We start from the raw sequence: 72089 nt of genomic DNA on the forward strand, positions 1-72089 counted from the left end.
AAACCACAGAAACACAAAGGAAAAATCCTCATTTATTTCAGCATGAGTTGAAGTAGTGTCTGAAAATCTTGCAAATTTTATTAACTAAAACACCACTTCAGATCCAATACAAATGCAGCAGGAATACTTAGTTGGGTTTTCAATCCTGTGTCATTGGGCTGTCATGTAAATTTTAATTCAGGAATCTCTACTGTTGTCAAAACTCAAAGCTGAAGAACTCTTTGGATGCATGTTGACCATCCATCCAAAAAAAAAAATCAGGACTGAGGCATAATTAAGCACATTTAATACAAAAAGTAACAGTAAACATGAATGTCCTTTTTCACTTATTTTCTAAGCAAAACTGTCTGTTACCGTAAATTTTCACTGCAAAGTGTAGTATTATAAAGTATAAAAGCATTAAAAAATTTTAAAATTTATAATTCATTAGAAAGTTCAACTTAAAAGCACTCAAAGTAAGAAAAAATTAAGACATTTTTTCTTGCTGTCACCTGTATCTCCTGCTTGGAAATATCTGACTTCACTTTGTTGCTGTTCTTTCTCTGACCTACACAGAAATATCTTTGTAGTCTAATTAAATGTCACACCCTAATTAGAGTAGCAATTCAGTGAATTTCTTGCCATTGCTATCTCCATTATCTCAGAGAGCCTTCTCTCTGCATATACACAATTCAGAGAGGGAAGGTATGAGAAATGGGTTGTGAACTGTGAACGATGTACAGCTAAGGCTTCAGATCCAGCAGAGGAATGACTGCAGAAAATGTTTAAAAGACTTATAAGGGCTACAGCAAATGTCGTAACACAAGAATTAGCTGGTCCTTGATGAAATAGGACTAAATTAGGAAACAGTATTTTTTTCCCCATACTCCATAATTGTTTGCAGAAGCAGTGGCACAAGATTTTTACTGGAAAACCTTTTAGTTCAAAACCAGTAATTGCATAAAAAGTAAAAAAAAAAAAAAAAAAAAAAAAAAAAAAAAAAAAGGTTCAAAAGGTGATTACATAAATTAACGGAATAAGAAAAACCTTTATTAAATACAATGTTTTGCATAAAACAGCTGACTCAAATCTCTACATTGCTGATTACAGAAAGCTGATACTATTTTAGAGGAAAGATCATGCCATACTTGCCTTTTTTCTCTATTATTTTTCTAATCATCCCTTCTGACCACTGCTAGAAACAGCACATGGAGTTAGGGAGACCTTATACCTCAGTCAGTATCATCACTCTTCTCAACAAATCACATATGCCTTTACTTGCCATGTGACTTCACAAGCAGGACTCTACTTCTCTTCTGGCTGTTCTGAAGTTCCAAACCATGAATTCAGTAATCACCTTCCTTCTGGGTTCACACAGACCTCAGATTAAACTAATGTTAATTACTAGTATGAAAGCATCATCAGCTTTGTCTTGGCTTTTTCCTCCTTCTGTGTCACAGTCACCTCTAAGACAAGGCAAAATACAGGGCGGTCTATACCCAAAGAAAACACTTGTGGTTCACCTGCGGTTTAAATTTAATGTTTCTTATAGTTTCTAGTAATGGAGTGGTTTTTTTTTTTTTTTATTTACACTGAAAAACTTGTTAACATCAAAAGGGAACACACCATATATATGGAGCAAATAATTTATTGCTCTAAATAAAGTCTTAATAATCTAATCAACATACAACAACAAATAGTAATTATTAGTTCATTTACCATAACACATACACTCAGAACCCACCTTCACTGCTAAACAAAGACTCAAGAGTAAATCAGTTAAAAGCTTTGTAGAAAAATAGTTACTGGTACCTACCTAGTTTTCTATAGGTTTTCTCTGACTCATCCCACCAGGTTCTCCTGGGTCCTAAGGCTGATGCTGCCAACCTTCTGCAGGAGGGTGTGGGGACATCACAAATACATCAGTATGTTTTCAGTGGGAGATGGGGCAATGAGGACCTCCTGCTCAGTCCTGAGATTTGCTTGGGTTTATCCAAATACGCTTTCTTAACACAGCCCGTTTTCTCTTCACTGATTTCCAGGTAAAGTCTGCAAAAAAATGGTGGCATGCAATTTCCTTTTTTGATAAAAAACTTTACACTAAGCAGATCACTTAATCTGCCTTTCCATTCCTTGACTGCAGAATGGCATTAAAACACTATTTTGCAAATATTTACAAATGTATGTATTATGCATTGTTCTTAATATGGCAGGGTTTCCCTTACAAGTTGCTTTCTGATGTACTAGTATCATGCAGCCACTAAGCAATTATCTGAGATGTATGCAGGATGCACAAACACATCTCACATATAGAATTTCTATCTAGTCTAAAAGAAAATACAGATTCAGATATCTGTGTGTTTATTTCCTACTTTCCAAGACATAGTTTATAAACACATTTCTCCACAGAAATAAAAGCCATCAAAATAAGTTAATTTATCAAAGACTAAAACTGCAGAAACATAAAACCTGAGATAAGCAGAGTACAAGCCCTCATTTTGTAGTTCGTATTCAAAATTCTGACCCTTGTTCTACTCATATTCTAAATTATGCAGAAAGAGTACAAATCTGATCTTTCCAGCATGCTCTGTGTACCTGCGGGCAAGAGTGGTCTTCTGCTTCTTTCTACCTGAAACAAAATTATGTAACAAACTCTGAAAGATTTCACAATTCTCTTTGAAAATGTGGACTAAAAAAAGCAAAAGGGGTGCCAGACAAATCTCTGCACAAGGCGCTAACTGATGCACATATGAGGTGGGAAGCTGCAGATTCCTGGTTGGAAAATTATATATTGGCAAAATGATTCGTATCCCTTTGTGCATAGCTACAGAAGCATTACTGAAGCTTCTCCACAGTGTACTTGCAGCCCTTTAAGCCTTGCTGGATTTATAACAGTGATCAGAGAACTTTCAGAACCTAACTTCAGATAAAAATCTCAACATTAAGCTGCTCATCAAAAATATCTCAACTTTTACTACTCTCTTTAGTGTGACTCCTATCTTTCTTGTTTTCCCATTTGCTGTGATCACTGTTTCAATGCCCTTCTTCCCTCTCTCTGCCAAAGACAGCAGGAGTACAGCTGACGGTTCTCTGGTCTCCTCTCCTTTCTCATCCCCCCTTCCTCCCCCCCTCCAATTTACACAATTAGATGCATAAACCACTTCAGTTTCTGCTTTATTTTCCACCCTCACAGGTCTCTAAGTTTGATTTTTCGAGTATTCTGACATCTAAGCAAGACAAATCCTTGAACATGTCAGATTATCTTGCTTAGTTTATAAAACATTGAATAGCTCAAGGGATTGCTAATGGCTAGAGAGCCTTTTGTTTGCAGGCTGTAGTTTCAATACCAAATCATGCCCACGGTGGCCTTGAGTCAGTGTTATCTGATGCCTGTTTCATGAGGATACATAATACAAGTTCTTGAGCTCAACATCAGTTTTTACAATAGAAGATGATCACAGATAGTACTTCTGTTGTCAGTCTTGAAGGAAAAAAAGACTGAATGCTGAAAAGGAAAGTAAGGGAATGCTTTACAGGTTCAGAGGTCCCTGAAGCAGTAAGCACCCGTGTTACTAGGCTTGCATGATGCAGTGCAGTCTAGTGCCATGCAAAGTTGCCAGCTTGGTCCTCAAAGCGGTACACACCTACAAATACATCAGGCTGGATTTATTAACTCAGGCATAGCATCTCCCTAACAAAGGTGTACTACTTCAAGACCTAATCTGAATCCTAAACTTGTATATTTTTCTAGAAAGTGTATGCATGCTTGCAGGCGTGAGTCCCTGCAGGAAGGGCTGCCTTTATTTCAGGGGAAGTGTGCTGGGAAGAGAGCTGTCTTTGGATATGTTTTGCTAACCCCAGACAGCAGCCTGAAGCTCTGGTGCCATCATCATCAGGACTTAATTAACTGTCCTGGGTTGAGTGAGTGGTGGAGTTTTTTTGGTGGCAGGGAAGGGGGCTATTGGGGCGGCCCCCTGTGAGAAGCTTCTCGAAGCTCCCCCAGCTCCACGTCAGCTCCACTTCTGTTTGGGAAATTGAGCCAATCGGCTGCGCCTCTGCGATAACGTATTTAAGAAGGGACGTGGTGAGGGGCAGTGGGACTTGTGAGGAGGAGTCACTGCAGCTGCGTGAACACCAAGGTCAGTGGAGGAACGGAGGAAGAAAGGAGGGGGGAGGTGTGCCGGAGCAGAGACCCCCCTGTACCCTGTGGGGAGACGGCAGGTCGGCCCCCCCCCGCCACCCATGAAGATCTACGGTGGAGCAGACATTGATTTGTGGCCTGCTGTTCCTGCTCAGTTGATCAAGGTTCTGTGCCCGAAGAAGGCCGGGGTCTCATGGGAAAAGGTAGCCCTGCTGCTGTAATTCAGTGCTGGGAGGATTGCAGCATGCCGGGGTGTCCCACGCCGGAGCAGCTCGGGAAGGGCTGCAGCCGTGGGAGGGAATCCAGTCGGAGGAAGTTAGTGACCCATGACGGAGCAGTGTGGGGAACGCTGCGGACCATGGGAGGAATTCAAGTCGGAGAAAGTTTGTGGAGGACTGTCTCCTGTGAGAGGGGGACCACGATGGAGCAGGAGGGAACAAATTTTGGACACTCCCCTCACCGAACATGAAGGAAGTGGCAGCACTGACTGCACCCCCCATTCCCTGCCCCTGCGTCACTGGGGGAGGAGGTAGAGATATCGGGAGCAGAGCTGAGCCCGGGAAGAAGGGAGGGGTGGGGGGAAGGTGTTCTCAAGATGTGGCAATGCTTCTCACTGTCCTACTCTGTTATGTGTTGTTAGTGTCTGTAATAAATGTATGTTCTTTTTTTCTTCCCCTAACGAGTCTGCCTTTTGCTCGTGATCATAAAAGGGGGATTTTCCCCCATCCCAGTCCTATCTTGAACCCCAAGCCTGGCTCTCTGTCCCTTCTCATTGCCGGAGGGGAAGGGAGAGAGAGGTGCTGCATTGTGGTTGGCTGCCAATCAGGCCTAAACCACGACATTCACCCAACACGAACAGTAGTATCACCTTTTATTGAATAACTAAAACATGTTTTCTTATCCTTAAGACACATGAAAGAAAAAAACATATAATCTCATAACAATTACCTATAGCTGGGTTATTCAGGTATCTATTTGCTTGTGTAAAATCAAGGGTCCACCAAATTTGCTATCACAGCTCCCACAGTGAGCAGTGTCATATATTAGGAAAGAGTACAAGCCACACAAACATAGAGTGAAACTTCCCTTGCTAAATGCTTCCAGCTTCCAATAGTTCATCACTCCTGAACTTCTACACCTGAAGGCTGCATTTGAACACTGGACTTAAGTTGGACACCCCCGAACCCCACCCACATGTACCTGTGATATCCCTCTTTTTAAAATTTAATTATATAAAAAGGCACAAATGGCTACGTCAGTATTAAAATGTATACAAAGAACAGTAACCAGGAAATAAACAAAAAACCCCAACATCCAGCATAGCTCCCCAACTTTGGAACAGAACCAAATCACTGACTGGCTATATCCCATAGGCTCATCCCATCAAAATCCCTCCCATTCTGAGTATCTGACCAACAAAAGGGGAACTGGATTACTGTACTAAAGATATGATGGTCCTGTCACTAGTCCGGAGACAATTAAACATGGGGGGTAGGGGGAAGGTACAGATGTTAGAATTTATTTTTTTTTTACCCCCTCAGTTAAAGTTAATTGGAAGAAGGAACTTTTCTTTTTTAAATAAATTTTAGACCTCTCCTGAGGAGAGAGTATGAATAGCTCACAGCTGCCTTAAACCTTCCTGAGATATGCATAAACTACATTTTTATTAGAGCTGGATTATACTAGCAGCTATCCAGGAGGTTCAAATGCCTAACCACTGGAGACAATCAGAAGCACACAAAGATCTCTGCATAATGAACATAAATATCCTTTCAAACAGAAAATCATAATCTACTCTGCTGTAATCAAGTCTATATTGTTGCATAAAGAATTTTAAGCAGAATAGCAATAGATGGGACAAGAAAAAAGAGAGGAACAAAAGAAACTCGAATGTTTCTTCATGATCACTCTGTTTTAATCATTTTTTCAATAAAATAGTTATATATGATAATTTATTATTAGATAGTTCCTTTCATCTCATAAGTACATTTCTAACACTAACAAGGTAGTCTTTCATCCTCATATTTTAAATCAAAACTTCTTTCAGGAGTTTCAAAGTGAGTGCTTGTTAGACAATGCTTGTCCATTTTTCAGTAAATTCAAACCCTGAATATTGTAAAGCACAGAAAACATATTATGTTATATTAATCCAGAACAGATGCCACCTTTTGTTTCTTGGCAGCAAAATCCTTTTAGAGGTTTTATCTTTACTGGATCTCATTAGTGGGAATTAAATAAAATTGAATAAAAGAAATGAAAACAGGTACATTTTCTCACAGGAAGAGTCTTGTTGCAGAAGCAGCGCATTGATTGTTGCAAGTGAATGTACTATAAAACAGTCAGACGAGCATTTGGAAATATTTATTGCAAAGACCTCCCTATGATCACCCAAGGTATTTTCACAAAAATCAGTTGTTTACTGAATGAGTATCTCATGATTACATTTTATGCCTATGAACAACACATCTCCAGTAAGTGCTATTCAAGGGTCACAATTAAATTACTTTTTTTTCCCCACATTGCTGATAGCACCTCCAAAATAAGATATTTCTACCTATCCTAAAAAAGGCTCTGTGACACAGTAGAGTTAATTATATCTGAATGCAGAACTGAGTATTTAGGTAATGTATAGAAGCAACAATAGTCTATTCACACATGTACTTAATACTCTAGGTGTGAAAAATGTCAAAAATTTATTTAAAAGATAAAAGTTATTCCAATGTAGGAATCTGAAACCTATAAATAATCTTGATTAAAGGCTTATTTCTACAGAAAACTATAAAATAAAGCCATTTTATGAATACTATATAAAAAAAAAAAAAAAACACACACAATACACGAACAGGAAAAATGTAAGCACGTATTGAACTTCAGGTCAAGCTAGCAAGGCATGTAATTCTAAGTTACATACTGAATGAGTAAGCTGCATTACAAATTCCTGAGCAATCTTTATCCATCCATCCCCTAAGTGTGGCAATATTTCTACTATCTTATTACTAACATCCAAAACCCAATTAAAAAAACAAAACAAAACAAAAAAAAAAAAAAAAAACAAAAACCTATGTGTAATACTATACAGTTTATGGATTTTGAGAACATGCTGGGAATGATGCTTAAAGGAAACTTAAAAAAAAAAAAAATGGAGAGAGAGGGAGAGAAATTTTGGCATGAAATAAAGATGTCCTAATAGTGGGACCCACTGTGCTCCGGATTAGTTTCCCAAGATAAATGCTGAAAGCCTCATCACTTGATTAGTTAAAACAAAGCAATGAGAAATACACATTCTAAATATACCAAGGCAATCTTGCAGTGGATGAGATTGAACTTAATGGCATAATACATATTTTTCCAATTCTAATTTCTATGACTATGAAAATACTGCATTTAAAATGGAAATGTGTTATTAATGGCACATACAAAGCTTAATAATTTACTATCAAGTTTTTATATTGTCTAAACAACTCAGTATATCATTTAATTAGTACATGTAAATCCCAGAAGAGACTAACCAACAGGGGGAGGGGAAAAAAAAATTAAGAAAATCACCACTTAGCTCTTCAAGAACATAATAGCTATTTACAGTCATAAGACACAAGCACAGAGTAATAAAGAACAGCAGGTTCTACAGCTTGTAATGCAAAAGCAGAACTCAGCTTTGAGAAGGGGAGGAGGAGGAAAGTTTAAAAAAAAAAAGAATATTTAGATGTTAGATGACAAACTCAGACGACATTAATTGATTCAGGTCTGCCAACTTTGAAACAGGGGCTTTGACTATATAAAGGTAATAGCATATTGCATATGCAGTCAGTGGAATCTAATTTGTAGTCATCTAATCGATCTAGTGCTGATGTCTGTATCACTGAGGGAGATCACCTACAGACAACTCAATATCTTACAGAGCTCTTTGAATAAAATAAAATAAAATTTAAAAAACTGAAAGTAAAGGAATTAAATGGAGCAGTGGATTTGTGAAAAAAAGTAAGGAAGATAACTCTCTTTTCTTGAATCAACACAAAAAAAGAAAAAAAGCAAAGGAGAATTTAGCGCAGTCGGAAGCTAAAAGGGATCCTTTTAAACTGCCTACTACTACTACCTAAATACAAGATAATGCAAACACCATTTAGCTGCACTAACACCTTGAATATTAAAAAGAAAGAAAGAAAGAAAGAAAAATAGGCAAACAAAAGCACTTAGTAACAGGAATGAAAAGCAATTAAACTCTTTCACAGAAGCATCCTGAAGACAAGCTAATAAGACAAAGGCTGGATATAACTACACCAGCAGCTGGTATCTGGTATCATGCTACTGACATTAATATGAAAGAGAAAAACATTTCTTAAATAACATACTAGTGTATTTACAATATGTACCTGTGACAACGCTCAGTACGTTTTCAGCACTTTTCACCTCTGTATTCACATATATGAAACCGTACCATCTTTCAAACTATGCTCCACATTAGACTCCTTGACAGAAGGGAGGTGGGCACGGTCTGCTTCATGTTTGCCTCTTAACCAGGCCATTTTGACAGCCTGGGGGGAGTAGACGAATCTTAATATTTGTTAGAGTTTACTAACCACAGGCCTGGGTTTCATCTTTCCAAGCACAACCACATCATTTAAAAGAAAAAAACAAAAAAAACAGAAAACAGATCTGTCAGATCTATACAGTGAATCCTCCTCAGCTGCTAACTCAGAAGAACAATATGCTATCAAAGTTGCATAAAGAGACCGGGGTCTGCACACCACAGCACTTTTCATATTTCTTGCATTCTTTAACAAAAAAAAAAAAATAAAAAAAAAAATAAAAATCTTTCTTTAACTACAAAATTTTATGTTTAAAGACATGCAATTTTTTAAAATGCAAAACTCTAAATAAATCCATTGTAGAGAGATGGGAAATTGATGACAACATATGACATGCTTTATTGTTTTCTGTAGGGCTGATCCAATAACATCAGCTTTTCAAGCTTGCAGCCATCAGGAGCACAGGGACCTAAAAAGAGAAAAACAAACAAAACCAGCCAGCCAACCGACAAACGAGTGAGCAGCTCAAATCTTAAGTGACAAAACCCAAAAGACTGGGTTGGTGGCACTCCCTCTCTCTGAGGTCTTCATACAGCAGCCTTGCAGAAAGCACTGAATCCTTAATGCTGACAAATCATTTGCATTTAAAACAAAAACTTCCTTAGAATTCAGCAGCATTTCTGTATAAAGTATTCCAGGGGGACAATTACATACAGATATCCACTCTATTTTGACACTTCTTTCTATAAAGAAAATACAAAAACATAAAAAGAACCCAAACAGTTCCATAGTCCTAAAACTTAGTAAGGAGCACTACTGATCACAAACATTTGTATACTTTCACTCTAAAACCACAGCACTTCTTGACTAAGTGGGACATTTCTGTTCTCATTCAATACAGTGGACAGTTTATTATCCCAAGTTTCAAAAATAAATGGTGTCAATGAAGTGAAACAATGTGAGATTATCAAATACCTATTTAGTTTACACAAATTCCGCCTCCCTCTCTGCTGCTCATAACAACACTACTGTACATTCCTGAAGGTAGGCATGTAATATCATTTTGCAGGAATGGAGCATGTGCATTCTTCCCACTTTAGAGCCCAGCAATTTCAGTAACTAAAGTTACATCAGCAAGAATCCTTCAGCTCTTGCATTCAGAAGAGGCTTCTTGCAAACTCTTTTTCTACCCTTTCTAACCTCCTTCCCCTTTGCACACAGACACACATTACAATAGGGACTGGAGGGCAAGGACTAAAGCCCTAAGCACGCATTAAATTAACTCACTTTAAATTTAGAGATGCATGGACACACCAAACTATATAAGATTTGGTCTCAGGGGCACCATTTTATACTGCCACAATGTTCTGTTTTCATTGTAGCACATTTCCAACTGGAAAGACAGTAATTTAGCTTAGCACTAACCTGATAGCATACACTTATAATTAAAGGGAAATATTTAAAGTAGGACTCAGAAGAGTATTTTTTTAAAAAAATTGGGACTATGCTGAGATAGGTGTTATTATGCAATTTAACATCTATGAAGTCATTTGACAGACAAAAACTTTTTAATAATCTTTTTAAAGTCAGGGTTATACTTTGATCACAGTTAAGTGTATTCAGTTGGAAGGCACGTGGAAGGCATGGAGAGTTTCAGTAGTGCTCCACCAAATAAGAGAAGCTAGTGATTTCAAATGGTCAAATATACACATGCATACATAATTAGTACACACAGATATAATGTACACACTTTTTGATGCAAAGCTTTTTTTTGTTGTTTGTTTGGGTTTTTTTGTTTGTTTGTTTGTTGGTTTGTTTGTTTGTTTGTTTTTTTTTTTTTTTTTTTTCATCTGGACTTCTGTAGCCACTGCATTACCAGAACTCCAAGTGGTCCTCAGCAAGCCAGACACAAAGAAACCCTCTGTCTTATTTGGAAAAGTTTTAAGCCTACCATGTTGTAGTTTCAAAACTGTTCCCTCAAACAAAAGCAAGCTCAAAAACTGATAATTACAGTGTTGCAGCTGTGGCAACATTCAAGTTAGGGTTTTGATGGTGCTTCCATTCTTGTTGTGACATTGCTTTGGGCTGAAACTTTTTATGCTTGATCTCACTGCAGATGTTTGCACTTACAGATTTCTGTTTGTTTGTTTGAAGGAAAAGGGTGTATTTGCAGGGACAGAAGGGTAAAAAGGGAAAAATAAAACAGTAGGTTGCATATAGAGCTTTCAATTCTTAAGACTAATATACAGATTTTTTTAAGCCTAGATAATGTAAAATTAATTGTGGGCCACATACTGCTCTCATTGTTAATCCTACTGTGCTTCACTGAGCAGAATTTAGACTTTTGATTTCAAAACTGGAAAGTGTCTTCTGCTTTTACATGGTACATAATGTGACATTGTGCTTTTTCCTGACTCTGATCTTATCTGGCTCATTAACCTTGTGAGACTTTACCAAATCCTAAATCCACATTCAGTATAGAGCTGTCCAGAGCAAGCAGAGGAACAGAGAGTTGGAGTATTCTGAAGAATGATCTGCATTACTGAATATTGCAGGTACAAACACACCAGTTTTCTCATCTAAGGACTGGCCTGATCCTGAGTGTTTAAATAAGGTCAGAGCTGCCTCAGATCTGCCTGATGCAGCACACAAGTACTGATTCCTCTCACAGGAGAGCTATACACTAATGGAATCTATGACAGCTCTGACATTGACTTCTATACGAACACTACCAATCTTGCAGTAACCTAAACTCAGTATGTAGTAGTTAAGCAGATGAAATGGAAAGTTTCAGCACAACGCCATCACTGTAACACTGCACAACTAATAAACCTGATGAAATCAGATACAATGAAAATTAAAGATCATCCAGGAATTTCTACCACATTTTAGAAAGCATCATACTAGTTACAAAGGCTTATCCTGATTTATTATCCCAATTGTTATTTGTAACATCATTCTAGAAATTGTACATCAGTGCAAATCAATCACTAGAATTAATGAATTCTCAGCTTTCAATCACAAGAACTTTATGTAGCTTCACTTCATGACTTCAGCCAACCCACTTAACCTACTGGAATGTTAAAATAGCAATGTAATCTACTTACTTGCCATACAAGGATAATATTAATAGCTTCTAATCATACATCTATGGTAATACCCATGATTTCTAAACATCACCACAATGCAACTCCTATGCACTCTGCATGAAGTCCACTGGTTCATGTACTCCTGAACAGAAATATCTGTCACCATGCATACTTTTCAGCACAAGCAAAGATGGACCATTCTCTCCAATATGACACTGACTACAATATGCAAAGGAAACTCGGCATCCCATTGACACAGAAATGTTAATACTCTACTAAGTGTTTAATAGTTAAATTTTTGGCTTATTTGTACCACTGTGATTCCTGTTTTTAAGTTAATGCAACCAGCAGAGTTGTTCTGTAATTAATCTTTTAAATATAACTTATTTATTTTCCCCCTTTTATTTTTTTAAGTATTTATGCATTCATGTGGTGTAATTGTAAAATTAAGTCCTTCAGTGTAGTACATACACTCAGGGATGAAGATAAGGCTGTAGTGGGAAAAATTAACTGTGAATTTCTTGACTTTTGTATAATAAAATATCAATTTAAATGCTATATTAATATTCATATCTTTGATTCTGCAATTGTTTTAATTGAGAGAGATCAATTAGTGAGGAAGAAAGTGCCTATTAGTCCACAATAAAAATAATACATAAAAGTACTTAATTTTGTAAAGATGTCTCTGCTGGTTTTTATTGAAATTTCCACTTAGGGAGATTGCTGTTGTTTTTAACCTGATTTTTTAAAGCTGAAGAAGTTTTCATCAATTACACCAGAAAACTTAAGGAACTTTCAGGACTCTGCAATTTATATCAAGTTATGTCTTTGTAAGTAGATGCAAAATTCAAAAGAAACTACTGTTGATATTTTTAAGCGTGACATTTTGCTACGTTCTTCATTGTTATTTCATTTAACCTCTAGTAACTTACAGAGCAGGCTATTAAGAAAAAGCGAACTATTAGAGCAAGAGAGAGGGCACTATTATGTGAACAAGCACTTTAAAAGTCTTGTCAAGTATTTTGCTTTCCCACTTGGCTTTTCTTGAGAGGAAAGTAAGGAACAACAGCAAAATTTAGCCTGAAAACTGACAGTCAGTTGTAGCAGCTAAAATTATAATCTTAACAAATAAAAAATATTATAATGCAGGGTTACTTTCAACATGTTTATGGACTCATTCCACACACTTCCTCCCCTCTTAACTCCAATGATATTTCCACTATCAACAACTCCTCAAGTGGTGAAGAATCCATCCTACAGGAACACAGGAAGGGAAACCACAATATCATTTTGATCTAAGAATTATCCTCCCCATAAGTTTGTTAAGACCAAACAGAAACACACTACTAAATCCCTAGGGCACAAGGATTAATACTACTGTAGTTTTTACCAGAGTCTTCCTCCTTCAAAATGATTTTCTATCATGGATTATTTGGACATTTTGAGTGATGCCATGATTTTTACATGGGAGGAGAAAAAAAAAAAAAAACAAAACAAAAAAAGCAAAAACAAAAAAGCAAAAAAACAACAAAAACCCAAGTGTAAATATGCGTAAGAACCATTTCAGCAAACAGTTGCATCACAAGGATATGTGAAAAGAAATTAAAATCTTGAGGAAGACGTTTGAGAGTCAAAAAATGCAATTGTACTCAGCTAATTTCTGAAAACTGATGTCATGACTTGTTAATTAACAATGCTGAAAACAGATGGATTAAGACATGACAAGCTAACTTCTCAATCCTCCTCACTTCACAGTATGGGCAAATAACCACTCAAAACCTTTTAAAGTTGAAGTTTGTCTACAAAAAAAGATGGAGTGCCTACTTGGAAGAGATGTCAGGACAGACTACAAAATGCTGTGTCTTTTTAAAAGAAAAGTATTTTCATAGTAAATACAAGTGCTTAATGTTTTAAAATAAAAACAAGTATCTTTTTTATGACATCTGTACAACACTGTCAGCACCTAATTGTGTTGTCACAATTGATTTTGTACCTTAAAGAGATCACTTTGTTTCAGAATTTCATAAAGAGAATAAAAGGGAGACAGGTTTTCAGAGAGGTTCTTTTACATTGGCTTGGGGTGTTTTCTTGGTTTAAATATCTTTAGGGTTTTATTTAACAGAACTTTTTATACTTCTGAAATACGACAATCACTGTGCAGGATGGTATTGTGTAACTGGAAACACTGAAAGGTCACCTTAAAGAATAATAATTGAGAATAGAACATTTCTCAACAATAAATAAATAAATAACTTGAAAAAACAGTGAAGAAAAGGATGACTTGATAATGGGATAATGATACATGCTGCATCAAAGTCTGTTAATTGAAGGTTTACCATGACCAGTGAATAACATTCATTGTAAATGTCTTCAGAAAAATAATACCCTGCTAAAAGTAGAAAATGATCAAGAGGAAAGAAAATTGTAAAGGAATGAAAATTAGTAGACTTTATATACTAAAATATAATGGTAGTTCTCAGAGTCTAGAATGGCAGACTAATTTTCCAAATTAGACTGGTTAGTTAATTGTGCACTTCAATATGCCAAGCATTTCGGAATAATACTAAAAATGATCCCAACTTTGATAGGGAATAAAAATCATCTAAGAACTATACTAGCTTGAAGACATGCATACACAAAACAAAAATGACAAAAGCAGCTTAGCAAGCACAGTTTTTTACTGTTTCTATAACTAATCATCTGTGGTTCAAATCTGATTGCAGGTTGAAAAAAAAATTTTTTTTAAAGATTTCATATCTCTCATGCTAGAATTTTGCCTGTAAAAAAAAAAAAAAAAAAAAAAAAAAAAAGAAGATTTTGATTTGGGTTACTTGCAAATGTAGTGGTGTCTTTGTGATGAAACACATACATGATTTAAGAGTGTACTGCAAAATTTACTATCTTTGTTTTTACTGTGACAAGTTGCCAGACGGGGAAAGTATTTTAATTCCTATAGAACAGTATTTGGAAATTCTACAAAGAATAAGAATGACACATTCAAAAGATATTATTAAAGAATAACATATGCACTGAAAAGAATTATCTTAAACATTTTGTTATTTTACTCCATTTAAACAAACCTGGTATCTGCTCATCACTACAGAGGAATGAAAAGTAACTTTCCTGCAATGCCCTATAGTACTCAGAAAACTGTATTTCAGAACAAAGAATGGAGCAGAACACAATTTTGAAAAAACACTGTTTCAAGAAATGTCATGGGTGTGACTGCCTGGGAACATTAAGGATGGATAAACTAACAAGATCTGAACATAGCAGAAGTAAAAAGGATTCCTAATGAATGCTGAGAACCATTAGAATTAACCAGGGAGGAAAACTCTGTAAGAGACAGGATCTATATGGCTATTCATATATGGGAGAATATATGTGAAAATCGACAAATTAGCAACCTGCTCTAAATAAACCAATGCAAAACCACAGAACACCAGAAGGGTACATCCAAGGAAACTGAAAGAGAATATTAAAATAAAGTGCTTATCAACATGAATGCAATTAGCTTTTGGAAATTTTTTTGACAAGGTATAACTAAGGCCAAGAGTTTAAAAGGATTAAAAATACTAATCAAATGAATATAGATAATGGAGGAGTCCAGTATTATAACAGCAACTTAATTCATAAGTGTTCATTTCACAAGTGCATGGAATCCTTCATCTTCCAAAAGCATGTGGTGTTGACCACTTTTTTGGACATAATAGCGTTATTTCTACATAAACAGGAGAACTAACTTTTTTTCCTGTGTTGAAGCAATGGTAAATGCACCATTAAAAAAAAAAAAAAAAAATTACTGATGAAAGCATACTTTGCAGTAAGAGGAACAAGACATAAACTGACAATGGAGTAAAAGAAAAATGCCAAATGTCAATGAAGACATGAACTGGAAACATTTCCCAATAAGTTCTGATGCAGAGATCCCTGGACAAGTTGCCTGATCTGTGTTATGCATGAGATGAGATTAAATTAACCAAAGGAACCCTATATCTTTAAAACATATCAATATCGTTACTTTAATGGTCCACTATGACTTCATATGTGCATATGGAAGGAAGATAGCAAGGATTTTGCATTCCCGAATCCAGCAACACGAGACACACATGACAGGGAACTAATGACTCCTTAAACTCACCTGTGATTGTATGCATGGGCATGAAGAAGTAAAAGTAGGAGGAAGTTCTTCGTTACTTTTGATAAGTAGTTTCTATGGAATGATTGAAAGAATACTTACCAAGTAACACATCATGTTAAAGCACATATAATAAGATTATTTAGAAAACATCCCTGTTCCATAAATATCTGAGAGGAAAAAGTCTTAAATAGTATGAAGGCCAATGAGAGCCCATAGTCTCAGAAAGGACCAAACCTGAAGATGGATTTCTTCTTCAAGTTCAGTAGCACCCTGCTATCTGATATCACTAGATCCACAACTCAGGTATTTGGCAAGCTGACAACCTTTTTTTTATTTAAAAAAAAAAAAAAAAAAAAAAAAATCAGTTATTGTACATAACAAAGATAAAAGCACTTAGTACCAATGTCAAGACTTCTGCAGCTTCTGACTAGTGTACTTTTACCATCTAACAGCAGCTGTAAGTAAACGTAATCATACTTCCATAAACTGAAAAAAGAGGATGATCCATTAGTTATGTAAATATGGAAGAACCCCTAGTATTCATCCTCCGCAGACCTACAAAGCTATTTATAAAAATGTTATTTCCTGTTGTCTATTTACATTATTACAGCATCTGGATTACCAGTCTAGAATCAGAGTGCATTTCAGGTTTGGATTTAGTTTTCGGTCCCAGAACTCCAAATAAGATAGAAATATTCTCCCATTAGAGGGCATCAGCTTGATGGAGCACATAAGAAGAGCAGTAACAAAAACACAGGTCTTGCACTCAACTGTTGTTCAGGACTTTGTCACCTTTAGTTAGCCTTGGATATGGTTCTGTTCTGGTCTAGCCAAGGCATTTTTCAGAATGAGGATGATAAGATAATCTAGGCAGTATTGCCACCATCACAGGAACCCAAACTATGACAGAATTGCCAGCTCATGCTCACTCAAGAATCATTAAGCTTGTTCCCCTCTAGCAAGCTTTAAGTTCTGCTGACTTCTAATAGTTGCAGCTAGTAGTCTAGGTTGGATTTGGATACAACTGATAGAACAAAATTACTTTGGTATCAGTTAATGATCTGCTGTCAAAATGTATTATATTTTACACTGATTGTTACAGAGTCAACAGTTTCCAAATCGGATATCTAATACTAGGCGCTGAAGGTCAAGTTTTTAAAAAGTACCTAAGTGGCTTCAAAGCACAAATCTATTTTTAGGCACCTAAATAATTTAGTTTTCATACTAAAAAGAAAAAGTAGATCATTACTCTCTAGAAAATACATGCCAGTGAAAAAGAAAACAGAACACACTAGGAAGATTATCACTGAGCACAGCACTGTACTGTTTATGAGTTTGTCTAAACTAGTAACTCATTAAATCCAAATCCATCTCAGATTTCTATAGGTTAAGGCTTGGGTTGTGCTGAAGCTGTTTTTGGAAAGGTGGGTGGAAGAGGAAAGAGTATGACTTGGAAAACAGTTTCAGAGCATTCCTCTTTTAGTTTGAAGTTTAGTTTTGTTTTTAGTTAACCTGAAGTATTGTGAAGAACACAGTTTAAGATAGCTGAGATTAATAAGCCACTAAATAGTACATAAATTTAGTTTTAAGTGCATACAGTTCTTTCAGGCCCTAATAAAAAACAGTTAAATAGCAAACTAGAATAACATGACTTATAATCACTGTTTTTCTAACTAGCTACATTCAGAATGGAAATTTGGGGAAGAAAAAGGCTTACATAAAGTACCTATATAATTAATCCAGCATCCATTAAAGACAAGTTCCCCACGTTGTATTATTTATTAGCCTTGATTCTAGGGGTATTAGCTATTCCGTTTCTAAGCACTTTCCCTATAGGGATCTTTCAGGCTAACATACAACACCATTACAAGGGTTTTCTTTATCACATTATAAGGCAGTTCTACGTTATTGCAATATATGTTTTGATATACTGATTATATTCTTTCAGTTCCATGACTCTCCTTACTCCCTGTGTTGTGGTTTGAGCCTACTCAGCAGCTAAAAGCCACGCAGTTGCTCACCCATCCTTCCCCCCACTTGGGAATGGGGAGGGAATCGGAGGGGCAAAGGGAGACTCACGGGTTGAAATAAAAACAGTTTAATAATAGTAACAGAACAATACGCTGACAGCAGTACCAACGGGTAATGTACAATACAGCTGCTCACCACCCGGCTGGCAATCCCAAACACAAAGGCCCCACAGCCACACTCACCAGAAGTGGCAGCCTCTCCCTGCCCTCTCCTGCCTTTATATAGTGAGCACAATGTCACATGACATGGACTATCGGCCAATCCAGGCCCAGCCCTCCAGCTGTGCTCCCCCCGCCCCCGCACACAGGTGAGGGCACTGGGACCTGGGGAGCCCCTGAGGTCTCAGGGTGCTGCAGCTCCTCCCGCTGCCAAACCAACAGGAACTCTAGTCTAGCCCCAGCCAGGACACCCTGTGATTATTATCCATCAGAAATCACTTTATGAAGCTATGGGCAGGGGCAGGTGGGGGCAGTCAGAATTATTCACATTCTTAAGTCTACATTTAAACTTATGTTTAGAAGGTGGAAAATTCAGATAAATTAGCCTAGAAGGCCATCTATTGTGTTTCGTGGATATGACTATGACTCTTCAGGGGTTTCCAGATAAAAAAATGTACTATTATAGATGTGTGGGATAAATACAGAGACACTGTGAATTCCTGTCATAAACTCAATTTGAATTGACACAAGAGGTTTCCTTGCAATTTTTTGTTGTTTGGAACAATAGCCCTTACTAGCACTTTCAAGAAGACACTCATTAAATGCCAAATACTAAAAAAAAAAAGTCTATATGTGCTTTTTAAAAAAAGTCTCATTCTCTACATTGGTTTTACTAAGAAAGGTAGGTTTATATTCTTAAAAGGACATTTCTCAAGATGTATGGTAACATAAAACAACAATTCATGCATCACTATCCATGCAACACAGTTAACTACTATTAAAAGCTTAAAACAATTCAACCCAGAAATACACCACGGAGGTCTCAACCAAATAAAAATTACAGAAAATGTCAGAAGGCAGCATGAACTACAGCCAGTGCTGATCAGTTCAGGATTTTTCTGCCAAGCAGTATACAACCTCCTTAACAATGAACCACTTGCCCTCAACACCAATACCTAGCCCCATGCTACTTCTCAGGATACTGAGTACATGTCAAACCCACAGAGAAAGAAAGTGCACAACAGTGTTTTCAGCTCACCATGAAAAAAAAAAACAAAACAAAACAAAACAAAAAAAAAACCACAAAACCAAAAAGATATCAGAATGAAAGAAAATTGTTCCATGCTTCTTTGCCAGTTATATGTTAATTTATAGATCACCACAAACAGAAGAGCTTCACTGATACCTTATTGAGAAGGAAGGAATATCCCAGTCTTGTAACTAATTTTCAAAGTTGTTTCCCTACAATTTTCAAAAGCCTGGACCACCTAAGCTAAGTACGCTGAGATTGCAACATTTCACCTAGCTGTCAAGAACATTACAGAAGAGGCCACCCTCTCATGCCAGTGAAGAGGCATCTTCCCATGAACTATACTAAACAAGAATAAACTATGATTCTGATGTGACCATTAAAGATTTGTAGATTTCATGAAAAATAAATTTCTACTGAATCATCAACATATGATGCTCTATATATTATCAAAACCATGATATCCTAGCTGGCCTCATTGGTTACCCAAATCTCTAAGACCCTGCATTACTTGGAGAGGAGCAAATATTCAGATGCAGATGGCAGAAAACAAAAGTAACTGTAACTTACCAAAAATTAAGAGACTAAGCACAGGTTTGGTTTTCATTGGATCACATTTGTCAACCTCAAGCAATGTCAATCGGAAACTAATTTTTTAATAATGAGTGTCTACTGCCTGTGTAAGAACATAAAGGTTACGATCTACCTAGGAGGAGCCTGCTATATAACTTTAAACTTGGTTCCTTATAACTAACAAAAAAAAAAGAGGCCTCCTGTAGAGGACATGCCATTCTTCCTTGCTTTCAATTAGAAGCTTAGCAGAGGAAAAGTCAAACAGTGGAAGTGTTTCCCAAGTGGTTTCAAGACTTAAAAAAATCTTTGGCTTGATGTGGAGAATCGTAAGGAACTGGTACAAACTCATAGCCAAATGTCAGTTAATACTGAGTAAACCCATCTTCATCTTTCAATACCTGTTGATAGAATCTGACACTATCACCTATGAGGCAGAAGGTGTGTCTTATGTGAGAGGCAATAACAGCTGAAGTACTCATCAGAAAGGGTTGAGCTCTTTCTTGGTTGGTCCCTAACAAGAAAATATTGATGGTAAACTGTATTTTCATCACTAGCTCATTCATTTCTGAATGACTACAAGGAACAGTACTTTCTAGTGATTTTTAACATCCTCAGGTAATCACTGAGTAGACTGATCAGAAACATTTTAAGTGCTATGAGTCACTGTTTCAAGCATAAGGCACATCTAGCTGACGTTGCCCTCTTGTAGCACATACTAATAAACTAAAACAACCATGTAACCAAACAACAAACAAGACCCTACTTGCTAAAAGAAAGTTGAAAAAATTGTTCCCTTGGTATGAAAGAAAATAAACAATAGATGACCATATAAACTGATGTACAAATAAGAGATACCCTGAAAATATAGGGATAAGTGAAATAAAAAAAATTAAGCCTCCTACTATTTTAATCCCTCTCTTCCAGTATCTCTCAGAAATATCAATCTTCCCCTGAGAAATATCAACTGTATTAATGATGAACCTTCTTTTATGAGACTGCTACTGTAAAAGTACAAAACACGGCACAGGCACTGGCTCTAGAGCTTCCCACAGTTACTGCAGAATATAATATAATATAATATTAAAAACTTAATCTTTAGAATAAATAATTTCATATTAAAGGAAAACCCATGTAATCTGATAAACTACAAGGAAGGAAAAAGGGCAATATAAGTCTTCTTTTCAAAAAAGTTAAAGAATTATGCAATCCGAGTCTGATCATTTTCTGATATAGGTTAAAAAAAAAAAAAATGCCATTGAAAAATGTTGTTCAGTCAATGCAGACCTCTCATGGAAACACTGGTTTCCACAAAACTTTCACCAAGAAAAATTTACTTTTCAGTCAAGATGAATTTTTGGTCAAATGCAACAGGAGAGGGGCAGACTATCCATGCCTCCTTTCTGAAGGGAGATTGATAAATCCGGATGCTGCAAGGCTGAAAGAGAAGATTTTTCTGTCCAATTTGCAAGTCCATGTATCAGCCTTTCCTATAAGTTTACAGCTAGGCATTTTTTTTTTCACTTGAAATGGCCAGTCAGGCAATAATATTCAAGTACCTCAATCAAGCATAATTAAAAAAAAAAATGCATTGGTGTTGCAGAGTTAATAGGTTCCTTGTATGGCAAATAAAAAAGGAGGGCAGAGGAGTGGCAAGATCTGGAGTAGAGAGATTTGCTCTACTGTGTCTATCAAGATAATTCAAATAATAGGAGTTTCACAGCTCATCCCTCCTCAAACTAAAAATCATTAATAAAAACAAAATTGGTGTCAGACAGAAAATGAGGACAGTACATCCAACTAAGAATGTGCTACCCTATACCCCAAAGCACTGAAACTCAAGACTAGAACTTGTTTGATCTCTAGGAGCTGTGCTTCCCCTGAGCTGATTGCCTTCTCATCTAACACAGGCTGTATGTCAGCAGAGAACTTCCAGCTACTGCCAACCTTAAGTGCCCTTCGTGAATCCTTCTTTCCTTTCCCTCCAAGATTTCTCTCACATGTGCTTCCTCACTGTGAGAGGTGACTCTGAAAAGCTTAAGCCCAGAAATGGCACTATAAAAAGGTTTGTGGCTTTTATACCTGTCCCCCATCACCCTGTTCCTCCCCTCTCCATTTGCCAAAATTAATCAGTGTTGATCAAGCATACATTTAATAGTTTATTGGTGGGTGCCTGAATATTGGAATTGCAACATAATTTATCCTTTAACGACACCCCATAGGATCCAATGCTATCAAATCCTTACTTCTGAGACTAAAATTAGGTAGGAAACAATAGAGTAGGTTATAGATAAACCAGCCCTTCCAAATACAGTACACCATTCCCACAATAACCTTTAGGGTTTACAACACAGAACCCTCATTCAGCTTTATTTTCAGGGTTGCTGAGCCAGGTTCTGTTATCTTCACAGAAAAATTTCTACTCTTGATGTTTGTTCCTGATGTTCTATGAATAGAATGTAGGTTCTGTCAAATACAAAAATTACATCTATAAGATTTTTAACTGAAATTAATATATTGGGATTGAGAAATACACCTGTGTATGCAAAATGCATTTTTCTTTAAAATAATTTTTATTCTAGTATATATTTAACCATAAAATATAGTGTTAACTTCTATCCCGTGCAAAGATTCTTCCTTTCTATTTTAAAGCAAAAATAAGTAGAGAACTTGGAAAAATGCAGCAGAACAACATTTACTCAGATAATAACTTTCTGCTAAAGTAATTTACATTAACACTGAGTCGTTAAGTACTTTACAGTAGTCTTTTGAAGAACTATGCTGCCATCTATTGGCAATGAAAATATATTTCAGATGTTATTTGAGAATTTAAGCTAATAATTCTATTAAAACCATCTCTCCTGCATTTATAGATCGCTTAAGACAATAACTCTCATTTCCCTTTGCTGCTAAGTACATATGGACTAAGTAATTTGGATAGAATCATTTGTGCAATATAGCAACAATGAAAGTTTTGTAGCATTTAACTCTTGAACGAACATCACTCAACTTGTGTACATTTACATACATACAGTTAAGCCATGTTTTTTTCTTATAGATGTGATCGTATCCAAATACATTCAGCATTAAGACACAACAAAAAGGTCACTGTGGAACAAGTGAATAATCACAGCAACCAGCCAAACAAATATATGCACGTAAGAGTAAACATTAAACAAAAAGGAGGCATAAACATAAGTTATTTTCAATGGGTTAAGAGCTCACTGAGAAAATTAAGTAGCTAGGGAGCTCCTAACTAATTCATCCTTCCATGGTATCCTTACAATGTTTGAAGATACATCACCACCTACAAATTCAGTGAATTTCAGTTAATTCCTGACACTGGCAGCCATATTCTTCGTGCTAATAGATTGTCTGATGGATAAAAACACAGCAAGTTATTTCAAATGAATCACTATTTCAAAAAAAAAAAAAAAAATGGGGGGGGAATTAAGGGAGTAATTTATTCAGTTATTTGTATAGCAAGCCTGTTTGTCATGTTTTTTGTTTGGTTGGGTTTTTTTGTTTTGTTGTGCTCTTTTTTCTCTATCTCTTTTTTTTTGTTTTGTTTTTAATCAGACCACATGCACTTTCAGGGAACAAGAACAGCAGCTGGCAGTAGAGATCCCAGAACACTTACAAATTACGGAAGCTACATGCTCAAAGTATCAATTCTTTTCTTTCCTAGCACCAAGACGTTCTTAAAATCTTATTTTAGGAGACAAAATAAACACCATGCATTATTTCTGAGCAACTAAAAAGCCTGATTATACCTTTTCTAAAGACAACATTTGGAAAATATTTTCAGATTAAAAGATTTTGTTTTGGTTTTAGCAATGTAATTTGTTGGGACATGACCAAAACCACTATGCTTCATTCAGGATAATTAGACCTTGAATTCCAAACTCAATTTAAGAAAGCTGTGTTATTTTATTTGAGTTACATTTCCAATAGGAAGAAAATTTGAGTCTTTCTTTTCTCCCTTGTGACATACACTGAAAGAAGTTAACACTGGATACAGCAGAGGCTCTGATGCTTTTTTAGTTGGTGGCAATCCTCCTCTACTAAGACTCATCACTGCCCAAGCACACTGTGCTTCGTGCTGCAGAGTGTTCTGGCACTAGTATGGCTGACATTGCCATGGTTAGCCTAAGAGGAAAAATAGTAACTGAAGATTTTATTTAGGGTTATGAACTTCTGGTGGGGATGGCCTCCACTAACCTCACCCCCCCACCCCCAATAAGAACCAACCCTGGCTTCATCTGCTCTTCTCTTAACCTTGACCAGGATCTACTCTTTTCTCCCATCCATATATGGATTCTACAAGGAGTAATGAGGTTTTGAAAAAAACCCACATCTTTTTCACACAGACGTTGATTTCTACTTATTTCAAGCCTGTGTATAAAGGTTAAATTCCCTGAACTCAAATCCCAGAATGGAACACATTCCAGGCTCTGAAAAGCTGAACTATGAGCACAGCTCAACAAGGGATGCTGGGGAATTCTGGAAGGAGACAAGGTGGTGAAGCCAATGACAAAATAAGAAACACAATAGAAAATGCATTACAGGTTCCCCAAATTAGAATATAACTTTAATTTCTGTCTGCTCTCATTATAGCTGATAACCAATGTCATATATAGAGAAACAAGTTATTTCACGGATGGAGACACAGTCAGCTTCTGTGTGCCCAACTGGTTTTCATAAGATCATGAAAGTCTGGATATAATGACCTGAAGAAAAAGGAACATGCAATCACACACACAAAACATGAGTGTTTAATGAGATTTTGATAACATATTTTCTCAACCTTAGGAGGCAAAGGTTCTTTAAAGTAATTTTTCACCCTTTGAATGTGCACACTGTAATTTATTATTACAAAGCAAGATAGGGGAATCTTATTTGATACACTTCATTGTATTTTATATTAAAATTCAGGAATTCTAAGCCTTTTTAATGCATAGAAATGTGAAAGAATTTACATCTTCTACTTTAGTAATCAGCCATGTTATTGTCTGTTACCCTTAGCTGAATCTAATGTCAGAAGCAATACCCTTATCAATGAATCATGAGGGACCAAACCAGCAGTTTTTACTCACGCAAAACTACCACTGACTCCAATGTCTAGAAATTACTGCACACTTAATGTGCAAAGCTACACAATGATGTAAGACCTTTGCCAAAATTAAGCCTAAGCAGCATATTTATTTTTAGTTTTTTAATATGCATGGTAACAATCTTACTATTTTTAAACACATTTAAGATATTAAATCCTTTGTTATCAACATTAAGGGGATCTTTGCTTGAGTCAAATTGGTCTTTGTTTTCATACTGACTTTCTAATCCCATTTAAGTACTTTCTTCAATGAACTTTCTATTCTTAGGCTTTTCTTTTACAAGACACTAATTGATACCACAACAAAATTTGGCACAGCATTGCCTCATTTCTCCAATAAAGCTCATCTTGAAAGAGAAAAATAACTAGTCTAAGCTACTACAGGCTGGAATTGAAGGATATTGGTATAGTAGCACCTGCAAAGTAACTAATGACCTACTATATTATGTCTCATTCTAGAAAGAGGTATTAATCCTCCCTCACTGCTGTTATTTAATTTTTTTTTTTTTTAAGACAAAGATTTGCCTGCAACTAAACAATGAAGAAAAATGCTGACCACAGAAGCAAGAAAGAAATGTAACACACAGAATTCACAAAAATAATTTGGTGATTCGAAGGCCAAGACATAGGTTCCAACCCACGGAAAATGAAATACTGGTCACTACTACTGATGTCAGCATGCTTCTTTTTTAGGGAGGTCAAGTGGTGTTTTATTTCCCAAAAAAATTTTAAGAGAACAGATCAAATGGGCATATTTTCAAAGCAATGTATGTGGAGGATTAAGGGAGGCCATGGAGCTTTGAAAATGTTTCTAACTCACAGATTCTATTTCTGATAGTGTTTTATTTTCTTCTTTCCCATGTCTGAGTCTTTCTTCTCCCTATCATCTCAACCCCTTCTTTATTTTGATTCTCTTCCTTTACATTTTCTCCTTTCCACCAATTTGGAGTTACTAATCTCCCTGTTGTCTCTTTTCTCTCTGTTTAATCTACTATTGGCAACCATGCTGTACTTCCCAAACTGTCTGTGTTGTTCAGCATTTAAAAGCACTTCCAGATTAATGCTTCAAACAGGAGGGTCCAGCAGCTGGACCCTAAAGGAAATCCCCCTGAGAAGGTCAAGTATTTCAAAACTAGTTTATCTCTAGTGACTTACATCTACTCCACACGGTGGCTTCAGCTGGCTGTCACAGTGCAAGTTGCTAGCATGGGCTCTGAACACCATTACGACAATGGAATAAAAGAGTATTGTTTCCCACTGTGGTAAGAAGAATACATCTCAATGATATTTTGGCAACTCCATAAAGCAAGCAGCATAAATTTCCACTATTCATAATCTTTCATCTTAGTTGGCTGTCTCATTAGGACTAGGCTTTTTGTTTAAGTTTCCATTTTTATCCACATATCTCATGTGGAACGTTGATTCAACTTTTTAAAAGTTTTGCCTAATTATCACTGTTAATGGCCAAACACAATAAAAGCATCAGAGTTAGAATCTCAGTAAGACTTTGTATGTTTACATATACTAGGCTTGAAGGTTGCATCTGAACCACATGACAGGATGCAAAGGTATCCACTGTTCTAAACCACGGTCCCTCAGTTCAGGAAGTTGATTCTCTTCCTGAATATTTTGGGAGATGACAACTCCCCCTCTGTACTTCAAAAGGTTACATTTCCTCCCATCAGAAACCAAGGTGAAAGAATGCGCAAGCAGAGGGAAGGAGAAGTTAAATCAAGCACCAATCTATATTTCAAAAGGTTTTTTTAATCAAACTAGTTTCAGTAGAAAATGGGGCCTTTGCATAAACCCTTAGTGAACATCCCATCCAAATACTGCAGTATGTTGGCTATCCAGAAATAAATGGGTAAACTGTAGCTTTCATGGGAGTTCTAACTCAAATGTTTCATACCACATTTTCTATTATAGGCTAGGCTACTCAGCAAGGTTATTCATTGATTCATGTTTTCCACTTCCTGCATCAGGCAAGTACATTGTGTTTTAACTGTGAAATTAATTTATTATTGTAATCACCTTTTATCTCAAAAACAGGATTCTTAAAGCAATTCAATTTATTTTGCATTCACAGGAGTGGCTGGACTATTCCCCTTCACTGAGCCCAAACATACTGGCCAATTACCACCGGGGGGCTTTTTCAATGGCTGATGGGTGGGAGAGGGGGATTGCCTGCTGTGACCTACCATGCTGTAATCAAATGCTTATGCTTCATCCATTCAGTTTTGGAGGGTTTATTGTTGTTTTTGTTTTGTTTTGTTTGTTTTGTTTTTTTAATTTAACATACCAATCCTTTCTGTTTTAAACTCTGGACCACATGTCACAGCACTGCTTTGCCAGAATCATATTTTAATTGGCAAGAACAATCTCTACACTGCTCAGTCCTTTACCTTTCTTCTGAGAGACTATGACTAAAGAATTGTACATTTTTTATTTTAGTCTGAGCATGTCCACTGACAGTTTCACATTCTTCCACCTTCTTCATTAATAGCTGGACCTGTTATTTCCTGTTTACCTTCTACAGAAAAGCCAAAACCTCCATCAGATCTGCAAGGGCTGAAGAACTACATCCCCTCTCAATGCACTAGGAATAAGCAAAGTTTTATATCGTAGTTTGATACAGAAATACTTTTGAAATTCCCCACAATTGGTATGGCAGTGGACTGAGAACACACAACAATTTCCAAGAAAACCACCCATCTCTTCCAATTAAAATTCAGGAACAATTCATTTTGGAATAATGCCAAAGACCCAAACTGATAGGTTTTATCCATCTGTAGACAGCACAGACACAGCATAAATCTGTTTGCTTAACTGACTGTAGGCCTTCTGTCTTTTTTAGAAGAAGTGATTTTTTTACTTAGTTCTCCCTTTCTTAAGTTTCTTTACCTTAAGATGATGCTATGTGGTATCACCAGAGTGATGACATGTAATAACGCTCACCATAGCTGAGAATCTCTGGTAATTTAAACGATGTAAAACAAGGCTGTTAAAGAATCAGGTTCCATAAAATAACAACTTCAGGTTTTATTATAGGATGAATTGAATCTGCAAATCACATTTTAATTTCTATGTACTTAAAAACTTCTACATATTTAGAACAATATATATTTTTCCAATTATCATACATCAGACAGATACAGACAGAAAAAACAGGTTAGGTGACATCTAGATTAAAGTTGTGTAAATAATTAATTCTTAAAATTGGTGCTTGATCAACTCAAAAGCTTCATTTGATCTTCTCAGGGAACAGAACAACAGAAAAGTAATTTCACCATTAAGTTGACTTAAATATTTTTGAAGTCGTAATCTTTTCAAACAAAACTTCAGAAGAAAGATAATGTCATGTATCATCTCAAATACCTCAGAATATTTAAACTTTCAGGACAGAGGAACAAAGAATTATTTTTCATATGAACTTGAAAAACAAATACTTGTTTAACTCAAAATTTTTATCTTAGTGAACTATTCACTAAAAAAACATATCGTTTAGTTCCAGTTGGGGAAGTTCACAAATACATAGACTAGTACTTGAGAGCTGAGGAGCCATGTGATATGAAGAATTTAAAATAAAACAAACTACTGCATGACAGAAAGATCTATTTCTATAACAACAGTTATGTTTTTCAAGCACTGTTTTTTTAAGTTTAATTAATATTAATAATTGGGGGAGATTATAGACAAATACTTGACTGTGGATGAAATATCAAGAGTTCATTCAATACATCTACACAAATAACAAAAAATATTTGCCTAACATCCAAGCCACTATTATCTATTTATATAGCTGTATCCAAAATATGTTAACTATAATAGCAATATTTATAAATCAGTTCTGAAGCTCACTTAATTCACATGAATATTTTCCAAAATACACTTGTAGAATCCTCTCACCATGAAGGTGTATAATAATAAACCATAAGTAACTTATATTTAGCTTTAGACATTGTATTTTATAGCACACACAGTAAAGAGAGCTTTCTAAATCAAACACATTTTAATATAGTTTAAGTCATACATCCAGGGAAAAAAATGCATGCTGTACTGTAGCAGAGGGTCATGTACAAACAAAGGAAGAGAAAGGCCATTTTATCTCTAAATACAGTATCACTGGGATCAATCGTGGAATATGCTATCTCCTTCTGATACTTCTGATATTGAAAAGAATATTGAAAACTTGAAGAAGGTGTTAAAAAAAAAAGAAGAAAGAAGAAGCCTCAAAAAATTATTCAAGTATTGGGCAAAATATTTTAAAGCAACACAGTGAAATAGCTCAATCTGTCTACCTTATCAAAAAGAAGACTGAGCAGTAACTTGATTAGAGTGTGCAAAGAACACTCACAGGATACTAAACATTGGATACTAAACTGCTCTTCAAATGTAGCAGAGAAAGACCCATCATTAAGAAAGGGCTTGACATTAAATCCAGATAAAGTCAAATTAAGAGTAAGTCATCAATATATACCAGTGATAGTTACTAACCACCAGTAATACGGAGAAGGGCAATGGCTTCACAATAGTTTCAAATTAAACCTGGGTGCCATCTTGAAAATATATTTTCATCAGACAAGTCATTGGTCTCCAAATGAGGTTGAGTAAAACCTTACAGGCTATGGAATAAGAGGGGACAAGCTAAAACTGATTGCCTTAAGATTTATAAAACATACTGGAGTTCATACTAAAAGCTTCCTACAGATGTTCCTATAGCTTTCTCAACAGCTTCTATTGGAAGATGTGCATTTCTCTCAAAAAAAGCAGTTACATTTCCCACAGAGGACTCTATGAAACCCTCTGTGCACTAGCCAGAACAGCATATATGGGCAGCTGCTTTCTCTAAAACCTAACCACATTTGTTCAAACAATATAGACATTACTTATACAACGAGCCAGTCCAACAGTTTATGCAGCACAAGTGTCAGCTCACCTTTACAAAATTCATTTGAAATCACATGGGATATGCAACAAAGGGAGGGGAAAAAATTTAAAATAGAAAAGAGCAGAATTTGCCACCTCAGCATTTCCACATTTTGTAATTAACACTGTTCTAAAACAAGTTTTCAAATGGATGTCAGCAACATCAAGAATCAAAGCATGAATTATAGGAGATACTTTTACGACACTATCAGTCTTTTTTATAACATTAAAGGGAACTGATGTGAGAAAAGCAGATTCACACATGATTACTTAACCTCCTTACATTCCACATGGCCTACAAAACCATCACAGTAGCAGCTAAGAGAGTCACATATGGGTATATACATGTCTGCATGGTCACTCTCCAAAGAAAAGCCCTTAGGTTTTATTGCTGAGCATGACATTATATGTCATGGAATATTCCTTTGGTCAATCTGGGTCAGCTGCCCAGGTTGTGTCCTCAGCCAACTTCTTGCCCATCACAGCCTACTCACTGAGTGGGGCGGGCAGAGCAAGAAAAAGAGAAAGCCGTGTTGCTGTGCAAGTGCTGCAACAGCCAAAACACTCTTTTAGTCACAAATCTGAAACACAGCACCATATGGGCTGCTATGAAGAAAATTAACTCCATTTCAGATAGACCCAGTACACAGGTGCATTTAGTCTTCAGCAGACAAGAGCTGGAAATCACTACTCCCGCTCTTAAGGGCTCACCAAGAGACTCAGCTGAACTCAACTGAAAACAAGAAATAGGCCAGAACAGTAATAAAAGTTATAAAATAAAATAATATCAGGGTTTAGTTATATATCCAGAAGAAAATATTTTTCTTGACCTTCCCAGTAACAAATCAGTCATTACTCTTGCTCTGCAATAGCTTTGAGATGAAAGAAGGTGCAAAAGGAAAGATGAAAGTAACTGAAATTCCACACATTTTTCATCTCTGTCATCTTTACACACAGCCACTCTATCAGCAACCTCTGATTTTCTCCCACATGAAACAGACCGTGAAATTTTACTTTCCCTCAAACTCCTGCACGGACACATATGGCAGGTTCTGATACAAGCGCACATGGCCAAAATACGGCTACCACTGTCCATCAGATCTGGGACCATTAACATTATTCTCCCATAAATAAGAATACTCTATAGGCAGGACAGCAACATCCTTCTTGTCTACGTTATGCCTTTCTTGCAGATGGAAAAAGGACTTCACTTCCTCTGGCTGTCAAACTGGTTCCTTTCATAAGCATTAAAATTCACTTTAAAGTCTGAATAATGAGGATTGCTGACCCTTCCAGACTTATAAAAATAAATAAATGTCAGTCAGACACCAGCTTAGTCATACAGGTACAGTAAACTTTTTTCTAACCACACTGCACAGATTTATTCTTTAAGCTAACCAGAATTCAAACAGAACAGAAATCAAATGTCACCCTGGCACATTAACATCCATCAACCACAATGATTACATCTACATCAATCATTTGATATAATAGTAGTAAAGTCATTATAACAGAACGTTGTCAAAAGATCTGGAATTGGTCTTCTATTTAGTATTCCATCATATAACATCTACAAGATTATTTCAAAGGCAGCAGTGCCTGCTTTGAAAACATAAGGCAGCTTGCATCAGCATTTTCCTGGCAGCAGACTGTTATTCAATGACAGAATTCTCTGTGAAGAAGTAACATTACTGATTTGAGCTTTGTAAAAAGGGAGGTCATTCTATTTTCTGTTCTATCAGTTTTTAAACTAGAACTGAAAATTAAACAATTACATTACTTTCCCATATACAACCTGCAACTTACCTGAAAAAACCCTTATCATTCAGCAGAAGTGCTGGTTATATGATACAGTTCAGTAAGTTCATTCCAGTGCTTCCATTACTTTTGAAGTCCCATTGACTTTGTTTCTTCCCATGTCTAATCTTTGCCTGAAACACCTCAGTACCTCATTCTCAAGTACTGGTTTTCTGAAAAGGGGTAGTGTTACCTGACGGTTACATACATGAAACCGGTTCACACTAGTAGTTCAAAATATGAAGCTCATCTACTGCATTGGAACATGTCTTCTCAGTTTACAGATTGGACCAAAGTCTGATGTCTGGTTATGCTCTGTGATGCTAAAAGACACTTAAAAATTCTGCATGCAGACTGTGTATGTTGCACTGAGGACAGCCAATCAGAAGGAAAGATCACACACGATATAGAAAGTATCCCCTTTCTGGACACCATGGATAATGTCAAAGACAGTACATCACTGCCACTGTAATCAAAGTGGAAGATCTTACTCACAGTGAACTTTCTGTGCATGAATCACCTTAGTGAGCATGAAAACCCTTAATGACAGCTAAAATTATGCTGTTTTTACATGGAAGATATTGCATGAAAAAATTATAAAGACAAACAGTAAAAGGAAAAAAGTCTATGAAATCCAGTCCTTTAGATCCACCACTTCAAGGATGAAGACCATGCAGACCTTATTCCATTTGGCTTGGAAAGCAGACATGTAATGAAAACCATTTAATGTTAAAATGTGTCGTCGTTTGAGCCTACTCAGCAGCTAAAAGCCACGCAGTTGCTCACCCACCTTCCCCTGACTTGGGAATGGGGAGGAAATCGGAGGGGCAAAGGGAGACTCACGGGTTGAGATAAAAACAGTTGAATAACAGTGACAGAATAATACGCTGACAGCAACACCAACGGGTAATGTACAATACAGTTGCTCACCACCCACCTGCTCCCAGCTGGCAATCCCGAACACAAAGGCCCCACAGCCACACTCCCAGAAGTGACAGCCTCTCCTAGGCCTCTCCTGCCTTTATATAGTGAGCACAATGTCACATGACATGGACTATTGGCCAATCGGGGCCCAGCTCTCCAGCTGTGCTCCCCCCGCCCCCGCACACAGGTGAGGGCACTGGGACCTGGGGAGCCCCTGGGGTCTCAGGATGCTGCAGCACTCCTCCAGCTACTAAAACGAACATAAACTTTATTCCAGACTGAACCAGGACAAAATGAAACTAAACAGTGCTGGTATCTGCTTGGACTTTATCAGTCTAATTAAGTTTTTTGCAAATAGTAATGACAGTAGTAATAGCTTCACCCCATAACAGGAGTCATTCATGACAATCACTCAACAAAACAGGATCTTATATCAATATGTAAATTTCCAGGAGGCTGAAAGCAGCCTTCATTAACAAGCCAGACTTCACAAAGCTGAGCTGGAAGAACTGCATCTCCATTTACAACATTTGATATGTTTTCATTTCTAGACAGGAGTGTCTCTCTAGTGAAGTACTTTACCTGAATGTGAGTGAACCCCTAGAACCACTTTCCTGAGTAACTACAATATAGCAACAAAGTTGCCTGCAACACTTTTTCTAACAAATAATTACTTAAATCATGCTTACGGATCATACTATTGTAAATACATAACTTCTAATAAATATATTCTATCAGGCATGATACTTTAAAAGCATACCAATCCTATTTATCATGAAGACATGTTTAGCTGTTTTACATATCAATGAAATTTCTTTAATTAGTATAAATTCATATTTGTGGTAAATATATTACAGATGTTACTCTCTTGGGAATAAAAAAAATAAATCCATCACAGGAAATAAAATACAAATTTAGAATGGAAATAAAACATCTTCTGCCAAGGCCATACTACTACTAAGTAATTGACCATAAGTGTCAAAGTTATCAAATCACATATTCATAGCTGTGCTTTCATTAGTGAAAACCTAAATCTTTGCAAATTCTTTTTTACATATTTATTACAACAGTCATATTTTATATGTAAACAGCAATGGTAGTTATACGCATCTCCACAGAATTATCAAGATATAAACAGAATTATCAAGATATAAATGGTGAGCATTGTATATTTACTTGGCGTTTCAGTGAACATTAAGGTTTACAGTTCTGAGGAAAAAATTGACTTTGGCTTTACTTCAATCAATATTTATTTTTCCTTTCAATAAGCATTGATGTTTGCCTCAAGAGAAATCAATAACTTGTTAATGTGCATTACTTGAATAACATTTGGGAATTACTAAACAAATGAGTCAAATTCAGTGGATCAAAGGTAGTGGGACCAAGAAAGACCTTACAGGTTATTTGTTTAAACTTGCAGTTTTAGCAGAACTACCAGAACATGATGTGCAACACCTCTATTAACAATCCCTCCTTTAATCTTCAGCATGCTGGTAGTGCAGCCAATTCCCTCCTTGGTACAGCCCACTTCCTAAATGTTTATGTGCAAGGGCTTCATCCTATGCCCTTCTTCAATGTTTCCAAAGCTAGGTTCTCCTTGAAATAAACTTTGCTTCAAAGGTCATGTAGATTATAACCACATATATTTAAATTTTCCTCATTTAATCTGGGTTTCCCAGCTTGTCATCCATGTATTATATTGGCATCTTCAAAAGATCTTAAAGGAACTCCGTTTACCACACTCAGAACTTTTACTGGAAGTTCATGCTACAGGACTTTCTAGACAGGGCTCCCTTCCCATATGACCACAATACTTTAATACCATTAAAGTTTACCACACTTTGCTACTCACATGAGGCCGTAAAGTGATGAGAATCATAAAATTTTAGGAGGAAAATGACCTTAAATGTTGAAAATATTTGAAGCCTCTCTCAGATCTCTGTAAAGCTCTCCTTTAATGGGTAAAATTACGTGAATAGTTGCGTATAGGAAATTTTCTTACCATATTAAATATTAAAAGGCCAACTGTAATGATAAACCTTAGCAACCTGTCACAGGGGAAGTGATAGATACTATTTGCCTATAACAAGCCTATATAACAAGATGTGGTAAAACTTTAGAGACTATACTTTCCACTATCTGTATCCTCTTTCTTCTTGCACGGGGACACTAGCCACAGTTGTGTAGAGGATATGAATTCAGTAGTCAGAAAAATCTAGCATTATCATGTTGCATCAAGTTAGTAATTACCAGTTGTAATGAAAAGCCTTGAATGGCTACAAAAAAAAAAAAAAAAAGTAATCTTACAAAGCTCACTCGCTTTTTTAAAGTGTATTCACAACTTCATATGCAACATGATTGTCTCTAGTGACAAAGTGGGATCTTAAAATGAAGAGGGAAAAACAATTTAATTACAAGATTACATAACTCCATAAACGTTTATAACTTTGGAGTATTCCATTCCAAGCTGGGGAAAAAAAAAAAAAATAAAAATTAAAAGGATCATGTCCTCCAAGCTCAGAAGAGATGCATCCCAACAAAGAGGAAATCAGGTAAGAATGCCAAGAGGTCTGCATGGATGAACAAGATGCTCCTAGACAATCTCAAACACAAAATGGAAGCCTACAGAGGGTGTAAACAATGGCAGATCGCCTGGGAGGAATACAGAAAAACTGTCTGAGCAGCCAGAGAACGAAGGTTAGGAGGACCAAAGCCTTGATAGAATTAAATCTGGCCAGGGATGTCAAGGGCAACAAGAAAAAGCTTCTATAGGTAAGTCAGTGATAAAAGGAAGACTAGGGAAAAGGTGGGCCCTCTCTCTGGAAGGAAACAGGAGACTAGGTTACCCAGGATATGGAGAAGGCTGAGATATTCAACAACTTTTTTGCCTCAATCTTCACAAGCAAGGGCTTCAGCCACACCACCCAATATTCTGAAGGAAAAGGTGGGGACTGAAAGAAGAAAGAACCACCCATTGTAGGAAAAGATCAGATTCAAGATCATTTAAGGAATCTGAAGGTAAGCAAGTATATGGGACCTGTTGAGATGCATTCACAGGTCCTGAGGAAACTGGCAGATGAAGTGGCTAAACCACTACCCATCATATTTGAGAAGCTGTAGCAGTCCAGCAAAGCTCCCACTGACTGGAAAAGGGGAACCATAAACCCCATTTTTAAAAAGGGAAACTTTTGTGGAACTACAGACCAGCCAGTCTCACCTCTGTGCCCGGCACAGTCATAGAGCAGATCCTCCTGGAAACTATGCTAGGGCACATGGAAAAGGAGGCGATGATTGGTGACAGTCAACATGGCTTCACTAAGGGCAAATCATGCCTGATGAATTTGGTGGCCTTCTACAATGGGGTTACAGCGCTGGTAGATAAGGGATGAGCAAGTGATGTCATCTACCTGGACTGGTGCAAAGTATCTGACACTGTCCTGCATGACATCCTTGTCTCTAAATGGGAGAGACATGGATTTGATGGATGGACCACTCAGTGGATAAGGAATTGGCTGGGTGGCTGCACTCAAAGAGCAGTCAATGGCTTGATGTCCAAGTGTAGAGGACTGATGAGTGGCATTCCTCGGGGGTCAGTATGGGGACCAGCACTGTTTAACATATTTGTTGGTGGCACAGACAGTGGGACTGAATACACCCTCAGCAAGTTTGTCAATGACACCAAGCTGCATAGCGTGGTCAGCACATTATAGAGAAGGGGTGCCATCCAGAGGGACTTGGACAGGCTTGAGAGGTGGGCCCGTGCAAACCTCATGAAGTTCAACAAGACCAAGTGCAAGGTCCTGCATGTGGGTCGGGGCAATGCCAAGCACAAATACAGGCTGGGCAAGAAGTGGCTTGAGAGCAGCCCTGTGGAGAAAGACTTGAGAATATCAGTGGATGAAAAACAGACTGTGAACCAGCTATGTGCTGCTCACAGCCCAGAAAGCCAATTGTGTCCTGGGATGCATCAAGAGAAGTGTGGCCAGCAGGTCAAGGGAGGGGATTCTGCCCCTCTACTCTGCTCTCGTGAGACCCCACCTGCAGTGCTGTGTCCAGCTCTGGGGCCCCCATCATAAGAATGGACCCACTCGAATGGCTCCAGAGGAGGCCAGGAAGATGCTCAGGGGGTTGGAGCACCTCCCTTGTGAGGACAGGCTGAGGGAGTTGGGGTTGTTCAGCCCAGAGAAGGGAAGGCTTGAGGAAGACCTTCTAGCGACCTTCCAGTATTTAAAGGGGGCCTGCAGGAAAGCTGGGGAGGGACTCTTTATTAGGGGCTGTAGGGATAGGACAAGGGGTGATGGTTTTAAACTGAAAGAAGGTAGATTTAGATTGGATATAAGGAAGAAATTCTTTACTCTGAGGGTAGTGAGACATTGGCACAGGTTTCCCAGAGAAGATGCGGCTGTCCCCTCCCTGGAAGGGTTCAAGGCCAGGTTGGACAGGACTTTGATCAACCTGATCTAGTGGAAGGTGTCCCTGCCTGTGGCAGTGGAGCTGGAACTAGATGATCTTTAAGGTCCCTTCCAACCCAAACCATTCTATGATTCTAAATATTTTTTTCTGTTCATTTAATTCCACAGAGAAACATTTTACTTCTGGAGATCTAACTCTCTGGAGAAATAAATACCGCAGGCTTTAGCTACTTATATTATACTTGCACATAACATGAATATAAGCTGCAGGAAATACTATTTAAAGGTCACGTTATTAAGAGCAAAATTATCATAAATAGGTTCAAAGATTATTTTTTCTTTCTGAAAAGTATCACTGGAAAGGAAACATACCTATGCATAAGGGGTACAGCCTTGAACAATTAGCTTCTAACTCATGTTTGTTAGCTTCCTCAGACATTTTCAAGCAAACCTCACTTAACAGATTGAGAAATGGGGAAATAGATCACATATTGGACATCAAAGCAATTCAAGAGTAACATCATGTTCCTTACCACTTTTGAGGAGAGAACTTTACTGGAGTCTGAACTAGAATGCTGATGTGAACATCTGTAACAAGTTTTTACCACTTCAAAAAAAAATTATCAGTTTGCTGAAGGTTTAGTGCTTTCAGCCCTCTCCCAGAAGGTGGCTCAGAAAAAGTAATGATTGGCTGGCTGCAGTATAAAGGCACACATGGACCCATAAGCCAATCTTTAGTAGGTTGGGATCCTGAAGAGAGCCATTGCTATCAAAAAAGCTAGGACTTGAAGGAATACATCTCAAGAGCTACAGTTGAACTCTGGTTAGAAGTAAGTGCATCACTGGTAAGGTGGAGCAGAAAGAAAATAGCTGCAGCACTGTCAGTGCTGTTTTGGTTCTTTGTACAGCTATTGCCAGATCCCAGAGCTGTCAATCCAGAAGTACTAAACCTTTCACAAGTCAACCCTTAACCTAATCTTTCACCTATCAACCTTTCTCAAATACTAAATTCACATTAAGTACATTAGGAATGAAAATAACCCTCTATTCTAATAACCAGAAACTGCCAATTAAATCCATAATGTATGGACATTTTCCCCTTACTTGCCCTTTTTATGCAAAATAACATCATAGGAGGTTGCATGCAATACCAACATGTTGATCGTTTTAATTATTTCTGGGTATTTGTCCATACTGCATTAGATTAATATAGTCCAAAAGCTGATTTATTCACTCACTTGTAAATTGCATCTTAATGCATTCACAACTTGTTAGCATTCATAAACAAAAGATCTAAATTAGAGTTCTTTCACAGTAAAAATGGGCTAGCTTATCTTCAGAAAGTATGAAGAAGCACAGTTGAATGCATATTTTTTTAAAAATACTTATTCCATATTTGCATGCATGTGTCTTGCAAGATTTTATGAATGTTAGCGAAAGCTGTCCAAAACTAGTAGAGTGGTAGCCTTTTACACTTTGTAAATACCTACAGTTGTATGTAGTATTTTGGTTCTTACTGTAAATTGATCTTTGTAATGTGCTTGTGAATAAAGACAACTTTCTTCTAAAAAGAAGTTACGGGGTCTAGTTCTAACAGTCAGTGGCAAACATAGAATTATGACCCTCCTCTCCCTGGCAGTAAACAGTCTGAGCATGACAGCTGCACTACTTAGAAAAAAAGAACCAAAAAACCCAAAACATACAAAAAGGTACAGATTCAATAATTAGTAAATTTATATGACACTGAAGAGTAGTTTTATGCAAATTTCAAAAATTTCTATATGTCTTCATGGAAAAAATATATCATTATAGTAAACAAATAGTAAAAAAAAGAAAAAAAAAGTCTATGTATTTCTTTCACATTTGGGCACCAAAGCTAGTCAAAGAGAGATAAATCTCAAAAAATATAACAAGCAGGAGAATGTACAATAAGTTACACAAATATAAGTTTGCCACATACCACAGGAATTAATTCAGGTTAAGTTTTGACCCTTGAACCAATTAAATTGCTAATAATAATCACTAATCATTATTAAAGAAATAGAGAGAGGGCAAACTACAGGAAAAGCTTTACTTTCTTCCCCTAAATCAGATTTTTTAACTGAAGTTACCTCAGAAACAAAAACTATCTCTATGGCCATAGTAGTTTATGACTGAAACCATATGTTTCCCCCTTTTGCTACTGACTAAATAGAAGGCAGGATATTGAGGTTAAAATTTATTAACAGCTAGTATGAAAATTGATGTTGAAAAATTAGGCACTGAGCTTCCACACTAACAGTATAATTTCACTTGTACAAGGGAGATACTTGAGTTTCCGCCACAGTATGAATGACATAGGAGAGGGTGGCTGTATAAGGCACAGACCAGGGGGAATATATCAAAGCCTAAAATCTATTCCTAAGAAACGAGTGAAGGAATTAGAGAGATGACTCCATAAAAGCATCTCTACAAAACGCGTAACACAGACCTCTTCCCTATGTTTCTCTATTTTTAACATGAATGCTAAACAAATCACACACCAAAAGTCAAATCAGATGCAATCATACAAATGACTACTAATGTAAGAGCAACAGTATTTAATTCTAATTCAATTAATTATTTTTTAGGAGGTGTTGTCACCTATTGCAGCAGGATCAGGTCACATTTATGAGCTACTCAAATAGAAAAATAAAGAATTTTCAATAAAGAAGGGTATTTCTTATAAGCAAAGAAGAGTTATAACGATTATTGACAAGAGAGGTGAATTCTCCAAAAGTATCAAATGTATGTGCAGCTCATCGGCATGCCATAAGTCTTGGTTAACAGCATAATAAACAGTACATATATACAGACATCTGTAAACCTCTCAACTTCCTCACTAGCTGCTTAAATGGAACAGTAAGTGATTTTTCTGAAGAGATATTTTAAAGAATTTAAAGATTATTTGACCACCTTAACACCATACAGGAACGTAATACAAAAAAAGATTTTTACTTATATTAAGTGTTTTACAGAATGTGATAAACTGTTTCAGTGATAATGCTCTAATACATTATTTTTTGATCATTTGTGATGATTTGAAAATACAAATTTCCAGCTCTCTAATATTGAATTCAGAGACTGAAAAAGATAAACTGCTTCACTCCTATTTTAAAAAGAATTTTATAGAAAAATATGTCAAAACTTCTGTTTATTTCATTTGCACCTTTGGTTTTGACTGAATAATGCAGCTTTATAAACAGATATCTGTTGAGACAACTAAGTTCATTTGTAATACCCTGGATTCTGTTGTGGCCTGTGAATATAATTGTTTTGCACCATGTCACCAGCCAACAAGCTGTGAACCCAGTTTAGCATATCAGAGATTCAGCAGAGGAAATCCATGTTAATGAATAACTTCTTTATTTCGATTAAAAAAAAAAAAAAAAAAAGAATGGTTGTCTGGGTTTTGGGACTTTTTTTTTTTTAGGAGCTTGAAAGGGAATTTTAAACAATAATTTTAACATTTTTTGAACAATAATAATTTTAAACACATACCAAGTCATTCAAATTATTACAGATCAATATTTCAATGTGTTACACATGAAGTTCCACTGATTTCAGTGGATCAGCCCTCAAAGTAAGCAAATATGATTCAGATATGAAACATACAGAACAATTAGGAAAAATAGTAATTAACTCAGAAGGTATAGAAGGCGCAAAAAAAGAGATTCTGTGTGAGATATGCATATGCAGGTATGTGGGCTATCAGAGAGATAATGGCTCGATTGCAAATTAAATTCCCTACAGAGCAACTGTTTTAAGCCATACCAATGCCAGGCTTGTACATGAGGTTCTTTGCTCTTGCTTCAAAAGCTATTTCAAATGACAGCTTTGAATAAGAAACGTTATACTAGATTTGTTCCAAGTAAATTCATCATCCACTTGTTTCTTTCAATATCTGATCATTCCTATTCAAGCCAAGAAAGAACAGAGTCTCTCCAAACGTCAAGCAACATTGGACCTGTCCAGCAAGCATCAGTTATACTGAAAAGACTGTAAAAAAAAAGAGTATTGTAAAACTCCTGCTTTCCTCCTACCGGTGAGATAACTTTTGAAGGAAAATATTTTTGACCTTCAAGTCAGTCAAAAGTCAAAGTCAGTCAGCTATTGCATTTTCTCTAGTTGTGGTTCCATGAATGGATCACAATCAGGGGAAATAAATCTGCTTGCGATATTGCAATAACAAATGCTTACAAATAATTTCTCTTAGTCTGGCACTGTAACTCATGCAAAGACTTAAATTTACTTGGTTTAGGTGAAAGGCAATCAGTGTCAAGTCCACTGGAATTGGGGCTGGAAGTTGTATTTTAGCTTTTAATATCTGCCAAATTACAATTCTTTTTCATTTTCCTTGTTCACTAAATAGAATTTACATGAAAGACACAAAGAAACATAGGTGAATGCAAAGAAATATTTGTGGTAATTTAACTTTGCTGCATTTCCTATCTTTAACACTATTATATTTGTGTATATATATTATATATATGAAGCATAGTTTAATTTCATATTTGATAAAAATAGTCCATTTGCTTTCCCCTGAATTTTAATTTTAATGGTGTTTACTGACTGTGACAGAAACATACTTTGTCCACTCAATACACTTTCCCCTGTGCTTTAATGTCCTATTTCTTACTAAAGCATATTTTTACATTTTCTTGCAATTTCAATAGTCCAAATATCCATTTTGCACAAAGCATTTCACCAAGTAATTACATTAGGCTGAACCTTGGCTATTGGTTCTAAAAAAAAAAAAAAAAAAAAAGAAATTTTCAAGATTAATGGGTTTTATTTATTATAGCTCAAAATGCTTTACTGTCACACTTTAGTAAATTTCTAGTCTTTCATGATTTGGAAAAAAAAAGATACCAGTGGGTTGTTGATTGATTTTTATTCACATCTGTACAAACGCATTTCTTACCATATGAAGTAATTTTCCTTATTCCAGGGGACAATGCCTGTGCCTGATACTCCCTAACAGGAAACAAAATCATCTGTTTCTCATAATTTTCACTGGTATCTCCAGATTATTTAAAAACCTAAATGTTTTGGTATGTGCCACATGACTTGGATCAACATGCTATCTTCAGGTTATATTATTGTTGTGGTTTGAAGCCAGAGGGCAACTGAACACCATGCAGCCATTCACTCACTCCTTTACCCCAGAACTGAGAAGGAGAAAATGCAGTAAAGGTTTAGGAATCTAGATAAGGACAGGGAGGGATGGCTCACCCATTAGAGTCACAGGCAAAAGACAGACTCATTAGGGGAACTAAGAACAACATCACTTCAATTCAAACACTAACAAAACCAACACTTAACAGACAAGGTGGGATAGTGAGAAGCACCACCACATCCCAAAACCACCTCCGGTCACTCCTCTCCCTTCCTTCTTCCCAGGCTCAGCTCCGTTCCTAACCTCTCTACCTTCTCCCCCACCAGCAGCCCAGGAGATGGCAGTTACAGACAGTTTGCTGCTGCTTCCTCCTCAGGAGGAAAGGGGAACTCCATGCATTCTTCCCCTGCTCCATGTGGCTCCCCTCTCACTGGAGACAGTCCTCCATGAACTTTCTCCAGCCTGAGTCCTCCCCACAGGATGCAGCTGTTCCCAAGCTGCTCCAGCGTGCGTCACCCCCACGTGTTGCAGTCCTGCCAGTGCTGAACTACAACAGCAGAAGCTGCTTCTCCCCTCAGAGTCCTGGCCTCCTTTAAGTGTAGACACGTGTCCTGGTGTGGCCTCCTCCACAAGCAGCAGGTCAGCTTCTGCTCCACCATGGACCTCCTCACCATGGGATAAAGGGGTCTGTGGTCTGGCACACCTCCCCCCCTTCCTTTTACTGACCTGAGTGTTTGCACAGGTGTCCTTCTCAACTCCTCCTCACAAGTCCCAACCCCCTCTCAGGTTCCCCTTCTTAAATATGTTATCACCAAGGCACAGCCACCATTGCTAATTGGCTCAGCCCTGGACAGAGGTGGATCTGACTTGGAGCTAGGGGAACTTCAGGAAGATTCTCACAGGAGGGCACTGTTGTAGCCCCCTCCCCCCACTACCAAAAAGCCTACCCAACAAACCTAGCACAAATATGCATGTGTGGTAAATGTTTTATAAAAGCATCAGATCAAATTCACCCACTGCTGATCAAACATTAGACAAAATGATTTTATTAAACACAACTAACAGCTAACATAACGTATACCTCAGCTGACTCACAAACTGTAAGATCAGCTTGAAAAGCATGAAATTTGAAGCTACCTTAAAAACAAGGCTGGCTGTCACCTAACAACTCAAAAAACCTTCAGTAATTTTATTTAATTGTTCTTCACTGCTAAATACTGTAGCTTCATTATGAAAAGCTACTCTCACATTGCCTAAGGGCTTATGCTTTCCTATCCATTCTCATGTTATCTTAACTCCTGAGCTTAAGGAATAAAGGGATAGTCAACAAAGGCACAACATCAAGTATCACTAAATAGTGTTTGGGTGCTCTGCTCATTACATGGCAAGAGCTAAACTCGTTAGATAAAACAGCACGTTGGGAAAACAGAAGCCTCCAACTTCCTTATTTTCTGCTGTGGAATGCCTTATTCATGTCTACATGCACTTTTTCCTCACCTCAGATTATCGTGGTCTGGCATCTAGCACTCAAATTAGATAGATAAGGCTCACCATTTTCTGTTTCACTCAGTAACATCAAAACCTTTGTATTTGTGTACACACAGAGGTTAGAAGTAGTTGCATTCAGAGAACCTGGCAGAACTGCCTGCCAGGAAGCTACCACCTCCGAAGCAGGAAGATGACACTGAACAGCAGGCAGAGTCCCTCGCTGCTCTGATCCTGCTAAATCCTGAGCTCAGCAGGGACAGAGATCACTTGTAACTCACACGAGGCAGAGCTCAGGTTTTCAAGACAAACTGTTCTATGCACGGTTTACGTGCATTGCCCAGCACAGAGGATGTCAACTTCAATAAAGACTTTTAGATGCTGTTGGATTACATACCTTGAAGAAAAAAGATTAATCACTCTCCCTCGCTTCCCTAAGAGTCTGTGCAGCTCATGTTTCTACATAAGTGAGGGAAATAATTCTTCAGAAATTACCTAAATTGCACAATTGCTGTTACTTGCAAAAGGTCAAACATCAAAGATCTATAAGCTATAAAACAGAACTTTTCTTATCAAGGCCAGCACCAGAATTAAGATTTACTGGCTATTAGTAATTTTGATACTATTTTCCTTTCAACTCAAAATAGTGTATAAGGTTATAAGAGAACCTTAGCTAATGCCACACCCCAGAAAGGAGGTGGTATAGGGGGGGGGGGACACAAAAAACAAACAACAACAAAAAAACACTGCACCAACCCTGACTCAGAAAAATGTGCCCTGAACTACAGAAATACAACCATTTGCTGATATGGAATGGAAAATAGCAGGCTATTGGAGATTGGTAGAGAATAATGCTCCCGAAAGGAAAGGAACAAGCTGAGAAAGAGCACTTACTGCTCTTTTCTCTTTGACTTGCACTCCTTTTTCTGTACTTCTACACGTAAGTAGTCATGCAGAGCATTTGTAGTCCATCATTGTGATAAACCAGCTTTACAACTCCTAGAACAGGACAACTGTCCAGAAGGTGTGGCTTCACCACAAAACATAGTAAAATCACACTGAACTTTTAGGTTTACAAATTACATCCACAAGCCTGGACAGCAGCATTAGATTTACTTTGTCACTTATTAAAATTCAGTTTTCACAGTAAAAGCTCTCTCCCATCTTCATTCATCCATACTTACTATAACAATATAGTTTTGAGGAGAAATGGAATAAAAAGTAGAAAACAAATGAAAAAACACAAACTATTAAATAACCAATGGTATAAATAGTAATTACATTGACTACATGTTCTATAACACATAAATAGTGTTCTTTCAGTGAAGAACATTCTCCTTACTGAGAATGGAGCATTTATAAAAAGCAGTAAATCAATGAATTATTAGCTTAAGTATACAGAGAAAGATTCCTCAGTCATTATTCAGCCTTCCTGAATATCACAATATACAATACTTACTAGATTTACTCAGAGCTGTGTATTTAATTGAGGCTGTATCCTTCCCTTACTTGAGCTCAGCTTTCAGCTTAGTGGTTAAAAAGATATTCAGTAGGTTTCATATTCAAGAGCCCATACTACCTTATTGGAAGTGGATTTTAAGATAAATACTGGTAATGAGAATAGCACAAAGAGGTTAGTTGTATCATTAATCTTGTCAAATACCCTGAACCAACAGTCATGAGACAATGAAATAAAAGGCAGAATAAAATACTGGTTTCAGCTTTAGTTGTGGTAATAGAAGATTTTCAGCTGGAAATATGAGAGAGGACAGAGATAAGAAAGGCTTGCTTTTTTGCAGGGGCTTTTTAAAGTGTGACAATATTTAGCTATATAGATGGCATTAAAAACAGTGTTTTCATTTATATATTCTGAGCACATGTTATCTTAAGTAAACATGTAGAATGTGCACATAATACAATATTCAGAAACCAGTCACCCACACAACATGAGAATATTCCAGATGTCATGGTGTTGCAGTTACCCTTTCAGAGCTTCAGTACCTCTATTTTAAATCCAGAAACAATAACTGATTGAAGCAAATCCACAGAGCATGGGTGATTGCAGACTATATGGAACTTTGAAATGAGCAATGAGTGTAGGATCAGGATTCTATATGGCCTATTATAGCAAAACACATTGTTAAGGCCATCTTGGTCATTACTACTTGTCTATCTGAGAAAAATTAGTAAGAATCCTAGGGTAACTCATCATTAATCAAACTAACTACTTAAAGTGATTAACACTTTAGTAGAACGTTTGCTTTACCAAGAATCATAACTGCCTATAATTCTTCTTTAAAGACTTTGAGCTGTGATATGTTCACATTCAATTCAGAATTATTTTATCAAGTGTCTTATACTTCATTACAAAAGGTTATTTGCTTCTCCCTGGTGTTTTTTGTTTTTCTTAACATCCATTGCCTTCATTAAGCAAATGAGTAATACCAAGCTACTACATCTCTTTTGTACAATGCTTGCTGGTGCAGTGGTATAACACATGTTCTACACTATTGTCCTGGCATATGATGAGAAATAACATTTTAGGTTTGTTTTGTTTTGTTTTGTTTTTTAAAAAAAGGTAAATAGATAAGGTCAATAAACGGGCTAGATGATGAAGTAAGCAGATTGGAACTTCCCATTAAAGTGTTTCTCCATTAATAGAAATAGAAAATATGCATGCTAGGCTTCTGTGTTGAAGAAATAATACACTATGTATCCATTTTGACAAACAATGTATGAACAAATGATACTTTTTATTAATCACACTAACTTGCTTAACATTTCTATCACATGTACAGAAGGTACCATTCTGCAGCGCCTATTCAGGACAAGATTTCAGTGAGTAACTTTGAATGAACAAGACCTGTAGTAAGAAATAACTCAGGCTTACAGTAGAATATGGAACCGTATATTCTGTTTTAAAACAGTGGGTTTGATCAGTTGACATAAACATTTCTTTTCATCTGAGCATTGATTTTGAGGCTCCAGTTTTAATTTAGAAAACCCAAAACCCAGATCCCCATCTTTTACTTCAGTTACATCCACTCTCTAGATTTACTAGTTTCTCTCTATGTCCATCTAATCACTGTTAATAACAGCTCTATGTTCTAGTATTGATATTAATGTGACACCTTATAAAGACTACAGTCAGATATTCCCACAATGCTCTAAGCTCTAGGAGTTTTAAGTTTAGGGGTTTTGTTTTTTCAGTCAAACACCTTTCCCCACTAGTTTTTCCTTATCTAGGACTACTTACTCGTCCTTAAATGTCAGATTTGTTTCTGATGGGGAAGAAAGAAGGTAGATCTTGAGAACCTGCATTGCCCTGAGGTAAAAAGGGAAGAAAGCAGAGAGACAAGAGAAAGCAATATACCAAGATGCAGCCTTGCCCGCGCAACAACAAAGCGATGCCAATTCTAAACACAGGAAGGACATGCCCCCTGCAGATGTTAGAGATAAATAAATATACTCAACAATCTATTCTAATAGAACACAGAACAGCCCCCAAAACATCTAACCCATACAATGGTTAATAGCTACAATCAGCCTCTAACATAACTCTAACAAATTCACATACTGAAACAAAATTTATATGCTTCCTTGAAATATTATAATAAAACCATTTAGAACATCACTTTTTCCTACTGTACTCTATGGAGTCCTAGTCTTATTGTCTATTGCTCATCACTCCTACAGTCCATGCTATTAAAACTCCCATAGAGTTCACTGCACAGCACAGCTCTAGAACTATGGAAAAATCCATAGTTGCAACACAGTAGTAGGTAAGAAACTTTCTGTTTCAGGATAAAGAACTGCTGTAATGTTTCAGAATCAACAACAGTAAATACTGATGTCTAAGTTTGTCTACTCTGTATAAGATCCTCCTCTCACTGCTTACAAACATATTGACCTTGAAAAACGTTTTCCTCCCATTATAGCAGCAGCCTTGTTTGTATGAACACATACTACTACCCCTAAGTAGCATTTCCCATTTCAGGTCAGGTCTTTACTTCAACTTGTTTTATTTCCATTCACAATACTGTAATTTCAAATGTATTCAAAAGTTGCTTGCTGCATTGTGAATTTCTTTTAAATAAACTGTAAGGATATGAAATTTGCTGTGATGCCACTAGAACATCATATATAGTGACACTTCCAGTGTTTGACTGTATTTCTCCTTTCAGCACAGAACCAAGCAGAAAGCCTTATAAAGCCTTGTATCACCATTTTTTGTGTGTTATTACACTTTGAAGACACAAAACCAACTGTCTGATGCCTTGTCCAATTTAAAGAGAATTGCATTCAGAAGCATAACACTGTGCCAGTATTTTAAATTTAGTGTAGCTATATAGAAGAAAACAAATTAACTGAATTTACTTAGCTACTTGAAAAAGTTTCCTTTGCACTACAGATGAACACCAAATGTCTGAATACTAATCAAAACCTGAAAAATATATTTTCAACTGACTCACCACAGTCAAAAACTATGATTTTTGGCAGGGAATCTAATGAAAGATTTTGCTCTGGGAACAAACACATTTAACCAGGGACAATGACACACATTTGTGCATCAAAATAGCCCATAAAAATAGAGCTCAGACTCATTCATGGAGATAGTATTTTTACATGATTTCAACACATGGATTTCTCTATTACTATAGAAAACATTCATCTCTACAGCTCCCTGTCTTCTGCCAGACCTCCTGTTCTATTCATGTAGACTATTTAATAAAGTAGTAAATGAAGGAAGAAAAATAAATAAATACACTCCTGCTCACTATTGCCTCCTATCATCTCCAACAAAATATTTTGGTTTATGGTAGTGACAAAAAGCACAGTAGCTTGCGCTGCTTCCTTTTTCATTTTGTATTTAATTAAATGCAAGTATCTGTCTATTGAGCAGCTGTATTAATAGTCTCTATGGAAGCAAGCATGAGCTGTTAATAAAACCTGGTTACACATTTTAAAAGAAAAATAGCGTTATGTTGCTCTCACCTAATGCTTTCAGACAAATTGTAATTAGAACTACAGGAGAATAAAGTCCTTCTCACATTTTTAGACTTGACTCACAGTTTTTGATTATCTGGTGTTGACCTAAATTAACCTAAACACAAAACACAGTTGAGCAAAATCCATGGAGCCTTGCTTTTCCACAGTTCCCTGTAATAACACAGTTTATATATCTTATTTTGTGTAACAGTGTGTAATTACAACATATACGTCATGCAGGTCACATAAATAAGATCTCAGTTTTATGCATTTTCTTGCTTTTCACATCTTCACCGCACTGTTCATTTTTCTCTCCCTAATCTTAGACTCCCCTTCCCAAATCAGTATAGAACTCCATTATGTTGATGCAGTTATCTTAACTGATAGAAAAATTACTGAAGCATAAAGGTGGACCCTGCAGAGACTGCAGTGATTTGGGACTCCTTCAGCTTTTTTGCAGCTACACAGGCACATTGCCTTCTCCCTGCTGTGACAAAGTCTGCTTCCACATGGTAAAATCAGGTTTCACGCTGTTAAGAACAGTTAGGAAGGCAGGCTACTGAAGCTACTCCACAGGAGAACCAGCAAGGATATTTTCACAGAAACTAGCCACTATCAGAACTGCTAATTTTATGTTGCACAAAACAATACTCTACTGTTGTCTTAAATGTCCAAGAAGAAAACTAAAATAAATAATGGCACAATAAAAATGCTACCCTCTGTCCTGCATCTTCCCCCTCCTTTGGCTGAAACAAAATTAGGCAACACCACCATCCTCTAATCCCTCTTCTCTTATCCAGTACTCCTGATGGCACTTTTTCCATGCTACAGACCAGTTTTCAGGCCCTTTTTTTTTTTTTTTTTTTTTTTCCACATTGAATATGAGACATCATTTCATAAGTTGTCAAAAGAAAGCTGGAATTTGTGACAGCTGAGAAAGGGACAGCTGAGGCTTTCAGCACCTAGGAGAGACATTGGTGCTAGCTGTGGTTTCATGTATCCAACAGACAGTTAAAATGCTTAGTACTGAAGAAGGCATACAATTCCACTTAATAGCAGAAATTTAGGGGTCTAATTTGGGAAGATTGAATTTTAACAATTAGCCAACCACCACATCCCAAAACAAATCCTGCCACATTACCATCAAGTTGAATGTAGTAGTGTCAAGGATTTGCTGAAATGGTAGTTTATTTTAGCGGCACATTTCATATTAAACATTAAAACAAAGATGCTCTAAATGGTATCAGAGAAGTATTTTCGCATTAATACACTGTTCCATTACAACATCAAAGTTTATTTTATTATTTGTATGAACTTTTCTTGTCTAGAGAAAAACTATCACTCAAAACTAGATAAATGGAAACATTTGTCATGGACAAAGTATCTAACAATTCCTGAGCAAAATGGAACACAGCAAATGCCAGCATTATCGTGAAATGAACTACAAGTTTTCTTCCTGAGACAGACACATGACACATTATTTGAAGGAGTCCATGAAGAAGTAAGTAGGCCTTTGACCTCTGAGTTCTTAAAAAAAAATAAAATACTCTTGAGTTTACATAGGACCTTTATTATACAGCAAACATTTTGACAGAAAGAGCTTTGCTTAGGGAGAAAAATGATATTAAGGATACAGCCAGAAAGAAAAAATGCAAAAAAAATAATTTCAAATACTAAAACATTATGCATAAATATCTATTGTTTTCTGACTAACCATACCCTCATCTTTACCACTGTCAATGTTTTCAATGCTCATTATCAAATTATCTTTAGAGTAACTGAAAAACAGTCCAACAGCAAATCAACCCTAGTCACAAAATAATTTTTGTAGGAAAACAGAAACCGTAAGTACTGACAAAGTTAACATGCCAGCACAAAGACCTGATTACAAACTGTTAAAAAGAACAAGAGGGTTTCTTGTGGTTTGGAACTCTTTGTTGTTTTTTTTTGTTGAGGTGGGGGTGGTGCTGAGTTTCCTACAAAAATTTAAGATTAAACAGTACCTCAGACAGCCCTAATATGCCTGCTGGGCTGTTACATTACCAGTAACCAAAGCCAACACTGGCACTGGAAGCACTTCAGAAGAAAACAAGTATGAAAAAAATCTCTACATAGCAATTATTGAACAAATGGTTTCCTCCAATACCAGATAGGAATGTCTTACTGTTCACAGCACTAACTCTCCTGTAGTTTCTGAATACCTTGTAAACTACTCTACCAGGTCTTCTCTTCCCTCCACCCCCTACACCCCAAGTATGTACAATGATTATAACACTTACCCAGCAATGTACCATCTCTGAGGAGACAGAAGACAGAGGAAACACTCCTCATAAATATTCTGCCATAAACTTTCTATATCAAAAATGCTTAGCCATCCCTTTAATAGTTGAAAATACATTTGTGTAAGAAATAATGCACTCCAGTAAACCGCAGCACAGAAACTACACACAGGATTTATAATCTAAGGGCACCTGTACCTGGCTGAAGTCACTTCTCACTAACTCATATTTACCTGACTTTACAGCCTCTTAATTCTCAAATGAGATTAAGATCCCATTAGAAGATGTAAATAAGAGAGCCTCAAGGAGCTTACAGTGTAGACAAAGGGTAAAATAGAAAATAATATGCATTTTAAGATACATATTAAATATATGAATTAAAATTATGTGCACCTCTGATTCTTAAAAAAACCCAACAACTTGTAGAAGCAGAGATAGCGAAACTCCTATCTATGGTATCTCAGAAGGCTAGACATTGGTGAATATTGTATGTTCTATCTTTCTGAAGCTAACCTGTCTCAAGGTTAAGAGACTCCAAACCTGATCAATATTCATAAAAGATGGGACTTGTGAAAATATTTAAGCTGAGCTGAAAGTTTAAGGTAACTGTCTCCCCTTTCACTCACTCACAATAACGTTCCTATTATTCCTGTAAAAAAATTAATCACCAGCAGCAGCAACAAAGCTAGGTCATGCATACTTCCAAAACCCCTTTTTTAATGTTCTTCCACTCCTTTGTTCTAATTTTCTGTTTCTTTAATTTCAATTTTGGTTTATAACATTTGTGTTATGTCTGTAGCATTAATAAATCTCACTCTGGAAAAAAAAAAATACAAAACTAAAAAGTCACAGCACAGAAACAAAGGTTTCGCCCATTCCTCTTTTACTTGAGAATCTGTTTTTTTAAAAAAAACATTTTAATGTGTAATGATGTAAATCATTATCACTCATTTCACAAATGAAATCGAATATCACTCAAAAGTTACAAAAACTCATCTTCAAGTGTATCAACTAAAGACTATAAACTACTAAGACGTGCTTAAAAGTGAATGCTATATCCTAAAGGTTATTTATTGCCAGGAGAGGAGAAATCATGCTCTGTGTTTATGCCAGCCTGGTGAATGATGGCTGCATAGATTATAAATCTTTAGTTGCAAACAAAGCCATAGTCCCCAACCACATCAAAAGCAAGAACAGTTCACAAAGGGCTAAACTAACTGGGGCTGGACCCAGTAGGAATACATTAATCTGCAGAGTGTGTCTTCAGATAGAATAAAATGAAGAGAAATCAGTAAAGAAAACAAGCCATTTATAATACACTGTGAAAAAAAAATCGCTAAAACAATAGCTTTTGGAAACCTTGCATTTGCAGAAAACCTTCTGGGTCTAAATCCAATACAAACCTGTCAGAAAATATTGATGAAAAATGTGCATTTACAATTGTAAATAAAACATGAATATGGAACCTATTCCTAAACTCAATTTTTCCAGAAAAGAAATAAGGCCTTTTTTTTTTTTTTTTTTAAGACTATATTTAGTTAGTTGATTTAATTAAATGCTGGTTTTGGTAAACAAATTTACTTCAGAATGAAACCCCCACAGTAACCATTGACGAATCAAATGGACATCAAAGACCGCTACTATGCTTATGTGCTTCACTCATAATAGCTTATTGAAAATACCTGTAAGAGTCTAGTATTATAAAAACCATCTTTCCCAGAAGAGAAATGATCAAAGCAACTGTCAGATGGCATAAGGCCAGCCTTTCATATACTGCATAAGGGATTCTTTCAACTTTGTGTTGAAAGGCCCTCTCTCTGATGCTCCATTCCAGATTCTAATCCAACTCTGCAAGTGAAAGGTTAATGGAGTGCACCCTTAGTACACAGGCAGATCTTCACATATACTAACAAAATAAAAATACGTTTTTATTAAGAAGGGTGCTCTTCTTAACATATTAAGTAACAGGCCTTCTGCCATTCCCCAGCAGCAGTACATGCAAGCAGCTGCTCAACATTATGGATAAACCTCAAGAAAATCTTCCTGATTAAACACATTACATCAAATGTTCAGCTGACACAGGTTAACAAACACATACACTATGAACATGTACAACAAACTTCCAAGGTCCATTTTTAAGTGGTCAGATGGATTATTTTTTTTTTACAGTTATTGACGGTGAGATTAAACTTTTTATTTAAATAGATACCAATTCAGTTTCCTCAGTATGACTTCCTGAAAGGATTGGATCAATCTGAACAGCATCAAGTGTCAAACTAAACAAGTACAAGGATGATACAGAACACAGAAATTAACAAAAACCTATTAGTAGTGTATTTCTGGTTAATTCATTAAATAACTTGACATTCTGGTGCTAGCATGAAAGGTAAAAAAAAAAAAAAAACCAAAAACAAAAACAAAACAACACAACACATGAAGAATGTCAGGACTACATGAGGAGGCAAAATGTAAAAAGATTGCCAGTATCAAGCACCTGCAAGTCAGCTCCATCTCCTTGAGGTCTACTGCTTGACAACAACTCAGGAGCTGGTTAGTTTTCAGCATAAAAAAATTAAAGCAGGAACAGAAGTTCTAGTGCATAATAGGTCAAAAATATGCTCTATGGGCATCACGTAGCCAAATCAATAGTAAATCATGTTTACCACAGTCAGCACTAGAGGCAGTACAAGACACTGGAATGGATAACTGTACAAGTGAGACTACATACACTTCTAATGAGGAAAAACTCTCCACTGCCTTGCTGGCGTATTTCCCTTTATTTAAACACTTCAGATAGATACAGGGGGAGAGAAATAGGCTAAATACAGAAATAAGCACATTTAAATTTACTTTAGATTACAGTAAGCAACATTCAAGCTCCCAGGTAGACTGCTCTAGTGCACCTTATAGAGGGCTATTTTGGTTTGTATTAATAATAAGTAATGGTAAGGAGAAAAAAGCAGTTCTTTTAATTCCACGTACACTGTCAAGTAAAAAGATAATAAACGTTTCTTCATGTAAATTCAGAGAACTGAAATGCAAGAAACCTCCAGCTTCTAACTGTATCAGTATCTAACTTCCCACTATCACATAACAAGTAACAGAGAGATTCCACCACTTGAACTGAGACTCCAGGTTGACCCCTTAGAATTAACACATTAAACTGAATGTGCTGAGGGCTGATCTTAAAATCAACATGAATGAAATTTATGCATCCATCAGGACATAAAGATAAATTTCTGAGTCATAAACAAATCTCTCAGAAAGTACACTCTTCTTAGGATTACAAGACAGGAAAGGACCACCACATTTCAGTCCAGTTCGCAGCCACAACAAGCACTCTATAATTTAATGTTTTTCACAAGGCAATCAAACTCCTTCCTGAGAGTGCTTATGATTTTGCTTTGATTGAAAAACCACTGCAGAACCTCACTGCTTTAACAATTAGGAACCTTCTTTTAATTCTCAGCTTGAATTTATTCATAGCCAGCTTACACCCATTAGTTTTTGTGCCAATATTCTCCTTTAGTTTAAATAGCTCTTCTCCAACCCTGGTGTTTACCTCCCTCATGAATTTAATTTCATTCAATTACATTTCTTAGGACTAATTGTTTTAAAATGAGAGGACACACTTTATAAAACCATCAATGGCACATTCTATAAGGAGAAAAATCAACTTCTCTAGCAATTAAATATCCACAAAAGTTGAAAAGTGCACAGTAAGGCAGTTATAAGCCCATGGAAAACTTATATTGCTCCAGGATGTAAGGGAAAAATTATTCCAAAATGAAGATATTAAAAGCTGTAAGATTTAGAAGCATACTGAAATGAAAAAACAGTTCTTATGAGAAAATATGTTCATTCTTCAGCACTCTTACAGAAGAACTTTCACTTAGTTTTAAAATCCTTTAATGCCCATTTCCCTTGCCACTCTGTAAATTTGGGGTGGGGATGGGAGATATTACAATAAAACTTACAAAGCAGTAAAAAATAAAATACTCAGGGGCCATGGAAAAAAAAGTACATTATTTTGTATGCTTCTTTAAAAGTTAAGGAGGCTTCTTAACTTCCATTGGGACAGCATTTCATGTCACTTTGGTTCGTCTTGATAGTCCCTATAAGGTCAAGCCAAAGTGCTTCTTGATCAACTCATTATCGTGGCAAAACCAAGCCATCTTTTTATAAAAGAACTATTTATTTTGGGTACCAGTTAGACTCATGTTTAGTGATTCAACTAATGTGCTGCCTTATGGAATGCAACAAGTATTTATGTCATTATTCCAGAATCACAAACTGTTTAATTTCAGGAAAATTTATGTTAGTAAACCCAAACCTTTCAAATAATTTATCATATATTGTTTCAGCTTACTTGATCTAAAAACAAAAGGCAAGGGTTTCTTTGTATTCTTAGTTTCCATCCTGTTCCTACAATATGCAGTGTGAGGAGTAACATAAATTCAATAGCAATTTTCATACTAATAATCTGAAATGTCAAATACCTACTGTTGATTTGAAGCCATCAATTTATACCTGTTAAGAGGCAGAAAATATTATTAACTTGAGACATTGGGCAAACGAATTACAGAGAAAAGCCAAAGAGTTCCACTTCACTATACTTACCAACAGGGTATGTATGAGGAGTACAGAGCAATGGACAACCACGAAGTTGGCCTACCATTTCTATAAGGTGAAAATCCAGCTTTCTCTTAAACTTTCTCCCTGTTTAGTGAAGTAAACCAAACTACCTCATGCATCTGAAGTGTGAGCTTCATTAACTCTAAGATTTTTGCATTAAAGAAATCTTCCAGACCACATCTTTAACTCACTGAAACCTTTAGAACAAGTCAGTGTTTTTATATTTCCCTAACTCCAGTTCTTCAGAGAGTTATTCAAACTAGATTAACAGTATACAAAAATTCAACAAGTCTGAAAAATCAGAGTTAGCAATCTAGAATTCTAAAAAAAAAAGAAAATTCCAAACTTGTATTTTTTTTAATTTTCATCTCTCATCAAAAAGCATATACTAACAAGTGTTTCACACAACACTAGAAATTAACCTAAATCACAGGTATCACTCATGCAGATAAGCACATAACAAATGTGATGATATTGCTTCCAGAAAATCACCGACAGAGTAAAAATACTGTCATATATCACTACAAAAAAAGAACTTCTTCAATCAAACCAAAAGATACAGTGCAGCATCATTCTATTTTTAAATATTAGAGTTATAAAAATATCCGCTTAATACATGATGGAGAAGATGGTTGCTGATTTTTATTCTGTTAATTTTCTAGCACAATTTCAATAATCATTGATAGGAAAAAAATAGTAATTATTTTTCTGTTAAAACATGAACTTTAGTTCCTCACAGTTTCCAATTAATATTCTAAACCATTCTCAGTTCTACACCATACAGGAAAACCATGATTATTTTGCAAAGAAATAATATAATTATTAATAATTCCATATAGACAGCATATAGTGTGAAACATAACAAAAATCTTCCAAGTCAGTTATAAGTTACTACCACTTTGTGAGGACTACAAGACCTAAATCATTCAACTTCTTGCCTTTGCAGGACTATGAAAACCTGCTTTACTAAATCATTATTAAAAGAATAATTATTCTTCTGTCTATACCACTGCAGAAATCCAAACCATGCAGATCAGATCCATATAGGATCCAGGTTCAAACCCATTCAGCTGAAGCTTATGAGGAAGAAGAAGATTTGATTTTTCCGCTATTTTAACATACTTCCACATTAAAAGAAAACTACGTCCAACAGTCTTATGAGCAGAAACCATGGCACACAAAGTAACAACTGTCCTTTCTTGATTTTGGCCATAATCATTCTTTTAGCCAGTCACTGATACTTATTTTTCTTAATAAAGCGAACAAAACTCTGCTGCATCGCCTTGTATCTTAATATATCGTTGTAAAGACACTGCTGGCCATTTTAAGATAAGTAGCTACCAACACTGATTTCCCATATCTCTCTAATCCTTCCATAAATTATGTGTTACATAGCATAAAGCAGCTGCATCCAGTCATTTCACATTCTAGGCGACCAACAATGAACACCAAAAGACTTTGTCACCAGAAGTAAACAAAAAAACAGCACCCATCTTCTTTTGTTACTAAAAAAAAAAAAAAAAAAAAAAAAGAGTGTTTACCTACCCTGAAAGAAAAGGCCCTCCTTGTTACTGAAAAAACAATTTGCTCTGCACTACTATGTTTCTAAAACCTCTGCACACTTTTTTTCTTCCCCTTACAGTTAGGGATGGGGGGGAAAGAACAGGGAAAGAAAAGTGCGTAAAACATTGGTAATTTGTTTAGCTAGTGATGCAGGCTGTTCTCCGATCAAATTTTGTTTCCCAAAGGAAGGTATCAGTTTTAAATTACACAGCAAGCAGGCAAGAGAAAGGAAGCAAACAATCAAAACCTTCCCAGGAGGGGTAAGAATAAGGCAAGAACTCCAGAGATCCTATTTAATAAATAAACACCTTCATTTCTGTAAGTTAATTTCACCACAGGAAATAAGTTTAGTTTTAATTATATTGCCTTATGTCATGTTTTATAAAAGGTACATGAGGCTCATTGACTTTCTCTTATTAAAGCCTTTACATGCTGCAGAGATGTTGCATGTAGATTAAGTCTCAATAGAGACCTAGCAGACTGCACAGTGATGTAAGATGCAATATTTTTATTGTTATCCCACACCTGTGACAACTACCGAGATTAAAAACAAGATGTTTCAGTTGACACTTAAAAAAACAAAACAAAACAAAACAACAAACCAAAACAATTAGATACAAAGAAAAACATAACAAATACCTATATACAGAATGATAGAATATACCATCAATTCAAAGCCTTTGATCACAGATATGGGAGATACACTTTTTTTTCAGAAACACAGATGCCTAACAGGTTATATAGGAATTGAAATAATGTCCTTAGAAATTAATTTTCACAAAGAGAAATTCCAGAGGAAAATAAATTTTGCTTCCAAAGTTTAGACACGCCAAATCAACCATATTTCAAGAGCTGGATAATGTTGGCATAGCCTTCTTTGACCTTCTGGCAACACTCTCTGTTGTATGGCATTAAGTCAGTGAATACAGAAAACTATGGAAATCTCTGGGAGTTCTAATTTGAGTGCCTTAGGAGGCAAAAAATAAAGTTTCGTATCACAGCCTCTTATACTGTGAGCGAAGCAGAATTATGATACTTCCACATATGATGTGCATTCACCACCACCACTAGTTTTTTTTTTTCCTTCACAATCTCAGAAAATTTCACCAAGAACAGCAGTTCACATCCTGATACTTCTGGTTGAGTATCAAATGTTTAGAAACACTGGCAGATATTTCTAGATGCCTTCTGTGATTAACAGGTAGCTTGTTCTGCAGTCTGTTGAGGTAAAAGTACATGTATGAATGTTGAATTTGTGAAGCTTTCTCTGGGTTTCCACTAATTTCCTGTGACTTTTCTATAGCTAGTGCCACACACACATGCACTAATCTCTGTAGCTTCTGGAAGAATGAGAACACGACCCTGTGACTAAAACCACACAACAGACAAGAAGTCTACTTATATGCCAGACAGCTTTTTACTTAAGTGAAGAGGGAATGAACTTCTTTTGCTATCAGCCTAACAACTCTCAGGATTAAACAACTATCTTTTGAAGGGGTAAAAATTCTTACACAGCACTGAAAATTTTAAATGATATATAAATTCTTGAAACACACTTCTCATATGATGCACTTTACACTGTTGTATAGGATTTTCACCACAGTTCCCATTATCAATATTCACAGTATCTGTGGAACAGGTTAGAAAAATTAAAAAAAGGTTTGCCAAAATCTCTGGCAGCCATTACCCAACACATCTGCTCCCAGTTGCTCAGCCGTCTCTAATTCCCAGGTGCAAAGTCTGCAACTCAAAATTAAATAGATAAATAAGTATTTCTTCGCCAAACTGCCTGACACTCATTCTTCAAGCTGTTTGCCCTTTGTTCAATTCAGAGCATCAGGGCTTTGATTCAATTTTTAATAAGAAAAACATTAAAAATTCCCTTTAAATGCTCTTCCTCATACTTGTGAATAATCAACAAGTAATTCTGGAGAGCTTGGCATCCTCATAAGATTAGGATGATCTAATATATAATTACCAACAATATATGCCTAAAACTTCAAAGGAAGTCTTCTTTTATTAGTAGCAGATGGAAGAAATAAAGGAAGCCAGACATTCACTAGAGCTATTCTCCCTCTCTCTGATGTCAAAGAAGAAATTCCAAGATGCATTTTTGGAACTCAGAATGTTACAGGACTGTCCCACTTTTGAAATTTTGAAAACTCTGTGCTCGTTATGCTAAATTGGTTATCTTTTATGATCCATGGTAATGCCCTGAAGAAGTGCAGAGTCAACTTAAAAAAAAAACAAAAAAACAGGAAGAGTTAAAGCTGTCAAAATGCAGTGAATTTTTAATCCACAATTACAGCATTCAAGCATGATGTCTTTATTAGTAACGTTAATCCAGTCTGACTAATTTAAATTCAGATGTTTTCTAAGACAGCAGAGGACAGGCCATCTGCAGGTTGTACAAGTGGCCTACTCCAAGTCGTATCAACCAGTGAAAGAGTTCTTTTTCTCAACATTTCTAGTCATTATTCTGCTGCTATATTCCTCTTAATTCAGACAGCAGTAGACAATCAGTACACTCTTCAATCCTATCATATATACATATCCACTGAATTACAAGACCACAACAAAAAACAAACAAACAAACAAACAAACAAAACCCACAAAACCGAAACACCCACAACACCCCGCTCCCCTCCAGGAGTAGTGTTTGAGTAAGACATACCTGTATACATTCAGTATAAAGCAGTTAAACAATACCATGCCTGAGGGATATTATTATTTTACCAGAACATATTACTTGGAAGGAAAAATACTGTAACTAGAGAACTGTGTATTACTTAGAAGTTAGTTACCATATATACTCACTCTGAGAACTAATTTTCAGGTTGCAAAACTCTGATGAATTCTTTTCTTTACACACTTTACAACATCTGCCAATAAATGATTTGGTATGTTTTTCTCCTATATTTTAAAAACTTGATTGCTAAAGATTATTCGAACAGATACCCAGCTAAAACATTCACAGAAATTCTGCACAGCTTGAGGCAGAATACTGCCTATAAATAACTGCAAAGCACTGTTCTGTGTTTGAGGAATAAGTTTTAAGGGAAGGTTTGCAAGGGACAGTATTTTATTTTACCTGTGCAGGATCACCAGGTATAAAGAAATATGGAAGAGGTCTAACGCTGAAGCTGGCTTTTTATCTTCCCTGCTTATTGCTTTTGAGTCAGGTGAAACATATAATTAAGATTCAAGTTCCATACATCTAGGTATCCTTACAAACAAGTTTGTCCAGTCTTATTATGCTTCATTCATCTTCACATGTGCACAAAGACAAATTCTTTACATCTGTCTTTTTGGCACCCCACCCCCCTTTCAGATATTTGTACACAATGATGAGATCCCTCCCTGAGCCTTCTCTTCTTCAGGCTAAAGAATCCCATCATTCTCAGCCTCTCCTCTTAGAGGAGATGCTCCAGTCCCTTAATCATCATACTGACCCTTTGCTACTCTCTCTCCATCTCTCTCGTACTGGGAAGTCCAAAACTGGGTACAGTACTCCAGGTGTGGCCTTATCAGTGCTGAACAGAGTGGAAGGATCACCTCCCTCAACCTGCTGGAAACACTTCTGAGGCAGCCAAGGATCCCATTAGCCTCCTTTTCCACAAGGGAACACTGCTGGCCCACATTCAGTTTGCTGTCCACAAGGACCTTGTCCCTAGACTTTCAGTCACATAGGCAGAGAGGTATGTCTGTTCCCTGCAGCAGTCACCCATTACTATCACTCACTGATTCCTCCTGATGGTCTTCATGGCTCAGGGTCAGTTGGTCCAGATGTTTTGCTTGAAAGCAGACCCAGTTCCTCCTCAGTTTTGAAGGCAGTTGCAGACCTTAATGTAGAGCTGGAGTCACCAGCTTCCATCCTTAACCTTTCCCAGAGCTTGCACTTACTGTTTTAAGGACAAACTCTGCAGGCTTCACTGCCATTGAGCTCTGGGGCTCTTGAAGTTGCTGCATCTTTAAGAATATCCTCTCTCTCTCTCTGATGCTACACAGCCTGCTGACTTCCTCCTTTAACTCCTCAATCCAGCAACACAGCTCTCCAAAACCAGCACACCATGTGCAGGACAGAGAACCATCTCTGCTGGCCTCATTGGGAAGCTCCAGTCAGCCTCTGCAGCCTGGGACGTGGGGGGCTGCATCAATCATCTGAAGCCATGTCTCAGTCAAAGACCCTGATATCTGACAGCAATAGCTGCTCCAACACCTGCTGGGCAACAAGCCCTGTGGTGCATCACCACCATAACTGAGAATGTTCAGGCTGGTCTGACCTCAGATGAGGGTCCCCCTTTCTCCACGCCCTCCTGCATAAACTGCTGCACAAACGGCTGCATTTGTTGGGTGCGCTCTGGGAGCTGTGCTCTACGCCTGGCTTTTCTACAGACCTCTCCCTAGCACTCAGTGAAAGGGCACTTGACCATCCTAATGAGGGGACAGCTGCAACAAAGGCTGCTGGCACTCTTGGGTCAAGGGCAGCTGACTGAGCTTGTGAGAAGCTCCTAGAGCTTCCTCAGGATACCCCTGTGGTTCACCTTACCCTGTGCCCTTGTGCTTACCTGGCATCAGCAGGTACCAATCTAGCACTAATGACAAAAATTACAGAAACTTCATTGGCCATTTATTCTACTGCTTTGAAAAAAAAAAAGAAGCCCCAACAACAACAAAAAAACCCCAAACCAAACCAAACACACACAAAAAAAACAACAAAAAAAAACAAACAAAAAAAAAAAAAACCAAAACAAACAAACAAAAAAAAAATTAAGTTTGACAGTGCAGTTTAAGAGCATTATCTTCTGATATATACAGAGAATCATACCCTATATGTAAACTGCTTTTCTCCCTTTAAAGAGTGTGATTGCACACCATAGGGCATGATTTTAGAAGTAATTATTATTACAAAAAACAAAACTACTGGAATCTGTGGTGTAAAAGTAATGTACAACTCTAAAAAGAAACTGAAGCTGAAAAAGTAGCAGGTGTTTCCTAAATAATAAGAGTTAATTATCTCCCCAAGACAGAGGAAAAACTATCAGTGGAAAGGTTACCAGATCTGACGCTTACAAAACTGCAAACAGATTTTGTTAAACAATGCTCAGCTACTTACAATAGATTCAGGGCTGTCTTACATCTAGAGGTAGGCATAGGCCAATTTTTATGTCATACTCAAATCAATTTAGAGTCTGAACACATCAGTATTCTTTATGTTCAACTAGCACACCACCCTCCTGTAACTTGATTTGTGAATTATAAAATCAGTTTTCACCAACATTATCAATCCTCCCAAGAGGATATAAACTACTCAAATTTAAGTTCTACTACTACAATGTGAAATCCATGTAAATTAATACAAGTGGTTTTGTTATTTAAAAAGGAATAATAAAAGTACTCAGGACTTCCTTTGCTTTCCTTCAGCACTCAACAGAATTACAAAGCAAAGTAAAATAAGTGGCTAACAAAGCAGCAGTACTCCATAGTCTTCACAGCAAACACCATTAGAATCCACTGGAACAGCAGGAAATTAAACTGTTTTTTGTCAGACCAGAATATTGTGCACTGGCTAGCGGACGTTTGGAAGGATACTAAAAATTCATTCTTACTGTCCATAGATTTTGCTATTGAAGGCTTCAAAGACACTCATGGGAACCTAGCCAGGTGAACAGGAGAATGTATGTAACCCACATGCCAGGAGGCCTGTGACAGAGCAGCTGGGCTTGGAATAGGTGCCGAGAGCAAGTTCAATGTTAACATATACTTGTAATATTCAGATTAATTTCCATAGAGACACAAATTTGCTTTCTCTGAGGTAAACAGTACAAAATCCATCTTATTTCCATTTCATATTTAGTGTATGTTGCAAAGAGACGCTGGGCCATGCTTCATTTCTTTAATCACTTCCCATTCCACCATAGTTCAACAACACGTACAAGTCTATTGTTCTTGTTAGAGGCATGGTCTAGGGAAGAGAGCTAGCGAGCTGAACTGTATTTCTACTTCAGCAGCTGAGAAACTCAGTAAACTTTGGACATCTTCTAAACTTTCCTTTCTAACAGAATACTTCCAGGCATCACAGAATACTTATAGGCATATTATTAGGATAAGCTAATAGCTGTATGCCGTAACTAACATGACTAATATGTGACAAGCGCTCCAGATTCACCTAACATACACACAAAGCAGGATTAATTTATTTATTATTCACATCTCCCTAGTGTAGATTGAGAAATAAGGCATTTAAATCACACAAATGTAAAAACAGTGGGAAACTAGAATTGTGTATTTTTTCCTTACTGTGGCTTTAACAGCTTCCTCATACATAGCACAACAGATCATACCTTTTCCACTTTTATCACTACATGCATGCATGTAGCCTAAAACAACAAAATAATAACTTTAAATTACAGCATTTTTATTATGGTAAATCAGGTTTTTATCATGTTAAATATATAAAGTATGAAAATAGTATAGTACAAGACTTTTTACCAACAGAGCAAAATTTTCAGATTATATTAACATTTAGTATTTCCATTTTCCAATAACAGCTGTAAGCACAAGGGGAATGTTCACATTTCTAAGCTCTTAAATGCAATAATAATCATGATAGCAATAGTAGAATTTAGATTTTAGATTTAGTAAAAATAAAGGATGGAGAAGCAAAGCTCCATGGAAAGTAAGAACCTTTCAACAGTTTGTCACTGTAGGAAAATACAGCTTCCAGCACTCAGTTGTGTCTTAAAAGCACTGCACACAACCGATTTCACATTATCCCCTCTATAAGCACTGTTAGGCACTGGCAGCCAAGGAAACACAATTCTTCTCTTCCTATCCTCTCATACTCCATACAAGTCCTTTCATCATGCCAGTGTAATTATCCACTGAGAGATTCAGCTAAAAAACAGATCAGCCAAAAAAAAAAAAAAAAAAAAAAAAGGCTAATTTTCAAGCAAATCAGCTCTCTAAATTAGTCTACATGAAGACAACCCAAATACCTGAGCTTTCACTAAAACTGCTTTTCCTAAAAAGGAGGAGACTGATATTGCTATTACAGAAGTAAAACTTATTCTGAAATTAAAAATGTAAATGGCATTGAGCTGGTCATGTTCTCAGGTCTAAATTCTAAATCAAGTCTACTACTTGCAACACGTAAGAAAGTAGCCTGCATATAAAGCAGTAATATGCCTATATAAAATACAGCATACATGAAAGAGGCTTTATTATTTTAACTTTGCACTCTTGTAGAATAATATTGTTCATTTTAAAACAATATTATTCTGTTCTGTTAAAAAAGTTTTGTTAGTGTCAGAGTTTCCAGTGGGGTCTAATGTTACTTTGCATGAAAAAGGTGCAATATGCAAGATGGATCAAGACTGAGACGTAGTCTTCTCATGCAGACTAGCCAAACATTTGCTCAAAAATCTTTTAAAACATTTTGCCTTTATATTCTGTAAGCTAGCTCTTAGAAATATTTTCGGACAGGCTCTAGTAGTATTCCTTGTCCACCTATCACTGAGAGCTACTATTTGTTAAGAGGGTCATAATGTTCATTGGGTCACAAGGTCTTGCACATCACTATTTGATAGTATTTTGTAGCTGCCAGATCGGAGGAAATTTTCATTTCTGTGAGTAATCTTGATGTTTGACAGTACACAAAAGCTATAGGTCTGTTCTATCTATTTAGTCATATGTGTCTGGCATCAAAGTTCATAAAGTGTTTTCTCACACTTTGAAAGCTACTGTGTGACTTCTTTTCTCATAAAGCCTGCTGCTATCAGATACTGCTCCACTGATGTCAATGACTAACATCCTACTCTCTGCCTTAGTTCTTTCCTTTGTTGTTTTGCAATTCATACATTTCAAGAGGAATGGTCCATGCAAAAATACAGCATTCAGCAAGTATCTCTTACTACAGAGCGTTACAGTTATAGCATTAGCTGATGTCTTACCCCTCATACAGAACTAACATAATAGGTGAGAAAAAGAGAAGAGTACATAAGGAGAATGCATATACTGACAGTCACCTATATAGTATATTAGCCAGGCATTTGCATTCTCCCCTACACCTCTACACTTTAGCTCTGTGAATTAAGAACTAGTACTAGATGAAGATATTAGAGATCGGGATGGAGCCTGACTCTCAATTGTCTTACACGTAACACATTCATCATCAACATACATGTGCCAAAAATGGGTACCAGAAATGCTTTCATACAGTGTGAGATTACAGCCAAATAATCTCTGAACCAACTACCAGCATTAAGCCATGTACATGAACATACACACAGAAAAATCTAAAATATTAACATCTCCATGACAATACAAGATAATATACTACTGGTAAAGACACAACTGTGATTTTCTTTCTCAAAATTGCTTTTATCATCCTCTCAAGTGCCATGAGTAACTCAAAAAACTCTTCCCAACCCTAAACAAACAGCTACAAGTCAAGAACAGTGCCAAATATTCAGTAGGTCTGGCAGAATGAAAATAATGACAGAAGCAGTTGCATTTCATCACTGTGTGCAACTATGTTATTTTACTAGTTTGTAAAAGCAAAAATTCTACAGATGCATCATTAAATTATGTTTTCTTTGGAACCATGCACAATGTTGGCAAGGAATAAACAATGAATTTAAAGTAATTTAATTATAGCAGTATTAATTTCAAAATAGTTTCCAAGCATCTGCATTGCTAACAGGCATCTGAATGTCTCAGGCATTAGCAGCCAAATAGCTATCAATATTAACCACTTCTCTATCACTGTTTTCCAATAACTGGTAGATCCCACTAGTCAAGTTCTGAGAGAAATAAAAGACATGTTTTTCTAAAATTTATGATTTCTTATTTAACCAACTTGTGTTCCAAATGGAAACCTACAGTGTGATTCTTCTGCCTGATACTACAAAGTGAGACAGTGGAATAGTCAGTAGGACACTCAGTTTGGATTAAAGAGGTTTGACTTTTGTCCTAGGTGGGCTAATAGCTTCATGCGTAACAGCAGGAAATTTGCCTCTCCTGTCATTTTTGTCTCCTGTCTTTGAAAATGGAAAATATTTACACAATACATTGAATGACTGGAGTTTGAACACCTCATCTTCCCACCCAACCTAATAGAGAGGCCAAACTCCTCAGATGTAGCACATCTTTCACCAAATACTACCCATTTCAACTTGCAAAACATCAGTGATTTGCAACGACCAGGGAACCAACCTGCACAGCTCATTTAAAGCAATCCTGTGTTGTAGAAACAGTACCTCTTTGTATGACTTGGGAGGGAGAAAAAATCAAAACCAAACAAACAAAAAAACCCAAACAAAAAAAAAACTCCAAAAAACAAACACAAAACAAACAGGTTACAGCAGCCTGAAAGGAAAATAAGTATATTGTTCATTCCCACAGAAAAGAACAAAAAAACCCCCACACATCAACACCCACACACACATCCATCAATAGAAAATAGGTCAATAAGAAATGTCTGATCAATTTTGATATTTGATTACTTTATAAAATACTTTCATACCTATTGATGAGAATCATCATTAGTGCTTTAATAAGGTGTTTGAAAAATAGTAGACATCAGATCTGCTATTCTTGTGACTGCATCACTGAATGTTGTTTTCAATGCAGCATAGGAAGAATGATGTGCAAACTCTGAAAAACTGCTCACAAAGATACACAGGTGTTGCTTTCATGCAAATCATATTATGCATGGCACAAAAACAGAAGATCATTTTAAATGTTTGAGAACATTTAACCAAATTGTTCCTGAATCAGTAAATTATAATTAATTCCAGAGATTATAGACCTCTTAAAAGAGCACTATCACCCCAAACCATCAGTAGTTGTACAGAGGCTGAAATGTAATGGCAAGGTTCAGCATTAAGGTGAATGTATTTTTGCATTTGTTGCAAGGTAAAGCTAATAAATTAAATTCTGTGAATCTAGGGGCAGCAAGAGATGTCATGTTATCTGATAGATTAGCATGTGAAGTAAATGAAACTGTCACACAGAGATGACTGCTAACAGAATCAAATTTAGATTTAAAATGGGCCCTGGAAATATCTCTTAGAAAAGCTTCAACAACCAAGAATTCACTGACTTCCCAGAGGGCAGGAGGTCATCTATTACACCAAATCAATCAGCTGAGCCCCTCCACTGAAGAAATGAAGAGCTAAAAGTGACTGAAATAAAAAGAAGTTCTTAAAAGAAACAGTGAGACTCTATAACTAGGGTCACAGGTCACACCATTTAAAGATAGCAGAAGCACTATTCCAATGAGTACAAGACAAGGTCCAGAGTGATCCATTGCCTTCAGAAGATCAGAGCATTCTTGTATGCTGAAGAAACCAGACATAATGCCCTTGTTTCATATCACATTAGGAAAAGTTCTTGTAACTCCAGCAAACCATGACTAAACCTAGAAATAGCTGCAAATAGAATGTAACAACTAGTCTTCCTTATTTACCAGAAATGACAGTGTCATTTGTTTTAAAGAAAAGGCTACTATATTTTGAGCTATACATAGGTAAAAAATAACACTGCAAGATCCTAAAATCTGAGCTTGGTGGAAGGCTTTTTCAACCTTCTGATTAAAAGCGATAATGAATATAACTGTAACAACAACAACAAACTACCATTGTATACCAGGTTACTATACATACCACTGCAAGCCCTGCTTTATCAACTCTGTTGCATCTGAGGCACATGAGGCTTCCTATAAGGCTACAACTTATTTGGAATCAATCTCTAGGAAGAGAAATTGAGAAAGAGGCCTCCCAACACTGGCAGTCATTGCAGTCCATCTGCACTTCGAAACACACTCTTCGCTTGAAAGAGGCAAAAGTAGGCCTCTCACACTGGAATGCACTGGAACCAGTTAATGGTTCATTATAAAAGCTATGTGTACACATTCACACACTTATAAACAGATGATGTTTCATTCCAAGAGAATTTCCTTCCTGCACAGCAAAAACACTTCAGTAAAGCTCTCCAAAATTCCTTATGCTTTTTCTACTTCTGAGCAGCAACTCCTTTAAATGTTCCCCTCCTCAGCTACTCCCAGAGCAAAGCATATCTCCTTTCAACAAATTCATTTTTCAAAATTCATATAGTCTACATTCTTTCCTCTCCAAAAAACACTGGGCAGAGGCTTTCAGAACTGTTTTGAGCACAGAATACTGAACTGTTATGATAGAATTAAAGGGGGAAAAAACACAAACATGAAATTATATGGCTAAACTAGTATTTGTTCAAAATAAATTAAACAACAAAAGGTTTTAATCTGTCAGTAAAGTCCAAAAGAAATCCTGTTGAAGTCCAGCATCTTGATGACCAGCCAGAACCCACAGGATTTCAGTACAATACGAACAGAAGTGCTACTAGACAACCACCTTAGAGGACTACAGTGTAAATAAACACTTTCTCTTCTGAATGTGCACTGGTTAGCATTGTAAAAACAATGCTCTTTTGCATAAGCATCCTACAATTCCTCCTGTGGCGCACCATAACCAGCTGCAGTTAATCTGCTCTGGTTTTTCTTTAATTTGTTGGATATACAAGAAGAAAGTAGGGTTCAGTGGGGAAAGAGGTAGAAATAGTAGGTGCATGCTAGTCAACAGCAATCAGTGTTGTAATAGCCTCTGCATCATTACGGCAAGCTAGTCTAGGTTGCACAAGCCTCAGAAATTGCCTCCATACAGTTCTAGATACAGAAGTAGCAGAACACAGTCTTCCTTTCATTGTTTCTGGCATTCAAGGATATTTGGTCTATGATTTTCCTTCCAACATTTAAAGCAAAATAAAGGCCTAACTTAACTAAGAGTGTGTATGAACAGAGGAAGTGCTGCTCAAGATGTTTTTAACTGTATTTTAGCCAATGTTAAATTATTTTCCTGCATTTTAAAGCATGACAAAGTTAAATTGTATTTTTCAAACATGGAAAAATCAATAGCAGCATTACAAAGAAGCTGAAAATCTGCATAGGTGTGCAGAAGTCATCACTGTTTAAGTCAGAATTATCTCTTTATCATCACACTTTTTCCTTTATTCAAATAAAACCCTATTTAATTACAATGAGGCCTGAGTAGAAAGCATACAACAGTTACTAATATTTATAAACATGTCGTCCCTAAAGACAATCTTAGGCAATTACTATGAAATAACCAAGCTACCCAAATGATACAATTTAATGATTTAAATATTAAATTTAAAATGGCAAGCTATGCATTCAACACAAAATATAACAGAAAATGAATATAGCAAGTGATGTGGTATTAATGGACAATTTGTCTATTATTTATATATTGGTTCTAAATATCATTGTTCAATCACCTATTCAAAAATCATATTGAAATTTTTATGAGAACCCTCCACCATTAGGCAAATATAGAAAAAAATGGGTAATAGCCCCCTAGGGTCCAATATATTTTTGACAATGGAATTTAAAACATATGCCAAAAATTAATGAGGCAGAAATGGAAACAGATTGGGTAAACGTTGAAATAGCTTAAAGTGAAAGATATTTATTATAAACTGGTTTTGTAGTTCGCTGAAATAAAAAGCCAAGAAAATAAACACTGAGGTAAGGATACAGTTGTGATAAACTTCATTCAAAAACAAGTTAGGAAATGTATAATAACTGCAATTAAGAGGCGTAACAAGAATACTTCTGGAGAGTTGTAGATTTTAATTTAAGATTCTTAGGACACTCTGAAAAAAATAGGCATGCTCACTTAAAAAATTGTACCTTCTTCAGTTTCATCCCCAAAGCATTTAATTTACCTGAGCTACTAATATTTCAACAAAAGAAAGGTAATTTTGGTAAAGCATTTTAAAGTCTGAACTTCCTTCAGCTTCATGATATAAAATTAACTCATGCTCAAAAAATAATGTCTTACAAAGATGAGTGTGAGAAACGATGGCCACATTATTGGCAATCTTTCTTTTTCTCCATAGGACTTGTTCAGTATGAGCAGATTGCCCTGCTAAAAGGGTCTACAGGCATTTGAAAGATTATCCAAAGAAATAAAGGATTCTTGAGGTTTCATAAGACATAGACAGTCGCATCTGATGGATTTTGGACAGTGTTTTAATGAGGTAAAAAGGACAGGTGATATTCCTGACAGGTGGTATTCATTACCTTTTTCATTCTCCTCTATTTCCTGATAACTGTACATCTGCATATTCCAAGAGTATCATGTAAGTGTTCTGCTCAGAGAGCATAATAGAAAGATAACTAAAAAAAAATAATCTAAATCTAATTTATCAAAATTTTCTTGACTAGGCCTTATGACCAGAAAAAACACTACCTTTACTAAAGGGTCACTCACCCCTTCCAGCAATTACAGCCATAGTTACTTCAAAGTATAAGAGCACAATAATATCCCAGGAAAAAGGTCAGAAAAGAAATCCAATTTAATTCTTTTTTATTTTGACGTACATCAAAGTAGAACTATTCTTTATGGACACAGTTTAACACTGCATCCTTAGTTATAAAAACAACTGGTATTTGAACAGGTTTTGCATAGAAATAGACTTGAATATGTAAATGTGCATTTTCTTGGATACATATAAACTCAGAAATCTTCCCCATGGGGCACTTCAACTTTTGTCAGTTTTGAAAATTCCACAGGCCTAAAATTCTTTCCTGCAGGATTACAATATTAATTTGGTAGGCTATCCAATAGTAACAAGGAATCTGGATATACCAACCACATGCCCACTGAAGCACAAGGCAGCTTCAACATGGGAAGCCGCAGAACAGATAAGATCTTGGGAAGACCACAGAATTTCACAAGATTTTCATGCCAACATGACTCCTTCTGAACAGTAAAGTGTAATGGATAAATTACAAAGTTTATAGTAATCTCATTTGGTTGACTAAGTGCCAAATGCTCTTGGGACAAAGTCAAAGAATTAAGTTTCTAAAATTCAACTGCTTGTCCTATATCACCAGATCATAAACATATGCCTGACATCATGACTAACGTCTCTGAAATTGCACTTATTTTCCATTAAACAGGGTCTAAGAGTTGGCTCAGCAATTAGATTTTCCTAAACAAAAGCATTACTTGAATATTAACTCTTTACTCAATTATTTAGCATAAATTGACAACCTCTTCTAGTATGAAGAATCTGCCTGGTAATCAGGTTGCTATATAACCAGTGAAGAGCCTCACAACTACTGGTGCAGAAAATTCCAATTTACACAGAATAGTTTTCCAGTGGAAGAACACTAAATTCAAACTTTTGATTTAGGCTATATTTTGAAAAAGTAACAGTCTATCAAGTTAGAATTAAATGAGAGCATAAAAATTACATATACTATTAAAATTGACTTGTTTTACTTAAAAAAAAAAAAAAAATCACACATAACTCAACAGTGTTCAAAATCAGTAAGTATGTGCTTTGTGGTTTTCTCCTGGAGATACAAACACTGATAGGGTAAAAAAAATGAAACAAAGAAACAAAACCAGACTGCTGGTCACTCATTCATGCATTTGCTTTTTTAAATGTTTATGACTAGAATTATCTTATAAGGTCTTATCCTGTATCTTTTCAGTACTTTTAGTATGTACACCAATGGAGTATCTACGTGTTAGAGAAATAAAATGTCTTCCTAATGTGGACACATCAGTTAACACTTTAAACATTGACACTGTTAAACAGAAATTTGCACAGAGCTACACAATCTTTTACACATTTTAAGTACTTTCTGTTTTGTAGTAGTAAATATTATTTAAGTCAATAGTATTTTTTATCTAGCTTTCTTTCTGTTTCTTGTAGGCTACATTAATTACATCCTCTTCAGATCACAATGTTTTTCATAAAGGTACGTGGAGGGCAGGGTGTTATGCCACTAACATGTAGCATAAACAACATTTCTTCAGTACTGTCAGCATGATTCATATATAAAATTAAGGTTATCAAAACCAAATTTCAATCTAGAATTCTTAATTATTTTTGTAACCTATTAAGAGTATATGCCAAAGTCCAGTCTTCAACACTTCCACTGTTAGGGAACAGTAGTCTCTACGTGGTAGATTTCTCTGAAACCTGTTTGAGGACACTGGAACTGATTTCCTGAAAATTCTTCAGAGAGAAAGTGCTTTGCACTCAGATATAGACTTTATAGGGCAGCTTCCCCAGTATAACTAAAT

The sequence above is a fragment of the Tyto alba genome, unplaced genomic scaffold (assembly GCF_018691265.1).
Source record: "Tyto alba isolate M040663 unplaced genomic scaffold, T.alba_DEE_v4.0 Super-Scaffold_23, whole genome shotgun sequence".
NCBI lineage: Eukaryota > Metazoa > Chordata > Aves > Strigiformes > Tytonidae > Tyto > Tyto alba.